The sequence below is a fragment of the Microcaecilia unicolor genome, chromosome 1 (assembly GCF_901765095.1).
Source record: "Microcaecilia unicolor chromosome 1, aMicUni1.1, whole genome shotgun sequence".
Classification (NCBI taxonomy): domain Eukaryota; kingdom Metazoa; phylum Chordata; class Amphibia; order Gymnophiona; family Siphonopidae; genus Microcaecilia; species Microcaecilia unicolor.
Genome location: NC_044031.1, coordinates 538,459,136 through 538,531,224, shown reverse-complemented (window position 1 = coordinate 538,531,224; position 72,089 = coordinate 538,459,136).

Genomic DNA, 72,089 nt, shown 5'->3' with positions numbered 1-72,089 from the left:
ATATGGTAATACATTTGGTAAATAAGGAAAAACATATATCTACCTGGAAAACCAATCCAGACAGAAAGCTGATAAACAGAGTGTAGGTAGTGGAGGTCTAGGGAGAAGAACACCTGCAATTCGCCATTACAATTATAATAATGTGAAAATAGGCATAAGATGAATAAACAACAAAATGATCTGAATAACAATATAAGATACTAATGAACAGTAAGTATCCGTAATTATATAAAAGTAGTATAACATAGCATATAATATATCAGAAATAGCTAATAACAGACTGTGCTGTAAGAAATGCCACTTTTAAAATGAAACAATAAAAGATAACTGCCTTTACTAATACAACAGTAATACCAGATCAATGATAGATACATGAACAATAAATACATCTTTAAACCTTTAAAGAGTCCAGGAAAGCCAGAAGAGCCATCGGATCAGTGAAGGATCTGGTAGAATTATGGACAGTGACTCTAAATCTTGCAGGGCAAAAGAGCCCATAATGAGCAACAATCTTCTTAATCTGATCTCCGTATGACAGAAACTTCTTCCTTTTTTTGAACTGTCATTTTATTTAAATCAGGGGAAAACATGAGTTTCTTATCTTCATACCTTACAGGTGATTTTAATTTAGCAGACTGCAAAATGTCAAGAGCATGCTGATACCGAAGTGCCTTTTGAGTACTTAAAATATATAGAATATGGGCATTTTTACATATAATTGTAAACTTTTGCATATAAATTACAGTAGTGCGACCAACCACTATTCTAAAATTACACACTAAGGGGGCCTTTTACAAAGCCATGCTAGCGTTTTTAGCTTGCGGTAAAAATCAGCTGGCGGAAAACGCTAGCACAGCTTTATAAAAGGCCCCTAACATTGCTTACCCCTAGATTCTATGTATGGCTTCCAAAGTTGCATACTAAAATATGGGTTTCCACTCAAGTTGTGTACACAACTTAATTGATCAACAAGCCCTTAACTAGCTATAATTGGGCACTAACATCCAATTATTGCAGTTAATTGGCCTCAATTAGAATTTGCACATGCAAGTGGCTGCACATATTCTATAAGGCTTGGGGCCTAACTCTCATAGCATGTACTGAAAAGAGGGTGTTTCTGAAAGTTGCGCGTGGAATTATGGAATTTGCCCGAAGAGTGCCTAAGTTGAGCACCGGCATTTATACTTGCGTTTAGAAGGTGTAAGTACGGCACCCAAAAGTTGGGTGCAAAATCCACGTTAAATGCTATTCTATAAAGGGTGCACTCCCTTTATAGAATAGCACTTATCGCTCAATTTTTTCAGTGATAATTTTTGGCACCATTTACTGAATTCCCTCCTTAGCGTGTAATTGTAAGGAGGCGTTCACAAGGGAGGGGCATGAGCGAGGCAGAAGAGAATCTGACATTTATACACTTAACTCATAGAATACTATAAATTAGGCATGTAAATGTTTCATTTAGTTGCTAACATCTATGCCAGCCATATAGACCTGGTGTTAATTTTAACCCCTAAATGTAAAGTCAGCATCAGTACTGACTTTACACAGTGTTCTATAATGGTAATTACGTATGTAAAAGCCATGAAAAAAATGGCTCACAGCTAATGTAAAATCAGCATTTAAACAGTGGCACCCAGTTACAGAATTGAACCCTAAATGTATGCTTTTTATAGGATTTATAGCACAGACATTATGCCATTCTCTAACTCCTTTCTGAATTGCTTCTATTAATGTCTGCATTCCACTTGATAAAGACATAGCACTTCAGGTGAAGTCTCAATGAACTGAACATAGATATGGCTACCTTTTTTTATTTTTCTTTTTTTCCTACTGCTTATACTTGTGACTCTGTGCCCAGGCATCCCACAGGTTTCCCCACTGCCATCATCTAGATTAATAAAGGCATGACATTACAATTAAAATAAAATTGGCTTGTGCTGTAATAAAGCCATGGCGCTACAATTAAAATAAAATTGGCTTGTGCTGTTTCTTTGTATGAAACAAAGCAAAAGAGAGATTCTGTGCTGTGGGACAGATGCAGATAGGAACTGTGTGTGCAGTCTTATATGGAAGAAGTATATTACAAACGCATTGAGGCTCGGTTATAATGAAACAAATTCAAAGAGGTCTGTAATCAGGGGGTCCATACCAAAGCCATCTTAAGGGTCTGTGCAGTAAGGCTCATGATAAAAGTTGATGAATTTGGACTTGTATTAAAGTTAACTGTTCTGTTAAAACACTTCTTTGATGCAAAAATGATTCTAGGATGCTATCTCAGCAGCTCCCACCTTCAAAATGGCTTCCTCAATCTCTAGAAGGAGTCTGTGGGTACTAAGGGATCAAGCTGCCACATAAGGCAGCTATTTTGAAGACAGGAGCCACTTGGGCAGGCATATCTAAGGTCCATATCTAGACCTGTATGGCCCATCCAGTCTGGCCAACAAGGTGGTCCGAATTGTACTTGTAAAATCCTTTATGCACAGTTTAACGTTCTGAGGTTATTGAAAGTTTGGTTTGATTCCATCATCTTTCTATATAGGGATTCTTTGGGATCAATATTCAAAAGGGTTTAACCAAGCAAGAGAGGTTTGTGTCCTTTAAATCTTGCTAAGCTATCCAGCCAGTAATAGTCAGTGACACTTAAACATGTAGTCCTACCAAATATTGCCTGTGATGGCCCAGGCACTGTCCAGTTAGTGCCAGAACAGCCCAGGGACAGAGCTTGGGAATAGCCAGGACTTAATTGGTTAGCAGTGATATTCAATCTGCTAACTGGCAGTGGCGTACCAAGGGGGGGCGGTGGGGGCGGTCCGCCCCGGGTGCACACCGCTGGGGGGGTGCCACGCGCCTGTCGGCTCTTCGTTTTCATGCTCCCTTTGCCCCAGAACATGTTACTTCCTGTTCCGGGGCAGAGGGAGCATGAAAACTAAGAGCCGGCAGGTGCGCGGCACCCCCCCCCCCCAGCGGCATGCACCCGGGGGGTTTCTTTCGCCGGGGGATCGGGGGTTCTTTCGCCAGGAGGGGGCATCGCGCTGTTCCGGGGGGGGGGGGGGGCGCTGCACCCGGGGGGCGGGGTGCATTGGCGATCCAGCCCGGGTGTCAGCCTCCCTAGGAACGCCACTGCTAACTGGTTAAGTGAGTGGGTAAAGTTAGGACAGCAAATCAGTTGTCCTAACTTTATCCAGGAAGCTAACTGTGCACCGGTCTGAATATTGGCCGGCATGCAGTTAGCTTCTGAGTGACCACTGTAACCTGGATATTCAAAGTCTGTACAAAGACATGGCCCAGCACTGAATATCCAGACTCACATTTAGCCTGCAACTGTCAGCAGTTAAAGACCACCAACTGCTGCAGACTGAATATTAATCCCTTTATATTTATCCTTTAGTTGTACTCTTTCCCCGTTTGTAAAAAAGATCTGCTTGTATATTAATACCTTTAAAATATTTAAACTTTTGTATCATATCTCCTCTGTTTTTCCTTTTTTATATATAGTCTATCTATATCTATATCCATATCTATATATATATACGTCTTCAAGTCACCTCCCATATTGTTATTTTTTGCTTGCAAACCCGATACCATTTTTGTTGTCTTCATCTAAACTGCTTCAGCTCTTTCTGTCATTAACGAGATATGGCCTTCAAACCTGAACACAATACTCCAAACAGGGCATCATCAACAACTTGTATCTAACACTTCCTTTCTTTGTGTAGTTGTGCCTCTCATTTTGCAGCCTAGTATCCTGCTGGCTTTGGCCACCACCTTATCATATTCTTTCCCCACCTTAAGATCTTCCTGCCCCTCAGTAGTCACCAAGGACCCCCCCCCCCCAAACACACACACACATTACATGCCAGGGGGCTGGGGGTTGCATGAAAAAAGGATCAAGAGTGAGGATGAGATGGATTGTGGTGTTGGGTTGGGGGTAAATTTCTCCTGCTTGCAGATAATCTTTTGAAGGATAGCACGGTGCCTCGAGATGACCAGGAAAGCATGATATTCCCAGCTGCAGCAGCACAAAACTCAGTTTACTTAGGTTAGTAAATTTCCTATAGCAAAACATCACATTTGATTGCACTGTAATAACTATACCTATAAGTGAGGAGGAGAAAATACAGCAGAGAGTTCCAAGAGAGTAAAAAAAAACCTGATATGAATGTCTTCTGTGTAAGCAAAAAGTAGTATGAGAAAATGGGGTTGGGAACAGAAAGGAACATGCATGAGGGAGACTCAGTGAGTAATTTTATAAAGCACTTTCACACTCATCTCTCTCCATTAACATATCATTCTGTCTATAGAATGAATATTAAAATTGACAGTGATAATGGACAAAGCTAGTCTGTAGTTCACCTCACCTATTTTACTACAAATATTTCAGATGAGCACCATTTTATTTGTTAAAATGTTTACATCATGGTATATACTACTTTACATACCCTTTCCACGTCCAAACCCCCTTGCTGTTATGTGCTATAGAATACCAAGTTCAATTATGCACATTACTGCAAATTAGTGCCAATTAACACCTGTTCACTTCAATTATCACCAAAAATTGATTTAGTGCTAATTATCAGCTAATTTGTCAATTAAGAGCACACTTAGCTGTAGGTATTGTATAACCTGAACCCCCAGTTTTTCACACTAACCCCCCTAATTCTATATAAAGCACTCAAACTTGCATGTGAAAATGTGGGTGTGTGTCCAAATTGTGTATGCAATTTAATTGCACAATGAGCCAATTAGCACTGATAATTGGGTACTAACAATCATTGGCACTAATGGGCAAAAATTGGAATCTATGCCTACATCTTCTTAGTCACTATTCTAGAAAGATGCACGCTTAAATTTCTCTCTGCAGATCCGAAAATGGGGCATGGGAGGGGCATGGATGGGTCAGGGGCATTTCTAGGATTTGCAAGCAATGTTATAGAATTCAGGGGATCCATGCCTAATTTAGGCACAGGGATTTACACCAGGGTTCAGTTGGTATAAATCTTCATGCCCAAATTTGGGCATGGATCTTGGCACTAAGTGCTATTCTATAAGTGGTGCCTAAGTTGGAGCATCATTTATAGAATAGCACTTAACATGTATGGTTTTTTTTTTTGTGCACAAATTTGGGCACCATTTACAGATTTGAGACCTTTTCATAAAATTGTATGCACAAGATTATGAATGAGGGAGTATGTGCAAAAAAGACATACTTTTCTTTGAGTACGCACTATGTGAAAGGGGGCCCACTCTTCTTAAACAGTGCACCCTCTTTTCCAGATAGTGCACACATGGGTGGACCATTACACATGTGTGCAGTATTGGAAAAGGATGTGCATTCTTTAAGAAGAGTGCACCCATTCTACCACCTGCCATACCTGAACCTTTTCTACTTTTTACTATTGCTGTGGATTCCATGATGATGGGTTATCAATAGAAATCAAACAAAATAAAACATGGAAAAGAAAATAAGATGATACCTTTTTTATTGGGCATAACTTAATACATTTCTTGATTAGCTTTCGAAGGTTGCCCTTCTTCGTCAGATCGGAAATAAGCAAATGTGCTAGCTGACAGTGTATATAAGTGAAAAACATTCAAGCATTGCTATGACAGTCTGACAGGGTGGGAGGATGGGGGTGGGTAGGAAGTATGCATGGGGACATCAAAGTATATCATTGGTATTCTAACAGGGTGGGTGTGGACAATAATGTTATGTCCAATAAAGTTATGTCCAATAAAGTTATGTCCAATAAAAAAGGTATCATCTTATTTTCTTTTCCATGTTTTATTTTGTTTGATTTCTATTGATAACCTTAAGTGGACTAACACGGCTACCACACTCCTCTACTCATGATGATGGGCAAATGGAGGGGGGAAGTTAAGATGAACTTACTGACTACCCAACCACTAGAACAGACAACGATGACTCAATTTGTTACTTCAGCATCTTTGCACAATGCTGGGGTCCTCCTTACTGCAGCATTGGGAGAAAGAAGTCTTCCCTGCTTTGAGGAAGCAGTTTCATGTAGTCCACCCACTCACACTTCTCACCGGCCTGCTGCCACAAGTTCACTGCTATTGAGTGGGGAAAATGTTCTCAGACTAGGATGATACTTGGGTAGCTATTATGGACCCAGTACAAGGGCTTTCTTCATTAGACATAATTCAAATGCCTTAGAGCACTCCCAGTCCAGGTCTGAGAATGACGATCTTGGGCTCATCCTCTGCACCCACTGAAGCTGTGAAAAGGGTTCTCAGGTCTTAAAAAGCCAGGGACAGGAGGAGGATTTCCATCATTACCAGTGACTTTGGAGTCGTAGGCAAGTAATTACCAAGTTTGATTTAACTGTGAATAGAAAATTGAATCATAGAAACCTAGAAAAATGTAGGCAAGGACCAAAATCTGCAGTAGGGAAAACATCCCTGATGGTGTGGATAAAATGAGGAAGGACTTAGTGAAGCTAGAGGAATGTTCTGGAATTTGGCAGCTAAGATTCAATGCATTTGGGCTGCAAAAACCTGAAGGAATGGTACAGTTTAGGGATGAATAACTTTTGTGCACTACTGAGGAGTGGGACTTGGGTGTGATCATATGTGGTGATTTTAAGATGGCCAAACAGGTAGAAAAGGTGATGGTAAAAATTAGAATGATGCTTGGGTGCATAGGGAGAGGAATAGCCAGTAGGAATAAAGAGGTGATAATGCCCCTGTATAAGACTCTGGCGAGACCTCATTTAGAATAATTATGTACAATTCTGGAGACCACACCTTCAAAAAGATATAAACAGGATGGAGTTGGTCCAGAGAGTCTCTACTAAAATGATCAGTGATCTTTGTCATAAAGCGTATGGAGACAGACAAAGATCTCAATATGTATACTCTGGAAGAAAGGTGGGAGAAGTGAGATATGATAGAGAAATTTAAATAACTATGCAAAATAAATGCACAGGAGGCAAGTCTCTTTCAATTGAAAGGAAACTCTGGAATGAGGGGGCATATGATGCAGGTGAAAAGGGATAGACTGAGAAGTAACCTGAGTAAATACTTCTTCATGGAAAGAGTGGTGAATTCATGGAATGGTTTCTAGGTGGAAGTGGTGGAAACAAAAACAGGGTCTGAATTCAAGAGAGCTTGGGACAAGTATATAGGATTTATAAGGGAGTGATAGGGAAAGTAGATGACATGAATAGACAGATTGGATAGGCCACATGGAGGGGCATAATCGAACGGCGCCGGCCAAATAGATGGCCGGCCATCTATTTTGGCGGTACCGCAAAGAGCTGTCCGGAACCGTATTATCGAAAAAGATGGCCGGCCATCTTTTGTTTCGATAATACGGTTTGGGCCGGCCAAATGCCATAGATCGCCGGGTTTGAGATGGCCGACTTTGTTTTTCAGCGATAATGGAAACTGGAACCAGCCATCTCAAACCCGGCCAAATCCAAGGCATTTGGCCATGGGAGGGGCCAGCATTCGTAGTGCACTGGTACTTCTGGATATTTAGATCTTGCTGATCAGTTATGTTATGACTTACTTGTTCTGGAGTGCTGTATTTTGTGATACTGTTTTGAGAAATGATCAATAAAGACTTCATACAAATTAAAAAAGTACCTGCAGTGCATTTTCCCTTGATGGCCATCCCTGACGTGCACTTCCCTTAATGGCCATCGTTCTCTTGATGGCCGTCTTTCTCCCCAAATGGGAAAATCAAAACTGGTTTTGCTCACAGCTTTTTTAGTAGTAACAGTGGGATTTGAACCAGCCACCTCTGTATTACAAGACCAGTGATGTAACCAGGGGCGTAGCCAGACAGGCAATTTTGGGTGGGCCTGAGTCCAAGGTGGGTGGGCATGGGATTCATGCCATCCCACTGTCCCTAGCCCCCCTCTGCTCTGCTCTTCATCCCTCCCTCCACCTGCAAGCCCACAATATTAAATACCTGAGCAGGAGGGGATCTACAAACCCAGTCAGATGAAGATTTCCTCTTGCTCAGACAGTCAGCACTCTTCCAAACAAACCAGCAGCACTTTCCTTGAGCTGATGCCCCAGCCAGCAGGCTGTGCATTCATGAAAACTAAGTATGTGAAGAGGGGCTGGTGTTGGTTTCAGCTTGAGGCAAGTGCTGCCAGCTGCCGTTTGAAAGAGCACTGGCTGCCTGAGAAGGAGGAAATCTTCAGCTGACAGGGTTTGAGGACTTCTGCAAGCCATAGCAAGAGTGTACAATTTTGGGTGGGCCAGAGTCCAAATGGGGTGAGCCCTGGCCCACCCATGGCTACACCACTGGATGTAACCACTTGGCCACAACTCCACTTACTTGGATGTCCCTCCCTTTTGATTATGCCCCCTCCAGGTCTCTCTCAGCCACTCACAAACAGCTAAACGCGCTGTGATTGGCTGAGAGAGACCTGAAGGGGTATAATCAAAAGGGAGGGACATCCAACTAAGTGGAGCTGTGGCCAAGTGGTTACATCACTGCTCTTGTAATGCAGAGGTAGCCTGTTCATATCCCACTGTTACTGCTCAAAAAAAGCTATGAGCAAAAACAGTTTTGATTTTCCCATTCGGGGAGAAAGATGGCCATTAAGGGAAGTGCACGTCAGGGACTTTTTAAATTTGTATGAAGTCTTTATTGAACATTTCTCAAAACAGTACCACAAAATACAGCACTCCAGAACAAGTAAGTCATAACGTAACTGATCAGAGTGGAGGAGTGGCCTAGTGGTTAGGGTGGTGGACTTTGGTCATGAGGAGCTGAGCTCAATTCCCGCTTCAGGCACAGACAGCTCCTTGTGACTCTGGGCAAGTCACTTAACCCTCCATTGCCCCATGTAAGCCACATTGAGCCTGCCATGAGTGGGAAAGCACAGGGTACAAATGTAACAAAAATAAAATCAGCAAGATCCTTTTTTTTTTACGAGCTGGCCAACTGGCTTCCCCTCCTAGGGAAGGAAATTCACGTGCAAATGAGCAGCCCATTTGCATGTGATTTCCTTCATGCATGCCTTCCCTTACCGATTCGCTAAGGGATCGGTAAGGGAAGGACTCTTCCATGCAGTTTAGTGCACCTGGCTTTAAATCTGCTCCAGGGACCTGCATACTGTTGTCATGGAGCTGGCTGGCATAGAGGCTGGCAAAAAAATGTTTTAAATTTTTTTGGGGGGTGGGAGGGGGTTGGTGACCACTGGGGGAGTATGGGGAGGTCATCCCCGATTCCTTCCGGTGGCCATCTGGTCAGTTTGGGCACCTTTTTGAGATTTGGTCGTGAAAATAAATAGACCAAGTAAAACTGGCCAAATGCTCGTCATCGCCGGTTTTCTTTTTTCCATTATCAGCTGAAACCGGCCATCTCGTAAGTATGCCCACGTCCCGCCTTCGCTACCCTGCCGACATGGCCCCTTGAAGTTTGGCTGCCTCCGTGACGGAATGCTGGCGAGTGTGTCCAAAAATCGGCTTTCAATTATACCGATTTAGCTGGTTTTAGGACATGGCCGGCCATCTCCCAATTTGTGTCAGAAGATCGCTGGTGATCTCTTTCGAAAATAAGCCTGATATTGAATCCCAGGTCAATGTACTTCACTGCTGGACATACTGTAGCAATTTTCAACTCATCAGGACACTATTTACCCTTATGTAGATTGTACGCTCTTTGAGCAGGGACTATCTGTTTGTGTATGGTGTACAGCGCTGCGTATGCCTTGTAGCGCTATAGAAATGATAAGTAGTAGTAGTAAACAAGTTGACAATAGTAGTCAAGATAGGAACAACAGAATGTTCCATTTCCCCTCAACAAATTTGGGGAGCAAACATCCCCTATTGACCCAAGGGATAAAAGTTTTGCAAATATTACCTTATTTCTAATTCACTAGCTGCAGAAAATTCATCCTAAGCATCCTCACAAAAAATTAATGATTCCTCTGACGACCAAGGATTAGAGAATGCATTAACAATATTTCTAATTTTTAACCAAAATATTCCACAAGGCCATCAGGGGAAAATGAGGAGCTAACCTCTACAGATCTTCATTTTTCGGTCAAGGGGCATGCAACTGAATATAACTCCTTTGGACAATTTAACGATTCCACTTTCCATTTTTGATGATACTGTTCTCTTTCATTAGCAACCACACTATATTCATGCAATTTTATTAAATATAATTCCTTCATATCAGAATATTTTGATCTTCTTCACTCCATTTCAGCTTGCCAAAGTTCACAGTGTACCTGTCTTGGTCAACAAGAGAACCAAGGTCCCTGCCTCACAGAATTTTTAACCACAAGTGTCTTTTTAGGGGCAACCAGATCCAATGCAGAATTGAAAGTAACATCCCAATTCCCTACCATATACTCAACCTGAAGGACAGAAATGCCCCCCAACAAGGGAGCCCAAGCATCCATAAGAAGATTTGGATCCACCCAAGATCAAAAAGTCTTAACTCTCATAGAATTCACAGTCTCAAACAATGACTTAGCAAATGATAATGTAAACAGTATTAAAGAGTGGTGTGACCACACTACAGGCAGGATGTGCACAGTAACATCAGACAACCATCCCGTTGGTATAAAAAGCTAATCCAAAATATGTCCTCCCTGGTGCATGGCTCAATCCACAATTTGCAATAAAGATAATGCTATTGGAGCATCAAACAACACATGAGTTGACATAGAATACAGGGACAATGGACTTTTTAAAATCTCCTAATGTAATAAAACTAGACAAATCCACAGGGAGGGTCACCAAATAGCTAATAACAAAGAACATTCACCCTGGAACAAATTCAGTGGAAGTACATCAAGCATCCACTCTGTGAAGAAACAGTATTTTTTTTAAGCCTGTAAAATGTATTGGTTATTTTCCTGTTTTAAATATGTCTGAAGTATATTTCTCCTGTTTGGCCAGCAGGTGGTGCATGTTTATACTTAAAGCTATTAGAGGACTGACTTCTCTTTCTTTTAGTTGGCACACAGATAATAGGAATTGCCTGTAGTGATGTAACCAGTTTTTATTTAAAACTTGACTGTTCTGGGCTCTGATTGGCTTGGAGTTTTGAAATTACCCAGCAGATGCTGGCTGTTGCTTCAGTTTCAGCACGGGAGAAGGAGAGAGAGAGATCTCTTTGCTGAAGCTCTGTGAACAGATATATGTCCCGATCTCTCCAGGTACTTTCTAGGAAGTATGCAAGTGTTTAGTTATTGTTATAATTGATCCATATTTCAGTTACCTGTTATTGTTTGCCAATTGCAACAACAATTGCACTGTTCAATATTTTTAAGAAATAAACATAATTGTTTGTTTGCCTTGTTTGTCTGGACTGATAAAGAACCCTGGTGGTTTGTGTGTTGGGTCTGTGAGTGCTTTCTGGGAACTGTGGGACCACTGGGAGTGTGGCTCCAGTAACCTAGAAATCACTAGGGATAATTGGAGAGTTGGAAACTTGGAACAGAAACACTCCTTCTCCCCCTCTGTCTAGAACCTCTGTACATCCAGTCCCAGGTAAAACCCTCAGGACAATGATTAGCTAAAATAATGTCTGAAGGTTCTAACCAGGACTCAATAATACCTAAAACATCTAATGCATGCTGGGAAAACAAATTATTAATCAAAGTAGTTTATTGTGCACAGAACATGCATTTATCAAACCCATTTTCAGCAGGCGCGGATCCATAAAGGTACCACCTTGCTGCAAAAGGACAGTTACCAAAGTCCTCTCCCATAATGCCCATTACCTATGACTACATAAATTCTACACATTTAAAAAAAAACTGCAAGAATAACACCCAAAATGCCCAAAGGTGCGTCCTATCTGATGACATCATAAGGGGTGGAGCTAGCTCTGTCCCTGCAAAAGGCTAGACAAGATGACAATGTGAAGAAAATTGCAGCCTCCAACCAAAGGCAGGTTGGAATAATTGCTGAAGATGCTTGGAACACACACTATGGCAAGGAAGAAGCAAGGATGGCTTCTAATAAAATTGCCATGGGCTATAAAGGCATAAATTTATATGCATACAACCTTCAGATGTATAGGGGTAGATTCAATAAATGGCATCCAAAGTTATGCACTGGGATGATCTGCCCTAAGCTAGTATTTTGTAAAGAGCACTCTGTCCAAAGAGTCCTTTACTGAATACTAGTAAAGTGCGTATTTCATACCTAACTTTGGGCGTGAGCAATTATTCCTTCCAAAGGCTGGTATAAATGTTCATGCCCAACTGATGGCAGTTAGGCATGCAAATGCAGGTATTCTATAACATTGCATCTAATTTCTGGAAATGCCCTTGATCCACCCATGTCCCTCCCATGGACATGCCCCCTTTGGAGTTGCAAGCTATGAAATGTAGGCACACGTTATAGAATAGGATGTAGGGCAGATCTGCATATAGCTCCTAATTAATGCTAATTTAATGCTTGTTATCTCCAATAATTGATTGTTAGCACCTAACTGACTAATTAGTTTACGTGTGGATCTGGGATCTGTGCCCACATTTGGCCGACCTATACAGAATCTGGGGAATAATTTTATCTGAACTGAGCAGAGGTATTCCAGGCAATAGGAATGAGGATGAGTAAGCATTTATGCATGTACATTATAAAATACATGAGTAGGCACATAATACAAGCTGAAATATGTGTGTCTAGGTACAAAAAAAGGGATAATTTTCAAAAAGAAAATATGCACAAACTTTCCCTTTGAAAACAGGTATTAGATTGCTTGGCCTAAAATTATCCTCGGAGGACAGTTTTAAAAGGTTTTAATCTAGGTAAATACTGATGTAAAAATACATTAGCACAATTGCTATGGCCCGTTGGTGGGGGAAAAAGTACACATCTAGTTTTACTTGTGGGGAAAGGAGTTTGGGATTAGGATGGACAAGGGAACATATGTACATAGAATTAATTATGAAATGCCTGCAGGTACTTTAACATGCCTGCTTCAAGTCAGGTGCAAAGTGTATAGGCACAGAAGTACCCAAGTTCCATCCAGTCTGCATTTGAAAGGAGTATTCCTTTGAAAATCAGCTTACAGGTCCATAGTACAAAGAACACACAGACCTCCAAGATGTCAGAGGAGAGACTGAACATTGCCCCTCTACATTTATCCATATGTTTGCTGTATTATACGGTTATATATTTAGCCATAAAACGTCATGTCCCCATAAGTTGATGTGCCATATACTAATTTACTGTTGACCTGAAAAATAAGTCTATCATTTTAAGTGCTTAAATCAGCTTTGTCTGTCTTTGTAACATCTAGTGAAGCATATGTTCAACTTCCAATGTAGCTGATGGATGTGTGAACAGTACCTAATAATGAATGAACTACTCTAACTCTTTGCAGTATTTATAGCCATATTTGAAGCGTTAAGCACTTGAATATGATAGACTAATGCATCCTAAAAAGGCCAGTCTCCAAATAGATGCAGGTGTACTATTTTTTATTCTCTAAAATATAACGCTAAAAAAAATAGTCTTTTGCATGTCTTTCAAAAAGTGAGTGTTTGCAGGATAGTTTTAGCCAACCTCCTCCTGGAACCATATGTCTAAAATCACCAAAAATAGTGAGGGTGTAACATATGCAGTTTCAAAAAAGAAGAGCAGATTTTTCTTTATGAAAATGATACTGTATTTTGTTGGGTATATGACAAGTGTGTTTTAAGTGTGTAACATCTTGCTATTAGCATGCCTTAACACAAGAAATTGATGTACAGTAATTGCAAATTTAGGGGTCCTTTTTGTGTTAAATGCTAGAGATGCCCATATATTCCTATGGGCGTCTCTAGCCTTCAGCATGTTCTAATCAGTAGTATGCACTAAAAATGCTACTATACCTTTGTAAACACCCCCCTCCCCAACATGGCACTTATTAAGGGGAGTATCCAGCGTTTCATTTGCAGTCACATATTAAAATGTCCATTAGTATGATGTACCTTAGTCACAGGGCAAATTCCCTTAGCGCCTTCTGTTTAGGAGGCAATAAGTGGACCAATTCTAACTGCAAAATTATCAGTTAGCACACAGTAGTTTCCATGTGCATAAACAGTTACCACATTTGTGCAGTTAGGACTAGATTCTGTATATGGTGCTGAAAAAAAACAGCGTGGAAAAATCCATGCTTAGTGCTACTCTATAACATTAAACAGAGTTTATAACATATGCGTAGCACCCAGACCCACTACTAAATTTAGATGCAACCATTTACGCCACTTAAAACCAGGTGTAAATGCCCAAACCTAACTTAGGTGCAGATCAGTCATATTCTATAACAGTGCGCATAGTTTCTAGGAATTCCCACAACCCATTCATGCCCCTCCCATAGCCACACCCCCTTTGAGATCAGTGCATTAGAATTTACACACACCACTTTACAGAATATGCATAGAAAGTTGTGCGCATAAATTCAGATTAGTGCCAATTAGCTGATAGTTGCCTGTTATTGGCCAATTATTGGTGCTGATTGGCTTGCTAAACAATTAAGTTCTGCATGCAATTTGGCCACACTGTCAAATTTGTGCATGCGATTTTAGTCACCGTATATTAAATCTGAGGGATGATGCACACTAATTTGTGTGTGAAGGGCCAGATTCTATATACGGTGCCTAAAAAATCCACATGGATTTAAGTGTATTCTATAAGATTTAGGTGCGGTTTATAGAATACACTTAGTCGATACCATAGTGCCTAAATCTACACACGCCCATTTACGCCAATAAAAACCTGCTGTAAATCCATATGCATATATTTAGGCACACTGTCCCATATTCTAGAATTACATAAGGAAATTTTGGCACTCCCATAAACAAGCCCCTTTTAAAAAACAATTTTGAACTGTGTGCTTTTCAATTTAGGCGTAGTTCTTTATAGAATACGCTTAGCGATTTCTGCGCATAAATTCTGATAATTTCCAATTAGTGCTCATTATTGCTTGTTAAGTGCTGTTAAAAATGCCGATTGGCTTGTTACACCAATTAAGTTGTGTGCGTGATTCCACGCAAAAATCTAAGCACCTTATATAGAATCCGGTATAAGTGACAAAATGCATTTTAGTAAAAGAGCTTCTAGACTTGGAACGTTTTGAGTTTTGACAAAAAAAATTAATAAATAATTCTGCCTTGTTAAGCAATTTCATCTTCACATAAAAATCTGAAACAGAATAGAAAATATTGACATTCTGAATTCTGCTACTTGCTTTTTCTTTTCATATGTATGGTACACAGGTAAACCAACCAGTCACAAGATTTATATCGACCTTACTTTTCCCAGATTCCGACTGGTCTTTTCATTAGCCCACCAGTTGGTCATTTATCATAGGTTTTACTGTACTGTGAAGTTATGATTAATATCGTGGCTCCAGTACTGCAGGTTGAAAGACCACATTCATTTTCAAAGTCACGTCGCATTGATTAGAATTCACTGCAGGTTATTCAAATAACGATCCTCTCTGTTCCCTGGAGAATCTCTGTCTGATTTTTCTTTATCCTCATTAAAGATCCCAGGTGCAGACAAAGCTTTACATACTTCTAATTTGCATTATCCTTGAGAAAGAAGCAATTCACATGCCTTCAGTATATATAGCACTTGTGTGGGGATTTATTTTTCTTTTTTTTTTTTTTAGTCTCCTTCTCTCTGATCTGTCTATTTAAATAAATCACAAAATTTAGCCCTTGTAAACACGATGACAGTAGAAAATACAGAGATGTCATTGTGCTTGATAATGAGCAAAGCACATGTAGTTTAAAATATTGGTTGCTATCCAGGTAAACTAGTGCTTCCTTTGACTAAAATAAAACTGCAAGAATCTTGGCAAGGGAGAAAAAAAATGGATTTTCTGATGATGAGAGGAACTAGCGCTGATCGAAGCAGCACGCTGTTAAGCTTTCTCCTAGTGTACGAAGCTTTGCGGGGAAAAGTATGGCGAAGCGCAAAGGAAGACCACGGGTTTACCCATCTGAATCCGGTGATTCTCCAGCACTGATGCAGCCGAAGATTTCAAGCTTCACAGTGTCTGCTGTTGGTTCGATGATGCGAACAGGGTTGCTCCTGGAAGGAGAGCAGGAGCTTGGTGGTTTGATGTGATATTTAGCCCAAAGTGTCCAGAACTGCCTCCTAGGCCCGGAAGTGTTGTTGAGGTGTCTCTGACTGGGAAGCCGGCGAATGTCGAAGTTGCTGCTGCAGCTGAACATGTATATGGGGTCAGGGCACCCATTCCTTTGGTAACTTTAGGGAGTGATGAGGTTGTTTTCTTTGAGGCTGGGACTGCGGATGGCCTCAAGCCACTCAAGCTGGTTTCCAACAACCAGTAAGAAACTTCCAGTTGTTTAGTAAGGAGGAAGAAACCAGAGAAATTCACCTTGGAAGAGCTGTGGGATGTTATGGGTGATATGGATGAGCCCCTGCTTTTGAGTTTGGATCAGTTTCAGCAAAATAGAGAAGCTCTTCAATCCCAGGCTACCCAGTATGAAAATTTTGTGACTCAATCTGAATCTAAAACATCTACTTTTGAGAAAGATCTGAAGAAAGTTGAGAAGGACTTGTTATTAGTAAAGGAAGTGCCATTGACATTGATAAAAGATTGAGCAATTACTCATGACAAATTGGAGACTGGAAAATTATGAAAGGCAGTTAAATCTGCAGTTTGGTAATTTTTCTAGATCTCCTGTTTTGTTACCAATTGCTATGTTGAAGAATTATATTATGGAAAATTTGCAAGTCCCTAAAGAGTCTGTTCCACCTATCACCAGGGCTTACTATGTGGATTGACATGGAACTTTATCTCAGGAAGCAAAGAAAGAACAATCAGAAGATACTTTTGACCTGACTGGGTGTTTAGAAGCATCTGGTCCTGTGGTATCTACTGCCACTTTGATTGCTTCCTTTGCCTTGGAGCCAGATCATAACTGGCTCCTTAGATTGTATTTTCATTTTAAAGATATTGAGTTTGTGGGTCATAAAGTTCCGCTATTTTCTGATCTATCCAGGGCCACACAGCTCAGGAGAAAGGCTTTTTTTTAGCCTTGAAACCTGAACTTTTGGCACTGGGGGGAACATTTTTTCTTCAATTCCCATGTAAATGTTTAGTTAAGTTTCAGTGTAAGACATATGTAAGACCTCCTCAACCTATATTGGTTTTCCACTCATCCTTCTAATCTGGTTTGAACTCGACTTTTTGAGTAATAGCCACTTTCGATCTTCAAAATTTCCTGTGTTTTCCTTCATGATTCCAGTTTAAATTCTCCTGCTAACTGGATTATCCTGTATTCTCCTCCCCTCTTCTTTTGTCCTTTTTCTTTATTTCCTAAGTATTTTGAAATATCATTTCTTAATTATGTTTATTTTTCTATTAGTGGTGTTTGCTTTTTTATTGTATTTCAATTAAGGGATGATTTTCTATGTATCAAGAGTTATCTTGGTTGTATTTTGAAAATGTTTAAATTAAAAAATTGATTATCTGAGTAAACATAAAATAGTTAGGAAGATTAGTTTAATAGTATACAGCATTTGATATACCATTCTTCAAAAATGGTCATAGTAGAAACGATTGGGCCTAGTTGGGGCTTTTCATTGGAAAATGGAACCTATATTTTGGATATTATTTGCTTCACAAATATGCTATTGGTGTTCTCTAGGAAGAAATTCTATTGGCTCTACCATGTATCTTACCTGTTAAGATTTGTAGTCTCCAAAACATACTCTAAAAACATTCCCCTGGATTCTATATATGGGAACCAAATTTGGATGCACTGATTAGATGTGCACACAAATTAATTGGTTAATGAGCTATCAACCATCAATAATTGGGAGCTAACAACCATTGACATTTATTGGCAACAATTAGTTTTAATGTATGCATCTGGTTTGGGCTATTCTATAATACTGGGTGCCCAAATCCCATGGCTCATAACCCAAAAGGGGGTATGGTCATGGGAGGGGCATGGATGTACTTAAGAATATAAGAATAGCCATACTGGGTCAGACCAAAGGTCCATATAGCCCAGTATCCTGTTTCCAACAGTGGCTAAGCCAGGTCACAAGTGCCTAGCAGAAACCGAAATAGTGTTGGGTTGGGGTGTTTTGAAAAATTGCACACATTGCTACAGAATATTGGCTTAGTGTGCCCAAATTGGATGCCAGCATTTACATCTGGTTTTACAGGGTTCTCCTGGATTCATGGCCTTACCTAGCTGGAGCCTCCTGAAGGCAGTATCTATTGGTCCCTTACTCACTTGGTACTCGACTCCACCTGGGGAAGAAGAGCTAGCAGGTGGGTTTACCCTCTTTTCCCTCCAGGAAAAATCCAAAAGACTGCTGTGAACAGGGCTGGCTAATAAATTTAACAGGTTTTATTGAACTATTTATAGTTAGTGTTCAAATTTTTTTACATGGGGAAATCAACTTTACACATATTCATAGGTCAACAGGCATTAAACTGATTTTGCAGGCACTCATTTTTTAAGGCATACTAAAGACACAAATACAAGCTAATGAATATATATTCCTACTGCCAGTCATACATGCAGCGAAATGTATGACTGACACTATTTAAACAGCACTAATTAAACAGATAACACTACTGAATATATCAAAAATGTTAACTGCTGGTGCTTAACTTTATATGCCATTTGTCTCTTTGAACAATAAGAGGCCCTTTTAATAAAGCGAACGCTAAATGCTAAGAAGCCCATAGATTTAAAATGGACTTCTTAGCATTTAGCGTCCACTAATGGAATTAGTACCTACTAAGTTTTACTAAAAGGACCCCTATTGATTTTTAAAGTTATTTCTCAAAATAAAACCTTGCCTTTGGCTTGGTTAATATGACATCATAAGCTTTTTGAACAAGATCTATGATAGAACTATATTACAGATACTCATGCCCCGATGCTCAGTTCCCTGTGCTGTTCAGAACAGCACAGGGAAAGAACTCACTAATGGTCAAAGCTAATCACATACAAATTTAAGTGCATTGTCAGCGTTGATCATTAAGGACTTCTGCGGGAGAACTGTGCATGATCATGCACGCAAGAGCCCAGGCACAATCCTCCCGCAGAAGAGGTTTGACAGGTCAAACTTAAAGCACTGGTGGTTTGGTGGATGCCAGACCCCTAACCCCTCCAAACATGTAAGGACCTGGAGGTGTGGTAGACCCCAAGCCCCCCAAAGATATAACCCCCCCCCCCAAAAAAAAAAAAAATTAAATATAACCCTGGTGGTCCAGTGGGACCCTTGCCCAGGATCCCAGCTTGACCTCTCCTCCCCCACCTCAGGTTAGCTCTGGTGGTCTAGCAATGGTCCCTCAACCCCCTCCTACCTTCTAGAATGAACTGGGCTGGCTTAACTATCATATAAGGCTTATGTGGTAGTTAATCCCCACCCAGTGCATCCCATGATACACCGGGCAGGGCACCACCATTTTGAGAAGGTACCCACAGGAGGAGGGAAGAAGTGCTAGTCTCTCCTTCTAGAAGGTAAGAGGGGGTTGGGGGGCCACTGCTAGACCACCATGTCCAGCCTGCGGTGTAGGGGGAAGTTCTGGTCAGGGTCCTGGGCAAGGGTCCCACTGAACCACCAGAGTTGTATTTAATTTTGGGGGGTTATGTCTTTCGGGGTCTGGGGGTCAACCAGACCTCCAAACCCTTAGATGTTTGGAGGGGTGAGTGGTCCACTAGACCTCCAGACCTTTATGTGTTTGGGGGGGGGGTCTGTGGTCCACTGGACCACCATGGCTGTGACAGAAGTCTCCCCTATTCCTCCCCTGCTTGGCACAACCTTAATGCCAGCTGAGAGCTGGTGTAGGGTTTGCCAAGGGAGGAGCACCCTTGTTAGGAGTGCTGCCCGCTGAGCATTGTGGAGGAATATGGAATGAGTTTGTCAGGCATTTGCATGCTATTTGCGTTCAGAGCCAACAAACTCATTGTTTCATGCGCTCGCCAGCTCTGAGCATTCTGCAGGAGCAAATGCAGGCGCTAATTTAGTGCTAATAGCTTCTAACCCCTGCATGTGCTTCTGAGCATCAGAGCCTCAGCTCATGACCCACAAATACTAACATCTAACACCTGTGATGGGACCCATGCGATTGAAGGTGTGGTTTTACAGTGTAATACAAAAGAGAGTGTCTTCCACTATTTTTATCTTGTCTTTGTGCAATGTGTTCAGCCTGAACAGACTGAAAGCATTGTTGACATTTCATTGAGTTTCCATTTCCTAAGAGAGAAGAATTTTGAGCTAATTAAATAATGTTGTAGAGCTTAGAAACTACAAAGGCATTATGCAACCGCAATACAGTTATAAAGTCTTTGTTAAGATCTCTTGCCTTTGTGCCAAAATGTCATTGTACAGAAGTCTTATTTCTAAAAGATTTAGTTCTTATAGCAGTGAAGATTAACAACACAACTTTGATGGCAATCACAAAAAAAGCAATTTCAACTGGTGACAGAGTGAAATATATTGTAGAATAAAAGAATTGTGTGCATTTAACATATGCACATCAGAGGAAAGCGGTACATATGTTTTACGTTTTTGAGTGTGCTGTGCTCTGATTTCTTGATTCTGGTATTCAATACTGGTTGCATATTCAAACTTTCATTCATAACAAAGTGCATTGGTGATGTCAATTGCATGTCGCTGTGAAATAACATCTTGACTTACTCCCATAAGGATGGTTGCACCCTGGCTGTGCTGTGAATCACAGTGGGGCATGTTCTGTTAAGGATAAACTTTCTAGCACATATTTAACATAGACTAGACCTCATTATGCATCTTACTCTTTCCTTCTATCTTTATGCAATCTTCTGACTAGCGATGAGCAGTGATTTTTTTTATGGTACTGATTTTTTGAGTTCCATTTTACTAAGGTGTGCTGAAAAATGGCCTGCTCTGTTGTAGGCCCTTGTATTGGACACGTGCAGGTCCAGTTTTCAGCATGCCTACAAAAAAAAAAAGCCTTTTTTTTGGCTGAAAATGGAGTGCATCAAAATAGAAGTTGGCGCACGTCCATTTTGGGCCTTAGACCTTACTACCACACTTGACTTAGCAGTAAAGTTTCACATTAACTGGGCGGTAATCGTTAGCACATGTACACTGCCGATTACCACCCAGTTAGCGCCATGCGGTAGAAAATAAAAAATATTTTCAGACACACGTATTGGACACATGTAAAAATGGAATTACCGCCCGGGGCATATGGCAGCCGGACGGTAGTTCCAAATTGACACATGTTGGATGTGCATAGTCGCTTATGCACCTTAGTAAAAGGGCCCCTGAATCTGGCCCTATATACACAGTAGTAACTTACACATAACTCAAAAGTTCAGGGTATGTTCTTCTTAACTGGACCAAAATGAAGGGATGGGATATCATAACAAATTCCTTCACCTCCAAAAACCTTATTATGTCTCAGCACTCTTTTTCAGTACAGTCTCAGAACCTCCCATACAGTCCTGATACAGACCCAGACCCATCTCCTTTGAAAGCAATGCACAAAGTCCTACATTCCTTTTAAAGCAACCTCCACATAGACTGGATCTGTCTCCCATTTGATAGTGGTGAAATGCTGCTAGATGGCATCATTTGGTGGCTGTATCTTTCAAATCTCTTGTGCCAGTGGAATCTGGATTTTCTGGAATGCAGTGGCGTAGCCAAGGGTGGGCCTGGGTGGGCCCAGGCCCACCCACTTTGGGCTGAGGCCTACCGAGTAGCAGCACACCTATGATGTGGCTGGCAGGGATCCCCAAGCCCCACCAGCCAAAAACTCCCAACAACTGTCCCCCCTGCATACCTTATAAATACCAGATCTTCGCCTGCAGCGAGCAGCGACTGATACATACTGTTCGCACCGGCCCCACAGCCTTTCCCTCTGATTTATTCCCGCCTATGCGGAAACAGGAAGTTGCATCAGAGGGAAGACTGTGGGGCCAACATGAGCAGTGTGTATTTGCTGCTGCTCGCTGCCGGTGAAAATCTGCTACTTAAAAGGTATGCGGGGGAGGGGGGATGTTTGAGAGACCATATGCATGCAGGCAAGAGAGGGAGAGACTAAATCACTTGTGGGACAGGGTGGAGTTCTTCTGCCCATCCATGTTGGGTCCATATCCACCCAAAATTGGGTGTCTGGCTACGCCCCTGCTGGAACGTCTGAGTATAAGGGTTGTCTATAGCAGAAGATTTTGGAAGCTCCTATGAAAGCACCGTGGAAAGGGGATATTAGCAGTATACAAGAATTGAATTAAAATGAATCACTACTTTCAACCTTTTTATTCTTTCTGTATTGATAAAATACCATATATCTTTACAGAGGGAAATTATCTACTTATAGGCATATTTTCAAAGCACTTTGGGAGGCTAAGTTCCATAGGTTTCTATGGAACTTTAGGAGGCTAAGTGCTTTGAAAATGAGCCTTTTAGGCTACTAAGACTGGAACAAAAGTAGATTTTCCACTTAACAGTTTGGAACCTGATGGTTTCAATAGCAATATGAAACATACAGCATTTAAGTAATTTTGAATTGACTTGGTTTGATCTGTGTATTAAATTTAAAAAGTGTGGATATGGCATATTTGTCTCTTCTGTGTGAATCTGATTAACAGGAGCAAAAATAGGGGAGGAATCTTTTATATTTAAATACACTTCATGCTATAGAGTTTGTTACGCTAACATCAGCAGTAAACGGTTTACTATTTTACAAACAGGCCCTTAAAATAAAAGCTTGAGAACTAAAGATTTAAAAGGGTCTTTTACTAAGCCACGGTAGTGTTTTTAGCTTACGTTAGGATTCAGCTGGCTATAAACACTAACACACCCATAGGAATACATAAGTACATAAGTATTGCCATACTGGGAAAGACCAAAGGTCCATCAAGCCCAGCATCTTGTTTTCAACAGGGGCCAATCCAGGTCACAAATACCCGGCAAGATCCCAAAAATGTACAAAACATTTTATACTGCTTATCCCAGAAACAGTGGATTTTCCCCTAGTCCGTTTAATAACGGTCTATGGATTTTTCCTTTAGGAAGCCTTCCAAATATTTTTTAAACTCCGCTAAGCTAACCGCCTTTACCACATTCTCTGGCAACGAATTCCAGAGTTTAATTACACGTTGAGTGAAGAAACATTTTCGCTGATTCATTTTAAATTTACTACATTTTAGCTTCATCGCATGCCCCCCTAGTCCTAGTGTTTTTGGAAAGCGTGAACAGATGCTTCACATCTACCCGTTCAACTCCACTCATTATTTTATAGACCTCTATCATATCTCCCCTCAGCCACCTTTTCTCCAAGCTGAAGAGCCCTAGCCACTTTAGCTTTTCCTCATAGGGAAGTCGTCCCATCCCCTTTATCATTTTTGTCACCCTTCTCTGCACCTTTTCTAATTCCACTGTATCTTTTTTGAGATGTGGTGACCAGAATTGAACACAATATTCGAGGTGCGGTCGCACCATGGAGCGATACAAAGGCATTATAACATCCTCATTTTTGTTTTCCATTCCTTTCCTAATAATACCTAACATTCTATTTGCTTTCTTAGCCGTAGCAGCACACTGAGCAGAAGGTTTCAACGTATCATCAACGACGACACCTAGATCCCTTTCTTGGTCTGTGACTCCTAACATGGAACCTTGCATGACGTAGCTATAATTCGGGTTGCTCTTTCCCACATGCATCACTTTGCACTTGCTCACATTAAACGTCATCTCCGCATTTACTGCCAGCTGATTTCTACTGCGAGCTAAAAATGCTGCTGCGGCTTAGTAAAAGACCTCCATAGAGAACATTATAATTTCTTTTGGTTGCCTCTTTTTGTAAGTCTACTGATTTGAAGAACGAGTGAAACAGTGTCAGCACTGGGGTGATTTCACAGGATTTGAACTTTAATGAACTAAAGAGAAGATTATCCTTCCTTTCTTTTTCTCTTTGTCAAGATTTATTTATCAACTTTAGATATCTCAAGGAACTTTTCTAAAATACGTTTTTGAACCTTGAAAATTTCTTAAAATGAAAACAAGAATTACAAAGACGGCTTTCAAAGAAAGGACATTACTATTGATTAATTCTTTATTATTTATACATATGTTTAAGAAAAATGTAATACTGATCTTTATTAGACCAATTGTCGAGTATAAAGTTAAGCAGAATACAATGCTCTTAAGCCGGTGGTGGGAGGCGGGGCTGGTGGTTGGGAGGCGGGGCTAGTGCTGGGCAGACTTGTACGGTCTGTGCCCTGAAAAAGACAGATACAAATCAAGGTAAGATATACACAAAAAGTAGCACATATGAGTTTATCTTGTTGGGCAGACTGGATGGACTGTGCAGGTCTTTTTCTGCCATTATCTACTATGTTACCATGTGATGTTTTTTTCCTTTATTTTAATTAATCTATTTGGTTCCTTAAGAATTACACTGTCTATGGATGAAATGGTACAATATTTGTGTATGTTCACACTAAAAAGTGCTTCAGTTTCACATTGGGGGCTTTTACTAAATTGTATTAAACTGGGAATTTGTGTGTTAACTGCATGCTGTGTTAGGGGGCAGGAACTGGGCAGCTTATGGGTGGAGAATGGGCATGGACTGCACACTACAATTAGTAGGGGTTACTTGCCTTGTACAGTCACTTGTGTATTTAGCATAAGTGTACTTAACACCTCCTTAAGAGGAGGTGTTAAGTGCATTATGATAATTGCAAATAAATTTAAATGCAAGTAAACTTAAATGCATGGTAAAGAACTTTCCCTATGGTAACTGGAGAGAACATGCTGGGTACAAGTCAACAGTTATTGCATAGCCTTTGTACTTATCCTGCTGTTAAAGCATGATAAGTGCAAAAATGTACTGCACTTGAGTAAAAGGACCCCAATCGCATTTTAGTAAAAAGGACCCAACACAGATACATAACACAAAAGTAGAGTAGCATTTATTTTTCAGGAGCCATATATAAAATCTAGTCCTAAGTGCAAAACTTAAATACACTTTAAAAGGAGAAAAAAGAACCATAACAGAAGTAAGATATTGAAAGTAAGCACAACATGTATATCTAATATAGTCCCATTCCTTGTCTATAAAGACATGGCAACACCCAATCACAATTATACTGAGGGACTGACCAAAATATCCATTTGACTTCTTATCTCTGAAAAGGCTATTCAGTTTTATTTCTGGATTTTCCCCAATATTATATCATATGTTTTAACAGATCTCATAATTCCTGAGGGCCCTGTTTACTAAGCCGTGTTGTAGGCATGCTAACTTTTGGTCTCTAGCATTAGTGCACACTAATTTTTAGCGTGTGCTAAACAGTTAGCACGCCTATAGAGCGGCTTAGTAAACAGGGCCCTGAAACTTGTCCCTAAAAAGAGTGGATTTTGAGTGAATTTCCACCTAAGGGACAAGTTTCAGGGCCCTGTTTACAAAGCCGTGCTATAGGCGTGCTAACTGTTTAGCACACACTAAAAATTAGTGTATGCTAGGGAAGTCATCCCATCCTCATTTTTATTGTCCTTCCCTGTACCTTTTCTAATTCCAGTATATATTCTTTGAGATATGGTAACCAGAATTGCATGCAGTATTCGAGGTGCTGTCACACCTGAAGTGACACAAAGGCATTCACATTCATTTTCCATTCCTTTCCCAATATTGTATTTGCTTTCTTAGATGCCACTACAAACTAAGCAGAAGGTTTCAACGTATCATCAACGATGACACCTAGATCTTTTTCCTGGTTGGTAACTCCTAATGTGGAACCTTGAATTATGTAGCTATAGTTTGGGTTCCTCTTTCTCACATGCATCATTTTGCACTTGTTCAAACTACCCCCCCCCCCCCCCCCCATTTACTAAAGCTTAGCTTGGGTTATTTGCAGCAGGGCCTATTTTATTCCTATGGGCCCTGCTGCAGATAACTCGAGCTAAGCTTTAGTAAATAACCCCCTAAATGTCATCTGCCATTTGGATGCCCAGTCTTGTAAGGTCCTCTTTCAATTGATCACAATCTAATTTTAATTTAACAACTTTGAATAACTTTTTGTCATTAACCAATTTAATTACCTCAGTAGTTATTCTCATCTCTAGATCATTTAAAAATATGTTAAAAAGCAGCAGTCCCAGCATAGACCCATGGGGAACCCCACTATCTACAATTCTCCTTTGAGAATACTGACCGTTTAACCTTACTCTCTGCTTTCTATCTTTTAACCAGTTTTTAAAGCATAATAAGACATGACTTCCTATCCAATGACTCTCCAGTTTCCTCTGGAGTCTTTCACAAGGTAATTTGTCAAATGCCTTTGGAAAATCCAGATACAAAATATCTACTGGCTCCCCTTTATCCACATGTTTTTTCACCCCTTCAAAGAAATGTAATAGATTGGTGAGGCAAGATTTCCCTTCACTAAATCCATGTTGGCATTGTCTCATTAATCCATGCTTTTGAATATGCTCTGTAATTTTGTTCTTTATAATAGTCTCTACCATTTTGTACGGCACCGACATCAGGGTCATCGATCTGTAATTTCTGAGATCTCCTCTGGAACCTTTTTCAAAAACAGTGTTACATTGGCCACCCTCCAATATTATGGAACCACTAGTAAAAAAGGCCCGTTTCTGTAGGCAAGGAAACGGGCCTAAGGCAGGCAATCCCCCCCCCCCCCGTGCTACGGCCCCCTCGAACCCACCCCCTCCCGTGAACCTGTCGATCCCCCCCTACCCCGCAACGCCGAAAACTGCTGCCGCCGTTGTTGTGCTACCTTCCCTTCCCGTAGGTTGTTCAATCATCTTCTTCGAAAGTTTAACTCCGTGCATCTGACGTCAGACGCACGGAGTTAAACTTTCGAAGAAGATGATTGAACAACCTACGGGAAGGGAAGGGAGCACAACAACGGCGGCGGCAGTTTTCGGCGTTCCGGCGGGGGGAGGGGGATCGACAGGTTAGCGGGAGGGGGTGGGTTTCGAGGGGGCCATAGCACGCGCGGGGGGGGGGGGTGACAGCTGATTCCGAGGCAGTAGGAGGAGTACTCCTCCCCTTGCCTTGCAATCAGCTGTGTTGACGTCAGTGACGTCCTGCGTGTCTGCCTCGCAGACCACTTGCAGCCAGGGACCCACGGTCCCAAGCATGGAACGTTGGAGGTGATAATTATTATTTAGGATGCTTGATTTTAAAGGCAAATTGCATATTACTAACATTAGTTCCGCAAGTTCATTTTTCAATTCTGTCAGTACTCAGGGATGAATACCATCTGGTCCAGGAGATTGAGCCATTACATCCTCCAAGTTTATACAGATTTCATTCAGTTTCTCTGACTTGACAGCTTTGAATACCTTTTCTGGCACCAGTATCGCTCCCAAATCTTCCTCAATGAAGACCGAAGCAAATAATTAATATAATGTCGCTGCTATGGCCTTGTCTTCCGTGAATGTCCATTTTACCCCAAGGTCATCTAGCGGTTCAACTGATCCTTTTGACTGCTTCTTGCCTATATATACCTAAAAAAAACCTGTCTTTTTACTAAGCTGTGTAGCAATGACATGTGAGCTTTGAATGCCTTTTCTAGTGCCAGTAATGCTGCCAAATCTTCCTCGGTGAAGACCGAAGCAAATAATTCATTTAATCTCTCCGCTATAGCTTTGTCTTCCCTGAGTGCCCCCCTTTACCCCTCAGTCATTTAGTGGTCCAACTGATTCTTTTGATGGCTTATTGCTTTTAATATACCTAAACAAATTTCTATGTGTCTCCAATGCAATTTTTTTTTCAAAGTCCCTCTTTGCCTTCCTTATCTGCTCTTTGTATTTGACTTAACAACCCGTATGCTGTTTGTTATCATTTTCAGTTGGTTCCTTCTTCCATTTTCTGAAGGATTTTCTTTTAGCTCTAAGAGCTTCCTTCACCTCACTTTTTAACCATGCTGGCTGTCATTTGGTCTTCCTTCCTCCTTTTTTAATGCATGGAATATATTTGGCCTGGGCTTCCAGGATGGTATTTTTGAACAGCATCCATGCCTGATGTAAATTGTTGACCTTTGCAGCTATTCCAAACAATAGCTCTACAAGTTCATTTTCAATTCTATCAATACCCTGGGATGCACACCTTCTGGTCCAGGCAATTTGCTACTCTTCAATTTGTCAAATTGCCCTATTACATTCTCCAAGTTTACAGAGATTTGTTTCAGTTTCTCTGATTCATCTGCACAGAATACCATTTCTGGTACTGGTATCTCTCCCACATCTTCCTCAGTGAAAACTGAAGCAAAACATTTATTTAATCTCTCCACTATAGCCTTATCTTTGCTTTGTACCCATTTAATCCCTCAGTCATCTGGCAGTTCAATTAATTCTTTTATTGGCTTCTTGCTTCTAATATACATAAAAAAAATTTTACTCTATGTTTTTTCTCCAACTTCTATCTCATATGGAGTCTCTACATGTGCTACATCCTTGTCAATCTGGCTACAGCACTCTTCTCAGAGAAAAATATAGGAAACTACATCAAGGTTCCATTGCACTATTAATATCTCTTGATTTATCAGCAACCTTTGATCTGGTCAATCAATCACTGCTCCTGCAACAGTTATCATCTTTTGTTAATGTCATCATATTTTTTGATTGTTTTTTCATCGTTTTTTTTTTTTAGAAAATCACACCTTTGCTGTAACAAGACCTCCTCTTTCCACATTAAAATTTGGAGTAACTCAGGGCTCCATTCTGTCCCTGTGTTTAACATTGTTCTCAGTCTATTGGCAGCTGTGATATAATCTTATGGAATATCAATTTATTATTATGCAGATGACATTCTCCTTGTACACGGAGACTACACAGGCACTGCTGCTATAGACCTAAAGGTGCACACTTGTCTGGATGAAGTTGCCATTTGCTTTAAGAATCATCATCTAATACTGAATCCAGACAAAACTATTATAAACTGGATTACTAAAAATGTTCAGGAACCAGCAACAGTTCCCATCCTTTTTGGTGAACCAACTCCTGTGGTAGATTCTTTTATATATCTTTGTGTAACTAATTATTGACACACACCTTACGTTCACTCAACAAATCTCTGAAGTTTTACGATCAGGTTTCTCTGCATTCTGTAGACTTAGGTCAGTCCGTTCTTTTGTGGAGAAAGATACTCTCCTCACTCTTTATCAGGCTTTTGTGGGACTGTAACTTGATTATTGCAATGCCATTTATGCAGGTGTAACACAAATTGACTTTAAGAGATTACAACCCATACAAAATACTGCTACATGCTTACTTTGTAATGCAAAATGTTGAAATCACGTTTCCCCCTTGCTGCTTCAACTACATTGGTTTCCTGTTGCTACACGTATTCAGTTTAAAATAATGATATTAATATATAAAGCTCTTCGTGGCAGCCTTCCCAACTATTTAGCCCCCTTACCATCCCTTATGTTCCAGCTCATGTTCTTCAATCATTAAATGATCACAGACTGGTATTATCTTCCCTATCTCAAGTATGTTGGGAATCCACTCAGCACTATGCTTTTTTTAAATTTTTTTTTAGCACCATTTTATTGGAAGAATTTACCATTGGTACTATGAGTGAAGTATATCAAATTCCATCACCTTTCCTTTCCAGAAATTTGTTTTCCCATGTTTTTAATAGTTTATTTTTAGTTTCGCAGTGGATGACGCTGGAAGATGGAAGCCATATGCAGACACCATTACTTTAATACCCTATTTCTTTACTTTATATGTTAAGAATGTATCTTTCCTGTTTTAGGGGTCCTTTTACTAAGGTGCACAGAAAAATGGCCTGTGCTGTGGTAGACACGTGTATTGGACAAGCACAGGTCCATTTTTAAGTGTGCCTGCAAAAAAGGCCTTTTTTTGGCCAAAAATGGACATGCAGCAAAATGAAAATTGGCGCATGTTGATTTTGGGCCTCAGACCTTACTGCCACCCATTTACTTAGTGGTAAGGTCTCACGCATTAACTGGGTGGTAATCGTCAGCATACGTACAATGCTGATTACCGCCCGGTTAGTGCCACTTGCTGGAAAATAAAATATATTTTCCAGCATGCATACTGGATGTCCATAAAAAATGAAATTACTGCCCATGCCACATGGTAGCCGGGCAGTAGTTCCAAATTGGCACGCATTGGGCGTACACTGGTGCCTACACAGCTTAGTAAAAGGGCCCCTAAATTGGGTTCTTTTCTACCATTAAAACTGATTTAATATATTGTACACTGCTTGGACTTGTTCCTAAATTAGGTGGCATAGCAAATAAACAGTAATCATAATGATCATAATCAATAATAATGATAATATTTTGACTAATAGCACATATAGAATATGTAATAGAAAAGATGAAACCATTGACTACTTGTTGGTGGATGTAACAAAATTGCCCAAACTGACTACAAACAAAATCTCAACAGGTAACCACAATGATCCACTGAAGCTTGAAAAAGAAGTACAGCTCTAGAGTGAATAAATACTGGTATAATTCACAGTGTAGAAAAAGTCATAGAAAATGAAAAGTCAAGATTTTATCGGACTTTTCAATACAAACAGACAGACGTTTGGAACATAACACACACCTGATCTCAATGTAATTGAAAACAATACTATGATTTTCGTTGACATTGCAGTACCAGGAGATGCAAGAATTAAAGACAAAGAATTGGAAAAATTAACAAAATATCAAGATCTGACAATAGAAATGACAAGACTCTAGAACAAATCATGTTGGGTTGTCCCTATTGTAAGAGCCTTAGATAGCATTACACCAAGGCTGGACACATCTCTATAAAACCTTGAATTTTCAGATTTACATCAGTGGACTTACAGAAAACAGTTTTACTTGGTTCAAAATACATTTTACAAAGATACCTGAAAAATTCCTAAGCTTCTGGATGAAGCTCAAATTCTCTAGAGACACCAGAAAAATCTTTGAGTTATGTGCCATGTATGATAATAGTAATAATAATAATAATAATAATAATAAAGTCCCAGAGTAGCTGGGGCTGCCTGATATAGAGCTGCATGTCAGAAATATCCAGACAAACTTCTTAAGTTGAATTAGAAAGGAGGGGGTGGTTGATTGATGAAGTTGTATTCACGGGCTTTTGTTTGACTTTGAATTTAGTGAGGAAGGAGGTATTCCTGCCCCTGTTCTGGTTTTGTAATTATTCATAATGGTTTGAGGGAGGGGGTTTGTTGCAGCTTACTATACCCTCCCCTAGAGAAATAACTCATGAACAGAGCAGACACACATTTTCAGTCCAAGACCTTAAATTACCCTATCTCAAGCAGATTACTTCATTGCCCCTTTTTAAAGCAGAGCTAAAAACCTTTCTTTTTAAGGATGCCTTCTCTTAATTTTTCCAATTTTTGGTTTCAGTTGCCTGGTTGCCAGACTCCCTTTACCCTCTTCTCTTTACCTTCTCCCCTTCTTTCCTATTTTAAATTGTAGATCTTCCCATTATTCTATTGTATCCAGTTTGTTATAGTTTTTTATTTTATTCAAACCTTTTCTATTTTTAGATTGTAAAATGGCCAGGTAATTTCACTGTTGGATGGGCTAGAACATTTTTTTATAAACTTGAAATTTGAAACTTTTGGCAGTTGGGGAATGTGAGCCTTTTAGAGTTCCAGTCAAATAAAAATTAGATTGGAAATACTGAACATGGATGGCCTAGTTTTTGGATGTTACTGCAGGAGACCTGCAAAAGTCATCTAGTAAATGAATGGCCTTTGATCTGAACTACTTGGCGTCACCACAGGAGTCTGGGATAGCTTAGAATGTTGATGTGAAATTTGTAAAAGATTAGGAAAATATCATCTACAGGGTGAGGCAAAAAAAAGTAACCCCCTAGAGTTTTTTGCAGTTTTCTCAGCAACCGCTTGGAATTTCAAAAGCTTTATTTGTTGTTACTATCTACATTTATGTGAGAGTGGAATGATGTCATCTTTAAACATGGTGAAGTTGCAGACTTTTTAGCGTGACCACCCAGTGATTTTCATGTGTTCAAAAATGCACTGTAAAACTACCACTATTTGAAAAAAAAAAAAAAAAACCAGGATATTAGCTTACAGTTAATGATGTCACAGTGATGTAGGCTTTTGTAAACAATAATTTGAATTTGCAAAATTTTATTTCATTGTATAATAATTTACAGATAATTTCTTTTAAAAGCATTTTGGATAGGAATGGCAATCATGGGCAAGGTGTTGGTAGTGGACAAAATGATAATCCAGCCACTGCATAAACAAGGTTTCAAAGCAAAGGTGATAGTAGCTGCATAAGATCACAAGAACTGGAAGAATATTTATTAGAGTGACTGCAAAATTCTTACACATGGTTTGAATGATGTTATTTTATTGTGTTTTTGCTCGCTAGGTAGTAAAGCTAAAATGTCAGTAACATCAAAGTAGCTTAAGATAATAAAGGGTCCTGCTTACTAAGGTGCGCTAGCGTTTTTAGCGTATGCTAACAATTAGCATGTGCTAACCATGTAGATGCCCATAGGAATATTATGGGCATCTACATGGTTAGCAAGCACCAATGCTTAGCACATGCTAAAAATGATAACGTGCCTCTAGCACGGCTTAGTAAACAGGGCTCTAAATGTTTAATAATAATTAATTATTTATTTATTTGTTAGATTTATATCCCACATTTTCCCACCTATTTGTAGGCTCAATGTGGTTTAAATAGTACCAGAGAGGCATTACAGACTCCGGTGTAAACAAATACAAAGTGATGCTGTGGTAAGATAAAGTTCATGTGGCACAGCCACACTAGGGAATCGTACGACGGAAGAGTTGTGTTATGACCATTACGTTCTTTAGGTTTGTTGTGTTGCAAAGATCAGGCATTTATGTTGGATATGCCTTTTTAAACAGGTTAGTTTTTAGTGTTTTCCGGAAGTTTAGGTGGTTGTTCGTAGTTTTCAAGGCTTTTGGTAATGCATTCGAGCCCTTAACTACCAATAACTGGGTACAACCAATTATTGAAGTTAATTGGCACCACTTAAGATTCACACGCACTTCTGGCTGTGTGCTATTTTATAAGGCATGGCACCTAACCCTACTAGCACGTAACTCAAAAGGGGGCATGGTCTTGGGCGTATCGGGGCTTTCCAAAAAGTTGCACATGAGAACGGCAGTGGTTTCCAAACCTGGTCCTGGAGGCATCCCAGCAAGTCAGATTTTCAGTATATCCATGAGATAGATAATAATATGTAAGTATGAAGATTAGTAAGTACATAAAATATTTGTTGAAATTCAAAGGGGATGCTGAGAAAATTGCAAAAAAACTCTAGGGGGCTACTTTTTTTTTTGCTTCACCCTGTAGTTGGATGTTTGATTGCACATGTTATATTAGACTGGAAAAGGGTGAAATAATTGAATTGTTCAGTTATGGTAACTTTGTTAATAAAGCTGCAGCCTTTGTTGTACCACAATTATTTGTGTTGTGAGTTATTTGTGTTGTGAATTGATGACTGTGAATGTTTCGTGTTTAATAAGAAAATACCCCAATTTCCAGGGCACTCCTTCCAGCAGGCACAATGGCATAGAGCTGTCAAGGGAATCTTCTCCCTCTCCCCTCTCTATGATCTAAGAACTCCTCCCTCCATCCTCCCCTTAAGAATGGAAACTTTACCATCGAGGATGTATTTCCATTTTAAAGTGGCAGGAAGGACTCCAGGCTATTCTGGCAGCTTTACCACCAAACTCAAATGATAACAACCTGGTACTTGATAAAAGTCACTAGGCAGCAACATTTTGGGTCCTTTTACTAAGGTGCGCTGAAAAATGGCCTGTGGTAATGTAGGTGCGTGTTTTGGGCATGCGCAGATCCATTTCTCAGCATGCCTGCAAAAATGCCTTTGTTTTTTATTTTTGCCGAAAATGGACATGCGGCAAAATAAAAATTGACACGTGTCCATTTTGGGTCTGAGACCTTGCTGCCAGCCATTGACCTAGCGGTAAAGTCTCATATAGTAACTGATCAGTAATGACCTAAGTGGATCAAATGACACTTGGCGCACGTAGCAGACGCGTGCCAGAAAACAAAAATTATTTTTCAGATGCACGTATCGGACACACGCCAAAAATGAAATTACCGCAAGAGCCACATGGTAGCTGGGCGGTATCTCCAAATTGGTATGCATTGGGCCTGCATAGACACTTATGCGGCATAGTAAAAGGACCCTTTAGACTTCAGCATTCAGCAGGTAAAGGAGGTACCTAGTGGTTAGGGTGGTGGACTTTGGTCCTGAGGAACTGAGTTCAATTCCCACTTCAGGCACAGGCAGCTCCTTGTGACTCTGGGCAAGTCACTTAACCCTCCATTGCCCCATGTAAGCCACATTGAGCCTGCCATGAGTGGGACAGTGTGGGGTACAAATGTAAAAAAAATAAATTAAAAAATAGAAAGCGCTCATTCATTCATCTATATGACTCAGCAATGTTATAGATGAAAGCTTTTGTGATTAGGAGAAGACACCCACTTTAGGTGCTGCTTTTCTCCCTCTGACCCCCTCCCCTACTAGTCTAAATCATAACACTCCTTTCCTGCAAATAAAAAGGAAGTGTAGGGGAAATGGAAGCAGGAGAGAAAAGTAATATTAATAATACATAACAAAGTACAGTCTATCAATGCTATTTTATTAGGGAATGCAAGAAATCTTCAATTTTTTAATGCATTTCATCATTCAGTGATGCTTTCATCTTTCCAGCACTTCTCTTTTATTGACACTAGAGCACAAATTGCAGAAGTAAATTGAATCACGGGCACAGAATGTAAAAATCAATGAGAAATAATTTGGCCTTACTGCAGTGAATAGTGTAATGCTAGGTATTCATTTAATTAACCATGAGCCTTTCCACATAATGCACAACCATTGCCAGCTTTCCAGACTATGGTTGTTCCAGGAATAATGGGTTTGGGTTTCATCTTTCAAAAACCAGCATTAATATTTGAAAGCATTTAAATCCATTAGCAGGTCATCAGAACACTCCAGGTCACTTTTACATTGCTAATTGAACCATAAGTAATGGGTTATATCCACTGTCTAATAATGCCTGCAGTGTTTTACTGCATTTAATATCTGCAGATTCCAGAAAATATGTAAATTTGCTGCTGAATTGTTATAAAAATATGGAAATTAAACTACTGACATGGAACGCTTTTCTTTTCTATTTTTTTTTTTTTCAAATTTCTGGAGAGTTACACTATATTTTAGTGTCAGTATAAATTCCTTTCTATAGACTTTCTGCTGTTCCTTGCATCTGCACTTTAGGCTAAACATCTGGCCCTCACATTTTCCACATTGCCATTAGGAGAAAGTGAATATCATTAAGGCAGCCAGTAAACAATCATGTCATTGTTTCCATATACACTGGCTTAGGCTGCTGTGTGCTGACAATTTTTGCCCTCCTGTCCTGCGTGCATTTTTGCAGGTTTTCTGATTTTTCATAGGACTGCCTCTTGTACATCGACATTTTTTGTTACACATGGGAAGCATTATCACACATGGGATTGAGAACTGAAGATGCACTCTTGAAAGATAAAAGAGGAAAAGTAGATTCCTGTATCTTGAACTGTAACAATCGAATCTGACACAATTGATATTCAAACCTACATCTCCCTTTTTAATTAAACATGCTTATTGTGCATTTACCTGCATACGGTATGCTTAATTACTGTATGACTGTGCAGCAAATCCTTTGTGAAATATTCATCTCATTATGGCTGGGAAAATTGCTTTTGCACAAAGCCTTCTGCTTGTATGTGTGGGTGTATTTGTAGAAATGATGCACAATATGAAGAAAAAGGATCAGATAACAGAAGTCTAAAGCTCTGTATGAATTTGGTGGTTTTACTTACACTAGAGTGAATTTATTACCTGGTTTGGAGGACTTGAGGAGAATAAACTCCTATACTACCTCTGTGTCATTTCAAAGGAATTTTGAATTTATTTACTTCTTTAGATTTAGCTCATATCTTTTCAGTAGTAGCTGAAGGTGAGTTACATGCAATTACAATCGGTATTTTCTTGTCCCTAGAGTGCTTACAATCTAAGGGGTTCTTTAACTAAGCTGTGTTTGAAAATGGGCTTAACATGTTTTAATGCAGTACTTTCCCACATAGAAACATTACGGCAGATAAAGGCCATATGACCCATCCAGTCTCCCCATCCTCTGTAACCCCTAACTCTTCCTTTTCCTAAGTGATCCCACATGCTTATCCCGTGCCTTTCTAAATTCTGGAACAGTCCTCGACTCCACAACCTCCACCAGACCATCCCATGCCTCCACCACCCTTTCTGTGAAATAGTACTTCCTTAGATTACTCCTAAGCCTATTCCCTCTTAACTTCGTCATATGCCCCCTCATTCCAGAGCTCTCCTTCAGTTGAAAAAGGCCCTCTTCCTGTACATAAATGCCCTTGAGATATTTAAACATCTCTATCATGTCTCCTCTCTCCATCCTCTCTTCCAACGTATACATGTGGCCAATGAAACACCGATTTAAAAAAAAAGGTTTCCAGAGGAGATCTGGGAAATTATAGACCAGTGAGTCTGACGTCGGTGCTGGGCAAAATGGTAGAGACTATTAAAAAGAACAAAATTACAGAGCATATTCAAAAGCATGGATTAATGAGACAAAGCAACATGGATTTAGTGAAGGGAAATCTTGCCTCACCAATCTAATACATTTCTTTGAAGGGGTGAACAAACATGTGGATAAAGGGGAGCCAGTCTATATTATGTATCAGGAATTTCAGAAGGCGTTTGACAAAGTACCTCATGAAAGACTCCAGAGAAAATTGGAAATTGATGGGATAGGAGGTAGTGTCCTATTGTGGATTAAAAACTGGTTAAAAGAAAGAAAACAGAGAGTAGGGTTAAACGGTCAGTATTCTCAATGGAGAAGGGTAGTTACTGGGGTTCCCCAGGGGTCTCTGCTGGGACCGATGCTTTTTAACATATTTATAAATGACCTAGAGATGCGAGTAACTAGTGAGGTAATTAAATTTGTTGATGACACAAAGTTATTCAAAGTCATTAAATCGCGGCTGAGGGGAGATATGATAGAGGTCTATAAAATAATGAGTGGAGTGGAACGGGTAGACGTGAAATGTCTGTTTATGCTTTCCAAAAACACTAGGACTAGGGGGCATGCGATGAATCTACAAAGTAGTAAATTTAAAATGAATCAGAGAGAATTTTTCTTCACTCAATGTGTAATTAAAATCTGGAATTTGTTGCCAGAGAATGTGATAAAGGCGGTTAGCTTAGTGGAGTTTAAAAAAGGTTTGGATGGCTTCCTAAAGGAAAAGTCCATAGACCATCATTAAATGGACTTGGGGAAAATCCACTATTTCTGAGATAAGCAGTATAAAATGTTTTCTACTTTTTTGGGATCTTACCAGGTATTTGTGACCTGGATCGGCCACTGTTGGAAATAGGATGCTGGGCTTGATGGACCTTTGATCTGTCCCAGTATGGCAATACTTATGTACTATGTTGAGGTTCATAATCCTGTCCCCATAATTTTTGCATTGAAGACCACTTACTAATTTTGTAGCCGCCCTCTGGACCAACTCCATCCTCCATCAATCTTTCCGTAGGTGCGGTCTCCAGAACTGCACGCAGTACTCCAAATGGAGCCTCACTAGAGACTTATACAATGGCACTATCACCTCCTTTTTCCTGCTGGTCATGCCTCTCTTTATGCATCCAAGCATCCTTCTGGCTTTGACCGTCGCTTTTTCTATCTGTTTGGAAGCTTCAAGGTCATCAGACACAATCACCCCCAAGTCCCGCTCTTCCTTCATACACTGAAGCACTTCACCCCTTATACTGTACCGTTCCCTCAGATTCTTGCGACCCAAGTGCATGACCCTGCATTTTTTGGGATTAAACCTTAGTTGCCAAATATCGGTTCATTCTTCCAGCTTCGCTAGGTCCTTCCTCGTGTCATTCACACCCTCTAGGGTGTCCACCCTGTTGCAGAGGTTGGTATCAACCCAGGGCAAGCAGTTGCTTCCCATGTCTGTCTCAGTAGCAGACTATGGATTTTTCCTCCAGGAATTTGTCCAGACCTTTTTTAAACCCAGAAACACTAACCGCTGTTACCACATTCTCCGACAAAACGTTCCAGAGCTTAACTATATGTTGAGTGAAAAAATATTTCCTCCTATTTGTTTAAGCATTTTCATGTAATTCCATCGAATGTCCCCTAGTCTTTGTACTTTTGGAATAAAAAATGATTTACTTCTACTCATTCTACACCACTCAGCATTTTGTAGACCTCAATCATATCTCCCTTCATCCCTCTCTTTTCCAAGCTGAAGAACCCTAATCTCTTTAGCCTTTCCTCATACGAGAGGAGTTCCAACCCCTTTATCATTTTGGTCGCTCTTCTTTGAACCTTTTCTAATTCTGCTATATCTTTTCTGAGACACGCAACCAGAACTGAAGGCAATACTCAAGGTGCGGACGCACCATGGAGCAATACAAAGGCATTATAATATTTTTGGTCTTATTCACCATCCCTTTCCTAATAATTCCTAGCATCCTGTTTGCTTTTTTGGCCGCCACTGCACATTGAGCAGAAGATGTCAGCATATTATCTACAATGACACCCAGATCTTTTTCTTGAGTGTTGACCCCCAAGGTGGACCCTAGCATCAGGTTACTATGATTCAAATTATTCTTTGCAATGTGCATCACCTTGCACTTGCCCACATTAAATTTCATCTGCCATTTGGATGCCCAGTCTTCCAATTTCCTAATGTCTTCCTGCATTATTTCACAGTCCACATGTGTTTTAACAACCTTGAATAGTTTTGTATCATCTGCAATTTGATCACCTCGCTCGTCGTTCCAATTTCCATATTATTTATAAATATGTGAAATAGCACCGGTCCAAGTACAGATCCCTGCGGCACTCCACTGTTCACCCTTCTCCATTGAGAGAAATAACCATTTAACCCTACCCTCTGCTTTCTGTCCAATAACCAATTCATAATCCACACCAGAACCTTGCCTTCTATCCCATGACTTTTTAATTTTCCCAGAAAGTCTCTCATGAGGAACTTTATCAAAATATTTCTGAAAATCAACCAGTTCACCTTAATTATTGCCAATTAGTGCTCATTATTGCTTGTTAAGAGCTGTTACCAATACTGTTTAGCTTGTTAAGCCAATTAAGTTATGCAAGCTGTTACAGAATACCCTTGGATTTCAGCGCGTCTCTCTAGGTGCACTATATAGAATCCGGGGCTTAACATGTAGACTTATACGGTCTGTGCCAGAATCGGTGGTGGGAGGTGGGACTGGTGGTTGGGAGGCGGGGAAAGTGCTGGACAGACTTATATGGTCTGTGCCAGAACCGGTGGTGGGAGGCAGGGCTGGTGGTTGGGAGGCAGGGATAGTGCTGGGCAGACTTATATGGTCTGTGCCCTGAAAAGGACAGGTACAAATCAAGGTAAGATATACACAAAAAGTAGCACATATGAGTTTATCTTGTTGGGCAGACTGGATGGACCATGCAGGTATTTTTCTGCCGTCATCTACTATGTATGTTACTATCCACCTTATAATTGAAAGAGAAAAACGCCTAGATTTTGACCCAAATCGGGAGATAGACGTTTATCTCACAAAAACGAATAAATCGGTATAATGGAAAGGCGATTTTGGACGTTTTCAACTGCACTCCATCGCGGAAGCGTACAAAGTTGACGGGAGCGTGTCGGAGGCGTGGTGAAGGCGGGACTGGGGCGTGGTTATCACCCGAACAGAGATGGGCGCCTTTCGCCGATAATGGAAAAAAAGTATGCATTTGTAGCTAGAATTTAGGGCACTTTTCCTGGACCCTGTTTTTTCACAAATAAGGCCCAAAAGGTGCCCTAAATGACCAGATTACCCCCAGAGGGAATCAGGGATGACCTCCCCTGACTCCCCCAGTGGTCACTAACCCCCTCCCACCACAAACAATTATGTTTCACAACTTTTTATTTTCACCATCAAATGTCATACCCACCTCCCTGGCAGCAGTATGAAGGTCCCTGGAGCAGTTGTTAGGGGGTGCAGTGGACTTCAGGCAGGTGGACCCAGGCCCATCCCCCCCCTACCTGTTACAATTGTGCTGCTTAATGCTTATTAGTTGTCCAACCCCCCAAACCCACTGTACCCACATGTAGGTGCCCCCCCTTTGCCCCTTAGGGCTATAGTAATGGTGTAGACTTGTGGGCAGTGGGTTTTGAGGGGGATTTGGGGGGCTCAACACACAAGGGAAGGGTGCTATGCACCTGGGAGCTCTTTTACCTTTTTTTTTTTTTTTTGTAAAAGTGCCCCCTAGGGTGCCCGGTTGGTGTCCTGGCATGTGAGGGGGACCAGTGCACTACGAATCCTGGCCCCTCCCACGAACAAATGCCTTGGATTTATTCGTTTTTGAGCTGGGCGCTTTCATTTTCCATTATCACTGAAAAACAAAAACGCCCAGCTCACAAATTGTCGAATAAAACATGGACGTCTATTTTTTTCGAAAATACGGTTTGGTCTGCCCCTTCACGGACCCGTTCTCGGAGATAAACGCCCATGGAGATAGACGTTTTTGTTCAATTATGCCCCTCCACGTGTGCACCAACAGGCTACTGCAAAATGTGTTAAAGTGTTTTGTGATATTAGCATGCGGTAAGCCATGTGTTAGCTATTTTTTTTTTATATTTTTCGGAGGGGCATGTCATGGGCAGAGAATGGGCATGGAAGTGTTATCTAGTTAGTCCATTAGAATTAGAACTAAGTGAATAATGCTGGGTTAATATGGGAGACCTTAGTGCTCTCTTAATAGGAGGCAGTATGTGCTCCCAAGTTAATTTTTTGCAGGGACGGCGTGCTAATGCAAACGTTAGCACACAACCTGCAAATAAAATAAAAAAAGCCTTGAACATATTCAGTGAAAAAACTGGGCTTAGCATGTTGGAAAGTCCCGCATTGGAAAGCACTAATCCCAGATTTTACACAGGACAATCCATATTTACCCATGTGAATTGCACATTTTTAAACTGCTCAGCCTCACATCATGTACAGTACAACTATACATGTTGTTCCATATTGCACATAGCTTTTCCTACTTTGTGCGAAGTTCTCAAGAGGTTGCCAGAGAATGCTATAGTGCACATAGTTTTGCATTTTTGAATCTACTTAAATTGCTTGGAACAGAAAATGCATCCACAGAAAGCACAGGTATGAATCTCCATGGTGCTTTTTATCTAAGCAGTTCACAAAGGGAAAGGAGACATATAGCTTGTCTTGATCTTGGATCCACAAACTTTGCAAATACCTTGTTATTTGAAAATTGCCTCATCTGTGATCTCAACTTGCACAAATCAGTTCTGATCTCTCTCCCTCTCTATAATTTTCTCGTCAGAGTGGAAGTAATTTTATAAGGCACTTGAGAGTCTGGAACTGCATTTTGCACACTGAAGTACTCTCATAAAATTGCCTGCTGGACATAAGCATAAAAAGTAGGTGCAGACAACTCATATCACCTATGGAAATAATTTTGTATACATTTTTCATGTTCATACTCTGTTTTATATGACTACTTCCGAGGTTATGTGCAAAAATATACACATGATGAAAAGAAGGCATGCAGTGTTATGTGACCCGTATGTACAAGGTGAGGCAAAAAAAAAAAAAGTAACCCCCTAGAGTTTTTTGCCATTTCCTCAGCAACCACTTTGAACGTCAACGAGAAATTTTATGTACTTTTCATCATCATACTTATGTATTACTATTAAGCAACATTTATTCTGGTTTACTAATATTAAACAACATTTATGCTCTGGTTCACTAAGTAGCGCTAGTGGCTGTCCATGTGCTAGTGCCGACACGGCCCATTCACCTTGAATGGACTGTGTCGGCACTTGAGCTGCTTTGTAAACAGACCCCTTAATTATCTTAAACTATGTTGATGTTACTTGACATTTAACGTTACTACCTAGTGATTTTTGTGTGTTAAAAATGTTCAAGCTAAAACACAGTAAAATAATGCCATTCAAATGATATGTGTCAGAATTTCGCAGTCACTGTGAATGCTCTAAGTGCCCACCCTCAGCTTTAACCCAGGCCTTCAGTCTTAAGAGCTTTGTTGATTGGTCCCTGTGCAATGCTTCCTTGAGTTTGGCAATTGTTTGCTGCTTTGGGTGAAGCTCATGATAGGCCTCCAACATTACTCCCTAGGCAAAAGTCAATGTCACTGTGACATCATTAACAGTAAGCTGGTACCTCTGGTTTTTTTTTTCCAAATAATGGTAATTTTATGGTCAAACATTTTTGAACGTGAAAAAATCACTGGGTGGTCATGCTAAAAAGTCTGTAAATTGACCATATTTAAAGATAGTCTCATTCCACTCAGCACATAAATATAGATAGTAACAGCAAATAAAACTATAAAATTTCACTTTGAAATTCTAAGTGGTTGCTAAGAAAACAGCAAAAACCTCTAGGACGTTAACTTTTTTTTTTTTGTTGCTTCATCCTGTTGGCATATTAGAGGTGGAGTTTTGGTGCAGTATGGGTCGAAACACTTAGGGTACATATTGAAAACAATTAAATCACCCCGGATGGCTGTGTAACTGATATTCCACAGCATTTAATGGGATAGTGCTACAGAATATCTCGTTAGAGCTGGGGTGGTCCGAGAATTTAGTCGGGGCACAGCAAGGACTTGCACAGAAATTTAAGTCCACTTACTGGGTAAGTGACCAGATAAAGTTAGGACAACAAAAGGGCTATCCTAAATTTATTCATTTAGTCTGAATATCATCTGGCACCCAGATAACTGCCAGAGATCACACATGACTTAGATATTTAATGTGGGTGTCCAGATTAGGTCTGGCATTGAATATATGGGTCTAAATTAGTTTGTGGCTGTCAACCTCTGTCTACTGCAGGCTGACTATCGGGGGATAATTTATCAAATGTGCAAATCTACTCATGCACTTCAGCTATATACTTTTCCATTGGCTCCTGGTCAGGGCTTTTTTTGCTACTTGATCTCCTTCCCTCACTTGCTCACTATACTGGTTGAGGAAGAGCTGCAGCAGAGGTCAAGTACTCTGAATTAACTTTGGTATGCTAATGGAGATGTACATGCCTAATCTTGTATCTGAAGACTTACCTCTGAAGGCTAGGGCAAAGGCAATAGTTGATGCAAAGAATTGGGATGTTGACTGAAGAATGGGAAAAGCAGGGATTGGGAAGGAGGCAAGCATTTGCCTGCAAAGATAGGCATTCATCATGTATTTTGCTATCCATACCCCAGAAAATAAATGGGTGGGGATGGTAAAGTGGCAGCACATGGTAAGGATATTTCATCCATTCTAAGTGCTGAAAATGAAGAATGTCTAGAAATTTTGTGTACTCCAGGACTATGCTTTCCCAATTTTGGTAAATCAGACTTCACTCTAACTTCGTTATACAACTCGATATTTATTTGTTTGGGTGTGTCTCTTCTGCTTGATAGTCCTTGTGTGTTTATATATAGTAAAACAGTAAATGACAGCAGATAGAGACCTGAATGATTTAGCCAGTCTGCCCAACAGTCACATCATTATCAATTCATAATTAAATCAACAATGAATGTGATAAACATACTTCATCATGGTCTTCCTTTGGCATTTCTGGGACATCGGCCATAGAAGTCTGCTCAGCACTGACCTTAGGTTCCAACTACTGGAGTTGCCTTCAAAGCCCACTCCAGCCTATCTGAATCCGTCTTGTCATTGGTGGGATACAGACCGTAAAATTCTGCCTGGCACTGTCCTCATGTTTCAATTACTGGAGTTTCCATCAAAGCCCTTTCCAACCCATCCTAAACTGGGATTGCTATATATGGGACACAGACCGTAGAAGTCTGCCAAGCAACGGTCTTAGTTCTTCACAGCTGGAGTCACCATCTAAGCACCACTCAACACATCAACACACATGGAGCCATTTCAATTTTGTTTTTTATACTATTTATTTTTTCATCCCACACCTTTTTGAATGCTGTCATGGATTTTGTCTCTACCACTTCCCTCGAGAGGTCATTCCAGGCATCAACCACCCTTGTGAAAAAGATTTTCTTAACATTACTCCTAAGTCTATCACCCAACAACCTCCATTCATGTCCTCTAGTTTTACCATGTTCCATTCCATGTGTTTGAGAGAGAGAGAGAGAGAGAGAGAGAGAGAGAGAGAGAGTGTGTTTCTTTAGCTGTGGCTGAGTGTATGTATGTATGTATGGACTGCTATAGTGTTCAGGATGTTGGTGGAGGTCTTCAAAGAGCACTGGAGGAGGAATGAAGAAGCAAGGACTGAGCAACACATGGAGTTTCAGTTGGACACCACTGTAATAAGATAAGTGATGATCCTAGTATTAACTTTGGTATGAGCCTCATATGTGGGACCTACAGATGATTTTTATTAAGATGTTTTTCAATAGTATATATTGAAAGAGGTCTCATATGCATTTAGTAGCACTGTATTGTTTATTAGATACTGGCTCTTTTTAACATCTTTGTGAGTGACATTACAGAAGGGTTGTCTGGTCAGGTTTGTCTCTTTGTGTATGATACCAAATTCTGTAATAGGGTGGACATCCTGGAGGGTATGGATAGCATGAGGAAGCATATAGCAAAGCTTGAAGAATGATCCAGTAATTGGTAACTAAGATTTAATGCTAAGAAATGCAGGTTCCTGCACTTGGGTTACAAGAATCCAGGGGGACAGTACAATATAGGGGGTGAAATGCTTCCGTTTTCAAAAGAGGTCATAGACTTGCATACATGTGCTCATCACAACTGAGAGGCCTTTCATTCTCTCTGGTCCACAAGATCCACAGTCAAGTAACGGATGTTCTTCTGAGATTCTAAGCTCCTCTCATGATGCATACATTCTTTTGCATTCTGGAATCAACGGCAAGTTAAGAGAGCAACCAGGCCACCAGTGAATAGTTGCTAGGTAAGCCCTGTGTTACCCTGCTCTCACACCTCTATATGCTCATGGTATAAAGTCTATCAGACCTAAATTTAAAATCATTCAACCCAGCAGGAGAGAGTCCTACCCAGTTAACTTGTGCTGGCCAAGTAGATAATGGTTAGTCAGTAGCATTAGAACCAGGAGAACGGGGTTAAATTCCCACTGCAGCTCCTTGTGACTCTGGACAAATCATGTAACCCTCCATTACCCCAGTACAAAATAAGTACCTGTATATACTATATAAACCATTTTGATTGTAACCACAGAAAGGCAGTAGATCAAATCTCATTCCCATCCAAGGAGACCGTAGCAGCACTTAGTGTCAGAGCAGTTTGGGAGTAGATGATGGGTGGAGCTGGTTATTTTCAGTTACTGGTGATTTTCAGAGTGCCCAAATAAAGTTAACATAGGAGAAAGGCTGTCCTAACTTTATCCAGGCAACGGTCTAAGTATCAGTTGACAGACAGATAATTTCCAGTAGTCAGGAGCCCAGATTAGGCCTCACATTGAATATCTGAGTCATCTTTTGCCCACGGAAGTCGATGCCTTTAAGGTCACTGACCACCGCAGGCTGAATATCAGCCTGTATGTGCCCTCACTAAGTAGCTATCACATTTTCTGAAGCATCCGTATAGTGCCCACTGACCACAGTTCACAACATGTTACAGAAAGCAAATTTATTTCCTTATGAAAAAATATGTAACAAGCTCCATGCATTCCAAAATGTATGTTCACCAACATCTCCATATTACAACAATAAATACAGTATTCTCTCTAATAATAACCCATCTCTTCTAATCACCCACCCCCTGTTTCAAGGCCAGAAAACTCAATAATTTAAATTGTACATCCAAATGTTCATTCTCCCAATAATCGCCCATCCCCAGAATTTGCGGTAACCTGGCATTGCTGTCCTCCACTTCCACCACCCTTGCAATGAACAGATCTCTTCTTACCTCTTCTTATGATCTGGGCTAGGATTGCCACTAGCTGGCATTTTATTTATTTATTTATTTATTTGGGACTTTCAGATCCTACATTATCCCAAACAAGTCTGGGTTCAATGTAACTAACTGGAAACAATTACTACATTGCAATGCAAGTAATGTGAGCGTACACAAGAAATGGACAATCCCTTCCCCCCTCCCCAAAAAAAGCCTCTGATTTTTGAAAGGCCATGCCTGCTGCCAGCAGACTTTTCAAACTGTCAATTAAAAAGCCATTTTATTTTCGCAGTGGTACAGCCTGCCCTCAGTGCCTTGATATCCATCCAACTCAGGAGTCATTTGGGTCACCCACCACTCAAAGTTAGCTCAGCCTAGAGTAGCTCCTCCCTCTTCTCCTCTCTTCTCTCCTTTAAGTTCCTCCTTCTTCTCTGTCCCCACCTCCCCGCAGGTTAATAATTTTTACTTGCAGGGCACTTGCTGTTTTAAATTTCAAGTTCCTCCCTCCTGCATGATCCAGCCAGCCACGGGACCTCTGCTGCAGCAGCCTGCCTTTTGATGTAACTTCCTGTTTCTACATAGGTGAGACATAGCAGCAGAGGCAGCAAGACTGAGAGTGTCAATCAGTGACATAGGCACGGGGGCCTTGGGGGACTAGGCCCCGCCAAATTGTATTCTGGCCCCCAAGGTCTGCCGGTTTGAATGGAAGGGGTCCCCAAGCCCTGCCAGCAGAAAACTTCCTCCAGCACTGTTCATTGCCGAGCTGCCTGCCCTGCTTCCCTCCCCCCACATGTGCATGCTCAGTTTTAGTGAAATTGAGCATGCATAAGGCTTCGCGCATTCTCAATTTCATTTAAACCAAGCATGCACACCACAGGGTGAAGCAGGGGAGGTGGCATGGCAGTGAACTTTGCTGGAGGAAGGCTTCTGCATACATCTAGTAGTGCTATAGAAATGATAAGTAGTAGGTGGTGGAAATGAAAACGGTAACAGAATTCAAACACGCGTGGGATAAACATAAAGGAATCCTATTCAGAAGGAATGGATCCTAAGGAGCTTAGCCGAGATTCGGTGGCAGAGCCAGCCGGTGGTGGGAGGCGAGGATAGTGCTGGGCAGACTTATACGGTCTGTGCCAGAGCCAGTGGTGGGAGGCGAGGATAGTGCTGGACAGACTTATACGGTCTGTGCCCTGAAGAGGACAGGTACAAATCAAAGTAGGGTATACACAAAAAGTAGCACATATGAGTTTGTCTTGTTGGGCAGACTGGATGGACCATGCAGGTCTTTTTCTGCCGTCATCTACTATGTTACTATAAGTAGTAGTAGTAAGAGTAGTAGTAGCGAGGCTTGGGGACCCCTGCTAGTCCAGGTATGTGGAGTTGCAACAGGGGGCGGGGCAAAGTGTGCCCCCACCAGTTTGGGCTCAGCCTCTCCCGCCCCCAAAAAGTGAGGTCTGGCTATCCATCTAGTGTAAATCACTGCCAGACCCACCTCAGCCGCAAGCCACCATGAGTCGGTGAGCGTGACGCTGACACACACCAGCAATTGCTTGCTGCCACCTCTCCAGGCTGCCCCCAAACTTCTGAGGAGCCACTGAGCACTGAACCAAAGGCAAGCCAGTGTAAAAAAAAAAAAATTGTAAAACTGCAAATAAATTATCAATGCCATGGGAGGGAGCATGGCTCCAGGCAGCTGTGCAGCAGTACAGAAATAGGGTGAAGGGGGGGGGGGGGAGGTTAGGACCTAACAGCCTGACCAGACTTCCTAAAAAAAAATTGAAGTGCCCCATTAATAACCCACACTAGACTTCAGGAAGCCCAGTGTTTCTAATAATAGCCCGGTTGCTTATTTGAGACAATATATTTGAAATGGATGTTTAACAGTTAGTAAAACATTTTCATTGGGTCAATTACACATATTAAAATAAGAGTTCTGGTTGGAATAGAAAACTACTTCTACATTATTAACTTCATAAAATACATTACTTTCCTGGCAAGGAACTAAAGAAGACCTTTTGAAATTTATGGAGTGGCTTCTTCAAAATGATTTAAATATTTTTTTGTGCATGAAACATGACAGATGGTTAATTTCTTGATTTACTTTAATGGGTGGATCTCAGACCATATATTAAAAAAAAAAAAAAAAAAAAGGAAAAAAAGAACATAAGAGAAAGCAACAGCTGCTAATTCACTTTCATTATATAGCAGTTTCCATCTAAAATCTAGCATTCAAAATATATTACTACTTCACACTCTTGTATATTTTGCACATTCTGCTGTCTAAAAATTACAATTCAAAAAATATTGTTTTTCTGATCTACATGTGCAATCCCCTATTAGTTTGGGATTACTAACAGAGTAAGTCCCTGTAAAGAGTCACTGGGGGGAGTGACTGGGAGATTCCTGGGTGGGAGGATGTTCAGGCCAAGGCGAGTAATTTGGAAATAAAATGCAGAGAAATAGTGCTAGGTAAGGAAAAGTGACTAGGGGGGAGGAGACTAGGAGGAGATAAAGTTAGGTGTTTGCTTATAAGGGGGGGGGTGGTCTTTTTCTTTTGGGGTTTTGGTTTTCTGTTTGTGACTGTGGGTCTTTATGTTACCTGCAAGCCCCTGCTAAGGGGTCCTTTTACTAAGCCGCTTAAGCATCTATGTGCGCCCAACACGTGCCAAAATGGAGTTACCGCATAGTTACCGCATGGCCCTTGTGGTAATTTCATTTTTGGTGCACGTCCGCTATGCACTTATGAAAAAAGTTTATGCATGGGTTGCATGTGTAAGTGTTTAGAATACTAGCATTTGTGCATGTATATGCAAACTTCTGCATGTAGATGTTAGTATACAATAAAAGTCCAGCACTTAATTGAACTTTAAAGCCAGAAAGAAAATTCAAACAGCCTCAGCGGTGACTCTTTTCACATGAGCACATAGGCTCATGGCTCACCAAACTCCTCATCAGTTGTAATTGAACATTTTAAATATCAAAACTTCACTTTTAATGATAATTTTACAAATAGTGACACTTATCTTGAAAGGGTCAAACAGACCAAATGCCAGGACCAAAATGCCAACATGAATCATGTTTCACCACGAAGGCTTCATCAAGGAAAGATTCTCTAACACAAGCATTTTCTTCAACAAGCTAGTTTGTAGAAAAAAATGTCACTACTTGTAAAATTTCCAAAACATAAGCTGGAATCCAGACATAACTTTAAATATGTGTTCTCAAACAGACCTCAGTAGTGCAACTCAAAACTTATGAAGCTCTTTAGCTTAAAAAAAATCTAGCACTTAGGGGATCTTTTACTAAGGCACGCTAGTGTTTTTAGCATGTGTTAATAATTAGGAAGCTCTAAACGCTAGAGTTGCTCATATATTTCTGTGTAGAGGCACTTTCATAGGATCATCAGATCAGCGTACCAACCTCTAAAATGGCTAAAAGTTATTGTGAGCCAAGCATTTTCAGAGAGGTCTCCACCGCACATTATCTACAGTGGCTGAAAAGCTAAGTACTAATCTGGAATTTAAAGATATATATGGAGAAATTCAGATAAATGATATAAATGAATGCTATAATGAAAAAATAAGTAAAAATTTAAAAAAATTGGGATTGATGAGGATTACGATTCTGCCTCTCTGAAAATGCTTGGCTCACAATAACTTTTACCCATTTTAGAGGTTGGTACGCTGATCTGATGATCCTATGAAAGTGACTCTATGTGTTTAGATATAATGGGGATATAATTGAGGTGAAGTTGAGTATATTGAAAGTAATTGACTACTCACTCCAGTGGCGTAGCATGGGGGGAGGGGTGGTCTGCCCCGGGTGTCAGCTCGGGGGGGGGGTTCTCCCTGCCAACTCCCCCCCCGGGTGCAGCACGATGACACCCCCCCCCCCCGATCCAGTGCCTACCCTCCTCAGCTCCCTCCAACCAGCAGAGCACCCTACCTTTAAAGAAATTTCAGAAACCATGGAGAGGCGAGGCGCAGCGCCTCGCGCCTGCAAGTAAAAGAAGCATGGATCATCATCGGGCCTTTCCTCATGCTGTCTGTCCCGACCTCCGCTGATGCTACTTCCTATTTCCACAAGGGCGGGACAGACAGCGTGAGGGAAGGCCCGATGATGATCCTCGCTTCTTTTACTTGCAGGCGCTGCGCCTTGCCTCTCCATGGCTTCCAAAATTTCTTTAAAGGTAGGGTGCTCAGCTGGTTGGAGGGAGCTGAGGAGGGTAGGCACTGGGTCGAGGGGGTGTTGATGCGTTGAGGGGGGTGTCATCGTGCTGCACCCGGGGAGGGGGGGTGCAACGGCGAACCGCCCCGGGTGGCAGCCCTCCTTGCTACGCCAATGACTCACTCCCTTCACTATTTAAATTGGATATATGCCTATATATTACTGCATATATTTCTATGAGCATCTTTAGCATTTAGCGCGACCTAATCACCGTGCACTAAAAATGCTAGTGTGCCTTAGTAAAAGACCACCTTAATTCTTCATCGGTCTCCTTATTTTTTGTTTTTGTATTTGTTTAAACTTATTAAATTCTAAATTTTCTCCAGTTGAACTAACATACTTTTCACAGGGCCAGGAAGTCTGACATGGCACTTGTTTAACATGAAGCTGTTTCAAGGACATATCACCTAAAAAGACACAAAAGAGAAAAACATTAAATCTCTGTTAGTATTAAATAACTGTTAAAAATGTTTGTTAAAGAAAATGATTTAACTAGCATGCAACCCCCCCAAAAAATGAGTATAAGGAAAAGTTTCCCACCATTATAGCTAAGCTCCTTATCTTGCCGACCAGCACTGACAAATAAACTTGGGGCTAGCGTTTTTTCATCTGGTATTTAAATCATCAGCTGATTGAATCCGCCAATCACAGAGCCTTGTTCTGATGTTGAAATATTAAGGAGTTCCATTTGATCTCAGCATTCAAACCTTTTGGAATGGCCATTTTTAATGAAAATATCCAATGTTGTTCTTTGTAATTGAGTATACTCTCATGATTATCACCCTCCCACCCTTCCTTCAGTTGATCTGATATTCACCATCAAATATCTCTCAGAGTATGTTGTTTCTCCTTCCGATGGGGAACTAAAGGTGCCTTCATATTGTTGGTTATAATTCTTGATTTATGTTCAGTTAGTCATCTACGCAGTGGTCTACTGCTCCGGCCTATATAGATCAAACGACATGGGCATTCTATCATGTATACCACTTTAGAGCTTTTGCAATCCATATTAAAACTCAATTGTATATTGCATCCCATTTAGCAATCTCTTCATATCGTACCCATAATGGCCAGCTCACACCATTGGCAGTGTCCACAAATAGAAAGACATCCCATTGCATAGGATGCTGGGGTGTCTTCATATCTTTGTCTTGACAACATCTCACCAACTGTGCAGCCTCATTTATATGTAACAATAGGAAATCTTTCCAAACATAGGTGCAGCCTTAAAATATGCCAGTGTGTCTTTAAAATGTGAACAAACGTTTTTGCCATCTTTGAATAAGGCAATACACATGCCAGAGTGTTAGTGGCTAATGTCTGAGGCTTTTCCATCAGAAGCAATTCCCTATTCACAAACCATGCTCTCAAATAAGCTTTGGATATCCCCTTCTGAGGATAACCTCTTTCTTTAAATTGTTCAGTTAATAAAGTTGCCTGGATCTTGAAATCTTCAAAAGAGGTGCATATTCTACAGAGGCACAAAAATTGACTTACAGGCAAAATGGTTTTTAATTTATTTGGGTGAAAACTTGAAAACTGTAAAAATCTGTTTCTTTCAACAGATAAGTAGTTATCTTATCATGGTGTTTACAAACTAAAACATCCAAAAATTTAATCTGTGTCTTATTGTATTTCAAAGTGAACTGAAGGTATGTGTCAAATGTGTTGATCCACATGCCAAACTGATTCAACTGTTCCTCTGTACCTTGCCATATGAAAAATATGTCATTTAGAAACCAACAAAATTAGATTTAAATTCACTTGCTTGGTATAATTTCAAATATTCAAAACGTACTACATACAATGTTGCCATGGAGGGAGCCAAGGTAGCTCCCATTGCTATCCCCTGTAGTTGTTGGTAAAAGCCTTTATCCCAGAAGTAATTCCTTTTAATCATAGTTGATATACGGGGTGCTCCCTGTCATGCCTCCAAGGTCTCTCTAATCATTTCCATAGCTCCATCCTGAGGAATTTTTGTATATAGCGATGTCACATCTAGAGTAGCAAGAATAATGTTGTTTGATGGAACCCCAACCCCTTCCAGAAGTCTTAAAAAATGACTTGTATTTTTAAATACAATAACATTTTAACCACTTCTTCCCTAAGGAAAGTGTCCACAAATTGGGACAAGGGTTCCAAAACCTAATTCCTAGTAGCCACTATTGGGCGGCACGGGGGTGACTTGCCATTCTTATGGATTTTCAGAACAAAATAGATTTTTGGTGTCTTAGGATGTAATTCCATCAAAAATGAAGCCTCTTTCACTGTCAACATGCCCCTACCTTCCAGGAATTTTATTTCATATTTCAACTCGATCACAGGATCGCTATCCATTGGGCTGCAAAGAGTATTGTCCAACAGTTGTGTATGTGCCTCGGATTCATATTGCTCCTTACTTTGTACAACTGTTGCACAGCCCTTATCTGCCCTCCTAAAAAAACTTCATAAGCTTTGAGTTGCACTACTGAGGTCTCTTTGAGAACATATATTTACATTTATATTTGGATTCTAGCTTTTCTTTTGGAACTTTTGACTTTACTGCCAGAGTTTGGATTACTTCATTGCCATAATTGTCTCAAGTTTAACTATGTGTAAAATTATCATTAAAAGTGAAGTTTTGATATTTAAAATGTTCAATTACAGCTGATGAGGAGGTTGGTGAGCCATGAGCCTATCTGCTCATGTGAAGAGAATCACCGCTGAGGCTGTCTGAATTTGCTTTGTGGCATTAAAGGTTCAATTAAGAGCTGGGGCTTTTTTGTGTGTATTATACTTAGTGCCCCTGCTTACCAATTTGATTAACTGACTTGTTTAAAGTGATTTATCGATGTAGATGCTAGTATAGCACCTAAGCCCTATTCTACAAGTACCAACTTATCTTACATAGTGCATATTCACAAGGGATGGGGGAATACACAGTGGCTGAAAATGGCTGGACATAAGCAAAGTTCCCACTTTCATGCTTAATGTACATAATACTGTAAATTATGTGTATCCCTGATACACATAGGCATACGTACCTTTGGCTTGTGTAATTGTGAGCACCTAAATTTCAGATATGTTGATAGTTACATTAGTATTCTAGTACAAAAATCTAGAGGCCTAGGTTCCTTTATAAAATAGCCCTCAGTACTACTGCAGACTGCCTCAGTGCTATCAGAATAGTGCCAGGGCAGTAAGTAAGTGGCTGAAGGATGGTTGGAAGAAGATGTTATCCGAACTGCAGCAATATTCAACTCATTGTGCTAACTTTATTGGCACTCTATCCAGATATTGCTACTACTACTTAACATTTCTAAAGCGCAACTAGGGTCACACAACGCTGTACAATTTTAACAAAGAAGGACATGGACAAGTATGCAGTCAATCAATCAATCAAATGGAGCAGTCGAGGTTTCCTGAGTAGAGGTAAATGGTTATGTGCCGAAAGCTACAGTGAAGAGGTGGGCTTTGAGTACGGATTTGAAGATGGGGAGGGAGGGGGCTTGGCATATGGGCTCGGGAAGTTTATTCCAAGCATAGGGTGAGGCGAGGCAGAAAGGGTGGAGCCTGGAGTTGGCGGTGGTGGAGAAGGGTATGTTAGGAGGGATTTGTCCTGTGAGCGGAGGTTACGGGTAGGAACGTACGGGGAGATGAGGGTAGAGAGGTAATGAGGGGCTGCCGATCGAGTGCATTTGTAGGTTAGTAGGAGAAGCTTGAACTGTATGCGGAATCTGATCTGGAGCCAGTGAAGTGACATGAGGAGAGGGGTGATATGAGTATATCGGTCCATGCGGAAGATAAGACACGCGGCAGAGTTCTGGATGGATTGAAGGGGGGATAGATGGTTAAGTGGGAGGCCAGTGAGAAGTGGGTTGCAGTAGTCAAGGCGAGAGGTAATGAGAGAGTAGATGAGTTTGGGTTGTGTGCTTGGAGAGAAACGGGCAAATTTTGCTGATGTTATAGAGAAAGAAGCGACAGGTCTTGACTGTCTGCTGGATGTGCGCAGAGAAAGAGAGCGAGGAGTCGAAGATGACTCCGAGGTTGCGGGCAGATGAGATGGGAAGGATGAGGGTGTTATCAACTGAGATAGAGAGTGGAGGGAGAGGAGAAGAGAGTTTGGGTGGAAAGACGATGAGCTCAGTCTTTGCCATGTTCAGTTTCAGGTGATGGTTGGACATCCAGGCAGCGATGTCTGATAGGCAGGCCGAAACTTTGGCCTGGGTTTCCACCGTGATGTCTGGTGTGGAGAGATAAAGCTGGGTTTCATCAGCGTAAAGATGATATTGGAAGCCATGAGATGAGATCAGGGAGCAGAGGGAAGCGGTGTAGATTGAAAAAAGAAGGGGTCCAAGGACAGATCCTTGAGGAACACCAACAGAGAGCGGGATGGGGGTGGAGGAGGATCCATGAGAATATACTCTGAAGGTACGGTGGGAGAGATAAGAGGAGAACCAGGAGAGGATGGAGCCCTGGAACCCGAGTGAGGACAGTGTGGCAAGAAGTAAATTATGATTGACAGTGTCAAAGGCGGCGGATAGATCAAGGAGGATGAGGATGGAGTAATGACCTTTGGATTTGGCAATGAGCAGTATTCAGAGTATTCAGAGCTACTTGGTACCAGATATTGGTGCTGAATATCCATCTAACTGCCATAGGTGTATATTGTTAAAAGGTTTTAGCATGATTGGCCAGTGAGGTAGGCTGTTTTCCTGCCTTCATATAATTAAAATGAATAATTTCCCAACCATGAAGCCATTGGTTTCTATGAAGAAAACAAACCAAAATGGCCTCTTTCATTACATTTTACCATTGATTTAAAATGAATGCACATCACTTGCCAGTATAAGATTATGGATTGCTTTTTGGTCTGATCCTAATATAGGGTTAAACTGAGGATGTTTGGTAATGATGAAGATAGAGAGGAGATAGAGCAGCTTTTAAACTAGAAATGGGGGGAAGGCCGACAGTCGCTCCTATCTAAGCCGGAAAAAGAATTGATTGGTCCGCTAGATGCCCGAGGAGTTAAAGTGGTGATCAGGGAAGACGAAGCCATAGCAGAAAGATTAAATGAATTCTTTGCTTCGGTCTTCACTGAGGAAGATTTGGGTGGGATACCCATGGCAGAAATGGTATTTGAAGCTGACGAGTCAGAGAAACTTAATGAATTCTCTGTAAACCTGGAGGATGTAATGGGACAGTTCTACAAACTGAAGAGTAGCAAATCTCCTGGACCAGATGGTATTCATCCCAGAGTACTGATAGAACTGAAAAATGAGCTTGCGGAGCTATTGTTAGTAATTTGTAATTTATCCTTAAAATCGAGTGTGGTACCGGAAGATTGGAGGGTGGCCAATGTAACACCGATTTTTTAAAAAGGTTCCAGAGGAGATCCGGGAAATTATAGACCAGTGAGTCTGACGTCGGTGCTGGGCAAAATGGTAGAGACTATTATTAACAACAAAATTACAGAGCATATTCAAAAGCATGGATTAATGAGACAAATGTCAACATGGATTTAGTGAAGGGAAATCTTGTCTCACCAATCTACTACATTTCTTTGAAGGGGTGAACAAACATGTGGATAAAGGGGAGCTGGTTGATATTGTGTATCTGGATTTTCAGAAGGCATTTGACAAAGTACCTCATGAAAGACTCCAGAGGAAATTAGAGAGTCATGGGATAGGAGGTAGTGTTCTGTTGTGGATTAAAAACTAGTTAAAAGATAGAAAACAGAGAGTAGGGTTAAATGGTCAGTATTCTCAAAGGAGAAGAGTAGTTAGTGGGGTTCCCCAGGGGTCTGTACTGGGACCACTACTTTTTAACATATTTATAAATGACCTAGAGATGGGAGTAACTAGTGAGGTAATTAAATTTGCTGATGATGCAAAGTTATTCAAAGTCGTTAAATTGCGGGAGGATTGTGAAAAATTACAAGAGGCCCTTACGAGACAGGGAGACTGGGCATCTAAATGGCATATGACGTTTAATGTGAGCAAGTGCAAAGTGATGCATGTGGGAAAGAGGAACCCGAATTATAGCTACGTTATGTAAGGTTCCACGTTAGGAGTCACGGACTAAGAAAGAGATCTAGGCGTCGTCGTTGATGATATGTTAAAACCTTCTGCTCAGTGTGCTGCTGCGGCTAAGAAAGCAAATAGAATGTTAGGTATTATTAGGAAAGGAATGGAAAACAAAAATGAGGATGTTATAATGCCTTTGTATCGCTCCATAGTGCGAATGCACCTCGAATACTGTGTTCAATTCTGGTCGCTACATCTCAAAAAAGATATAGTGGAATTAGAAAAGGTGCAGAGAAGGGCAACGAAAATAATAAAGGGGATGGGACGACTTCCCTATGAGGAAAGGCTAAAGCGGCTAGGGCTCTTCAGCTTGGAGAAAAGGCGGCTGAGGGGAGATATGATAGAGGTCTATAAAATAATGAGTGGAGTGGAATGGGTAGACGTGAAATGTTTGTTTATGCTTTCCAAAAACACTAGGACTAGGGGGCATGCGATGAAACTACAAAGTAGTAAATTTAAAATGAATCAGGAGAGAATTTTTCTTCACTCAACGTATAATTAAACTCTGGAATTCATTGCCAGAGAATGAGGTAAAGGCGGTTAGCTTAGCGGCGTTTAAAAAAGGTTTAGACGGCTTCCTAAAGGAAAAGTCCATAGACCATCATTAAATGGATTTGGGGAAAATCCACTATTTCTGGGATAAGCAGTATAAAATGTTTTGTACTTTTTGGGGATCTTGCCAGGTATTTGTGACCTGGATCGGCCACTGTTGGAAACAGGATGCTGGGCTTGATGGACCTTTGGTGTTTCCCAGTATGGCATTACTTATGTACTTATGAAATGCATATGCCACCTTGTTCCATAATCTTGCAGATCCAATTTTACATTTAGCATGCATGCAAAATTGTATGTGCAAGTTATATAGAGTAGAATAATTTAATTGACAAATTAGCTGCTAATTTGTACTAAAAATTATTTGTCATAATTGGTGCTAATTGGCATTAATCAGTAAAGCGGAAGTGTAGCCTAGTGTTTAGAACATGATGCTGACAATTCAGGGGAGCCTGGTTTAAATCCAACAGCTGCTCCTTGTGATCCTGGGCAAGACATTTAACCCTCCATTGCCTTAGGTAAAAAACTTAGATTATGAGCCCTCCATGGACAGGAAAATACTTACCCCTCCCCCCCCCCCCCCCCCCCCCCGTTTACTATGCCATGATTGCAGCTGCCGTGCACTAATGCTGATACAGCCCATTCACTTTCAATGAACTATGTAGGCACTGTCGTGCGGCAGCTGCTAGCACGGTTTAGTAAACAGAGGGGTTAGTGTACCTGAATGTAACTCACTTTGAGCTCCTACTGAAAAAGGAGTGAGCTGAATACAAATCAATCAATCAATCAATCAATCAATAATTGGCACTAATTTGCCACTACATATATTACTGTATTTTGGAGGTATTCTATAACCTTAGTATGTAAAATCTATAGCATTAAACTGCAAGGGGGTGTGAGCATGGCCAGATCAGCATCCATCCAGAACTTATACACGAACCCCCTGATATTCAAAACTATTTAACCAACTCAGGAATATCTCCTGGCTGGTTAAATAGCATTTAAGCGCTTGGCATTGAATATTCAGGAATGCAGCTGGTGGAGAACATAAAAATGCTGTCCTGGCTGAATGTCGTCAAGTTGAGGATTTTTTTGGATACAAGAACATTTGTGTTACCAGGTTCATGGTGTAATAGAGGTTTGGATGGCTTCCTAAAGGAAAAGTCCACAGACCATTATTAAAATGGACTTGGGGACAATCTACTGCTTACGTCTAGGATAAGCAGCATAAAATGTACTGTTTTGGTATCTTGCCCGGTACTTGTGACCTGGATTGGCCACTGTTGGAAACAGAATTCTGGGCTTGATGGACCTTTGGTATGTCCCAGTATGGCAATACTTATGTACTTATGATTATTCTGGGTAAATATATGCAAACTACCTTTTCAGACAAAAATAATCAGCAAATGGCAAGTAGAAGTACATTAATCAAGTATTTTTCTTCAGTAGACACATCCAAGTAGAGGCTTATATTTCCCTTAATGAAATTTTCAAATGAGGATGTATTTCAGCTGTGCAATATGCTGGCCAAAATTTCGGAAACCCTGGAACCAATTTATTCCACCTGGAAGTTTGTTTCAGTTTTTATTGCTTAAGAATGGTTTCCAAAAGTAGAGTAGATGACCAAATGGGGGTCTATGGTATCCTGCTGTCATAATTTTTTAATTTTATAAAGCTTATTAATATATAACATTTAAAAATGATAATCACACAAAAAGAAGGATTTGAGTGGCCACAGCTATCCTTTTATGCCAATTTGAGTATTATAGCTATGAATTTAGATTAATCTTTTTTACTCTATTTTATGCCTGTTTGATTATGAAGGGTAAGAACTAGAGACTGAATTACTTCTTTTACTTAATAATCTGCATTTTATTTGTATCATTCATCACTAGTATATAGTTTAAAGTACACCACTGTTCAGCTTAGATAGATTTCTTACATACAAGAGCTTAAGTATGTGAAATTTTCCATGTGGATATTTTCAAGGGGTGTTCATGGCCGAGCAAATGCTTGTTTGAAACACATTTTTACGGATTTGGGTGCTTTTTTTTTTGTTTTTTTACCTATTTATTCTTTGGATGTGCATTCTGTATGAACTTTTTTAAGCATGGAAAACAAACTATGGGGCCCAGTGGTAGTTCTGAAGTTGGCACATGCAGTTTTGCACAGTAGAAAATAATTTTTTATTTTCTATCATGGGGGGAATGCCTGGTGGTAATCAGCAGTGCTCACTGCCTGATTTCCATGAGGTTAGTAAATAGATGGTAAGGGTTCAGTGGTAAATGGCCATGCACTAATTTTGGACTTAGCGCTTGGCCATTATTGCTGAAAATAAGAACATAAACGTTGCCATAGTGGGACAGACCGAAGGTCCATCAAGCTCTGTATCCTGTTTCCAACAGTGGCCAATGCAGGTTATAATTACCTGGCAAGATCCCAAAACAGTACAATTCACTTTATGCTGCTTATCCTAGAAATAAGCAGTGGATATTCCCCCAGTCCATCTTAATAATGGTTTATGGAGTTTTCTTTTAGGAAGTTAACCAAAACTTTTTTTTAAACCCTGTAAGCTAACTGACTTTACCACATTCTCTGGCAACAAATTTCAGAGTTTCATTTATACTTTTAGTGGAGGAGTGGCCTAGTGGTTAGGGTGGTGGACTCTCGTCCTGGGGAACTAAGTTCAATTCCCACTTTAGGTACAGGCAGCTCCTTGTGACTCTGGGCAAGTCACTTAACCCTCCATTGCCCCAGGTACAAATAAGTACCTATATATGTAAGCCGCATTGAGCCTGCCATGAGTGGGAAAGCACGGGGTACAAATGTAACAAAAAATATATATATTTTCTCCGATTTGTTTTAAATTTACTACTTTGTAGCTTCATTGCATGCCCTCCAGTCCTAGTATTTTTGGAAAGAGTATACAAGCAATTTGGCTTTTTAGCAGACATGCTAAGAGGTGGCCTGAGTGAGTGAGGAAATCACCTGCTTAAAGTAGTACTGGCCACCTTTTAGCACACCTTTATAAAAGCACTCCTATGTACTTTTATTCATGTACAAGTGATCTGCGCACACTTCATATTTTTGGGCCTACTTTTGACTGCTCTAAATTTTCATGTGGAGGGACATTTTCAATATGACATTCAAATGGTGAAAAAAACATTTTAAAATCCATGTCTATCATGCAAGAAGTAAATAAACCTTTTCTAAAAATCAAAAATACACTAAAAAAAATGTTTAGCAAGAAGATATACTGCAAACATCATAAACGTTTAGAGATAAATGTCACCACCAATCGGAAATACAGTATGCAAAAAGTTCCACGGTGGTACTGGTCCCCGTGTCGAGAAAACATCTGTGGCAATGGTAACACACTTCTACACGTGCAAAATGTGCATATATACATACCTCTGCACATGGAGGAACCTTCCTCAGTGTGCTAGTTATGCCTCTGCACAAGGAGCCAAACTTTTCTGTGCAGAGTAAGAGCTCCTGATAGAGAAACTCTCAAGTACCACCACCACCTGCCACCCCATAATTTCTCCATGGGGGATAGAGAGCCATAAGGAGCAGCTTGGAAAGGTCAGTGGGAAGCAGTGCTCCCCAGGATCACATCAACACTCATATGCAAGTACCATACATAGGCAGGTTCACACACAGTGAGTTCTTTTTGTTGGTGCAACACATGTAATTGATTTTTTATAAGAAAGAATAACAAAACATTGCTGAGCTCAAAACATCCAGAATATCCAATGACAAGAAATTATAGGGCCCCATCCACTAACATTTCAATGCTGCAATTAAGGGCTGCACATTTCTGGACCCCTCCCCCCATTCCCTTGCCAGTGTGCTGCTCCATGCCTACATACTAATGGGAATGTTGGCAGCAGCTCACTAAAATACATTGAACCACTCACAGGCACATTTGGTTTACCCCACTGCCTATCCCCAATCTCCCAGCAACAGTGCACATGCTCCACAGAAAGACCACCATGCCATCCTCTGTCCTCATGGCCACCTCAACTCACATATCTCCTGTGCCTGAGCACTGCATACCCACCCCTCACCCCCAAAACTAACTGTAGCCATCTGTCACAGACTATGTGGGAGCATTGTACATGTCATTAAACAAATTATGTATGTGACACCAAGAAGACCCATCACCTGAACACTGTCTCCACCAACTTGTGTTTTGTAGATGATTCAGCATACACAGGGAACCTTGAAGTGCTCAGGCACCATTGCCAGAAGTTATGTTGGGAAGATCCTGGCCTCATCCGGCACATGAGGAAGTGCTTCAGGGCCAGACATACAGTAAGTACCATTGACATTGCACTCCTATATCAGTTCTGTCTTGGATCAAGGCCTAAGTATGCAGCTACCCTCTTTACAATGTATCCCCCTACCCCCATATCCTCTAGAATGTACTGCAGCCAAATCCAAACCTATGAGATGACATAGAAAGGAAGAGGGGAGAGGGGAATGGATGTTAGACAGTACCCTCCTGTGACCCAAGGAAAAGTAGCCATATTGCCCATAGAGGGCCTTACGCTCAGAAAATTCAATGTTACATACAAAAGAAAAAATGGGCGTTTCAAAATGTCTCCATCCGAAAATCAGCATTCTTGATAGCTGGTCAACAGATTAAGAATGACTTGCCTGGTTATTTAAGATTGTATAAAAGTTGGAACAATTCTGTAAAGGTTTGAAAACATGCTTGTTTGTGAAGGTATGGGGTTGATGCCTTTGTTATGGACTGAGTAAGAGGAGTGTTTCTGTTTGTGTTTATGATTTTATCATGTATGTTTTTTGTGTACTCCACTTAGTTGAAGCAGAATATTTTTTTAAATAAATAGATAAAATAAAATGGCCCCAGCCATGAAACAATGTAGTAGCATACTACCTCACTGCCAGTGTCTGGTCCCTGATGGCCCTCCAGAAGGGCCAGGACCCATCTTACATGCCCATAGGAAGACAACCCTCTTAGGGGACAAACAGATATCATATCTTTGGCTCCAGGACTCTCTGCTATGTCATCTAATTGGTGCCACAGATCAGAGATGTCCACTGGGTATCAACCAGCAGCCCCCAACTGTCCCTATCCCTGTATTCTGAAAGCCAGCTGCACCACCGTGCAAGCCATGTTGATGTGAATTGCAAATCTTTTGAACACACAGATCACCCTGCAGCTGCTGCACAGCCTGCCCTGGTCCAGTCTTGCCTGGTAGGAGGCTGTAATGGACCCTAGCATCTGGGAGTTGCCCCTCACCCCAAGACAGAGCCACAGAAAGCAGAAAGAGTCCCCCCTACCCCCAAAGGCAGCAAGGTAGCAGGTGACTGCAGCTGGGCCTCCCCAGGAAGCAGCTGCTATGCCTGTTGGTGAGGTCCTCTTGACAACCACTCAACTCAACTCAAGTCACAGGCCTGCACAGAGACATGCAGCAGGAGCTGGAAGCCCTATGCAACATTCTGTGGCAAATCTTCACATTGTTGAAGATGCTCTGTGAGGAGCAGTGGCAGCCAAAATAAAGGCGATGGACCAAAAATGTGTATGTAGTTTGCAGTTTTATTTTTGTGACAATGTTTACAGTTATTAGCATGCAAAGGTCTCTACCTCCACTCTCTAAAATATATGTTGATTCCCTGATATGCAAGGTTGAGAACTGTTATGGTTTAAACTCTACTATATACAAATATGGTGGATATATACCTGAGGAAGGAAAGGAACTGTTATACACATATCTGTTGTCTCATAATAGCAACCAATCATGTACAAACCAGCAGATGTGTGTGGCCATTGCACAGCCTAGAGTTTACTCTGTGTTCAGCAGGCCCTAGAGTAGGGGAATAGTATAGGCACCACCAGAAGCCACCTGCAGTGGAGGAAGAGCAGGAACAGTTACTGGTGGAACCAACCTCCCCCCCCCCCCCACCTTTCCAGATTTGCCAGATGCTTTTGTAGAGGCTGAAGAGCAAGAAGAGGAGTCACTGCTAGGCTGCAGGGGACACTGAGGCTTTGTCCGGCACACTATCCCATCAGCAGGTAAATGACCCGCCCACTGGAACTGGTGAGGCCCCCCAGAGGTGACTACCACCACCAACAGCAGCAGTAGAGAATACAACAGCTAGGACAGAGGCCCTGGCCTCAGGGTCCACTGAACATGAGGGCCAGGACAGGGATTAAAACACAGAATGCTGGACATTTTCAAGTTCAACCATGGGAATGGGTGGCCAACATGCCCCAAGCTAAATGTGGTTTACCACACAAATGGAGAAGTGGAGGACTACCAGAAAAAGGGAGCCAGCTAAAGAGGGATATGAAATGCAGAGCTGGAGACAAACCATCAGATGTGGACCCTGTAAACTTCAACCCTGTGGAGCACATGGTGCACAGACCAGTGCCGTAGCGAGGGCAGCTGACACCCAGGGCGGGTCGCCGCTGCGCACCCCACCCCCTGGATGCAGCACGGTGCACCCTCCCCCCTCTGGAGCGCACCCCCCCCAAGCACGTACCTACATCGGAAAGTGGCAAGGGACGGGCGGGAGAGCCGATCCGCCCCGACTGCACGTTGCTGGGAGCTGCGTCGGCTCCGCTGGTTCCCTGCTTTCTCTGTCCCAGAACAGGAAGTAACCTGTTCTGGGGCAGAGGGAGCAGGGAACCAGCGGAGCCGACACCCCCCCCAGCGGCAAGCACCCGGGGCGGACCGCCCCACCCCTCTTCCTACGCCACTGGCACAAACTCATTCCCAGGAACTCCATCATCAGCTTCATAGGCAGGTAACCAAAAATATGTGTCTCTGTGGTAGGAAAATCGGTATATACCTCCACTGTTCCATAGTTTCAGTATTAAAACAATAAATACATCAATTGCCTTAAAAAGGTGTGCTTGAAATTCCACCGCTAACCAGTGCCTGTGCTGTATCTTGTCCAGCAGCCAGGTCCTGTCAAAAGCAAAGAGTCCTTTGTTATCAGAAACATAAGACAGACCAGATTTAAGGTCATCTCCATACTAGAAGGGGAAGGGTAGGTTCTGAGGTCTCTCTGCTTACCTGGAAACAGCGGCAAATAAGGACTAAATACAGTATTTATTGAAATACACCTAAAGAGTCAATAAGGCACAGTGTTTTGGTGCTATGGCACCTGATTCAGGAGTCTAAAAAATACTAACTGCTACTACTACTAACTAACATTTCTAAAGCGCTACTAGGGTTACGCAGCGCTGTACAATTTAAACATAGAAGGACAGTTCCTGTTGAAAGAGCTTACAATCTAAAAGACAAGAGAACAATCTAAAGACAAGTGAACAATCTAGAGGACGAGTGAACAGTTAATCTGATAGGGTGGATAGATTGGGGCATTCTATATTTCTCGAGCGGTTAGGCGCCGAAGGCAGCATTGAAGAGGTGAGTTTTAAGCAGAGATTTGAAGATGGGTAGGGAGGGGGCATGGCGTATGGGTAAAGGAAGATTGTTCCAGGCATAGGGTGAGGCAAGGCAGAATGAGCGGAGCCTGGAGTTGGCAGTGGTGGAGAAGGGTACTGAGAGAAGGGCTTTGTCCTGTGAGCGGAGGTTACGGGCGGGAACATAGGGGGAAATGAGGGTGGAGAGGTAGTGAGGAGCTGCAGACTGAGTGCATTTGTAGGTAAGGAGGAGGAGCTTGAATTGTATGCGATATCTGATCGGAAGCCAATGAAGTGATTTGAGGAGAGGAATGATATGAGTATATCGGTTTTGGCGGAATATAAGACGTGCAGCAGCGTTCTGAACATTTAAAATATTATTTATGATATAAAAACACAACATGTAAAAACAATCAATGGAACAAGTTAAAAAGATGAATCATTTACATACATACAATACTTTAAAAAGGAATATAAGAAGACTCAAATAAGTGCATAAAAAAGCAGAATGGGTCAAAAAGGTATGAGGATGACAATGCACATAGGCATAAATAAAGACCATAACATGTGATAAGGGACTGTTTTGTTGGACAGAGGTAAAAATAAAGAATAAGAATTTTAAAAAAGGGCTAAATTAAAAGAACCAAAATGTCAAATATACTTGCAAGCTCACTGTACAATAAATAATTCTTTAAAAAATGCAATCTACTGAAAGCATGAAATGTGGTATGTGTAAACGTAAACCATTGGCAAGATATGTAAAATGCTGAATAACAAACAGATATTGGTTTATGTTCAGTCACAGAGTGCATCAGTAAAACATCAACAAAAAAAAAAAAATGAAACAAATTTGTTTAGGTGCCTTCCACCCCCTCTTCTGTCTCAGACCATCACCAATCAGTGGCTATTCATGCATTCGAGGCCCTCTTACTATGCCCTCAAGACCACTTCCACTACCCTTCCTCCTTTACCCACCTGGCTATGTGGCCATCTGGCATCCTAGTTTCTGAGGTATACAGTGCACCATACTAGTGGTGTATCCAAGGGCGGGCCTGGGTGAGCCCAGGCCCACCCACTTTGAGCTCAGGCCCACCCAGAACCAGCACACCTATGATGTGGCTGGCAGGGATTCTCAAGTCCCACCGGCTGAAAACTGTCCCTTCTGCATACCTTGTATATAGTAGATCTTCACCTGCAGCAAGCAGCAACTGATACATACCGTTCACTCCAGCCCCACAGACTTATTTCCACCTAAGCAGAAACAGAAAGTTGCATCAGTGGAAAGGCTGTGGTGCCAACATGAGCAGTGTATATTAGTTGCTGCTCGCTGCCGGTGAAAATCTGCTATTTAAAAGGTATGCGCAAGAGGGGGATGTTTGACAGACCATATGGCATGCAGGCGAGGGAAGGAGAGACCAAATCACCTGTGGGATTGGGTGGGGTTCTTCTGCCCAACCATCTTGGGCCCAGGCCCACCCAAAATTGGATGTCTGGGTACGCCCCTGCACCACACCCCTCAGATCCTGCAGTGTGGGATGAAGAGGCAAGCATCATGTGGTGGCATGAGAGCAGCAGTCCTCATTAACTGTGGTATATAGGTGCACATGAGGGGTATGTTCAAGAAGGCTGCAATAGACTGACAGGTTAGCTATTGTAACAGACACTTTTCTTCTATTATCTATTTGCAAGCAAGGACTCAAGAGTCCAAATGAGAGGCCAGAACCAGCAGCCAGCACAGGTGTCTCAGTAGAAAGAGGGAGAAACAGTGACAGCAGAGGGGTCACAGGAGGACACCATGACAGCAGAACAGTATGCTAGGAGCTGCCTGCAGGGGATGAAGAGCAGGAACTGGTGAAACTCACTCCCTGACTGGAATTGCCAGATGCCCCTGTAGAGGCTGAGGAGCCAGATGAGGAACCACATCTGGCCCATAGGAGACCCTCCCGCCACCAGCGGCAGGTGGTGCAGCTGACTTCCAAACTGCTGAGAAAAAAATGTACAACTGGCTGACTACCAGCACCAGAAGCTACAGATATTGCATGAGGTCGTGGAAATTCAAGGGCAGAAGCTTTAGGCTCAAAAGGACTCCCTGGAGGTGCTGCGTACTATGCAGCTATCTGGCAGCAGCTTCTGAGGAACCAGTGAATTATCAACAATTACACTATGGCTTTGTCCAGCACACTGCCCACCCAGCAGGGGTCTGACCCTCCCAGTGGAACTAGGGAGGCCACCATTCCTGCAGCACCACCTTCCACATGTGGCACCAGTGCCCACACCACCCTGCCAAGCTTCACAGCAACTGCCTCGGCTGTGCAGAAGCAACTACCATCCAAGGGACTCACAGGACCTTAGGCCAGTGGGTCAACTTTGAGGCCATGTCCCTAATGGCCAGCATGCACTGTTTTGCTGGGTGCTGGGCCCAGAATCAACTCAGCCACAGAGCCAACCAGGTGGCCAGAATTTTAAGGAACAGTAGATGTGCAGCCCCACAGGGGAGAACTCTGACACTATCTTCACTCCTGCAAGGTCTGGACCATCCCCAGTAGCTAGAGAGAGGGGCGGGAAAGCTGGCCCCCAGAGGGATGGGGAAGATGAGGTAGGACCTTGAGGGATCTATTAACCATGCTGTAGTGGTATATGCTGATGGGAGGGGTGTGGGGTGTATTTGTGCTGGGGGAGGAGGTTTGGGCATGCATGTTGGGGGAGTGGAGTGTTTGTGCTGGGGAAGGGTTTGGGGGTGGTAGGGGTGGGGTGGTGGAAGTGGGTCCATTTGATGATAGTGTGGGTGTTCTTATGGCTCTTATTGTATTTCTCCTCCACCTCATTTTGGGAATGAAGAATGGGAGTCAGCTGCCAGGTTTGCCGGCGGTATCCTCTGTTACCTATGGGAGGAACATAAATCACAGACATGGGTGTGTATTTGCCAGTATGGGAACATTGTGGAGTTCAGGGCAGGGGTGTGGGTTCTAGGGGCATCTTGAGGGTGGGAGTGTGGTGAAAGTTAGGAGGGGTGAGTGGGTATGAGTGTTGGGAATCCCTATACTGCTTTTTAGGAGCCAGCCACCAGTGAGCTCCCCTTAGTCAAACTGCAATAGATTCCTGAATGTTGGCATATATAGGTACCACGAATGGACTCCAGGTAGCGAGAACACATATCCACAATCTACCCCAGGCATCACACACAACCTATATGTTCATGGAGTGATATGATTTTCTATTTCTATTGTGTGCCTGGTGGGGTCTGAGTGTGACATGTGTGCAGTTGATGATGTCTGTAACCAAAGGGAAGCCATGTTGTTCTGGAAGGCCTGGGTAGTATTGGGGAAGGTAATATAGTGTGAGGTGTGAGTGAGGAAGGCATCGAGGAACTGGGCAAGGCAGCTGGAGATGGCAGGCTGGGTGATGTCTACATTGACTGCTAGCACTGACTGAAAAGTGTCACTGGCAAGAAAGGTGAGAGAGATGTGACCTTAAGGTAGACTGGCACTAGATTATTTATTGCCTGAAGGAGGGGTTATAGCTGGTCACAGAGTGTTGTATGGTAGTGCTATCAAAGCAGTACCTTCTAAGGCATTCCTGGTCAGTGAGGTCCAATAAGGGTATATCCCCCGGGGTCTCCCCTCCAACCCACATCCAGCAAATCCTCAGCCACAATTGCATTCAGTGCATCCATGATTGATGTGCATGTGTCCCTCCACCACAGCTGCAACCCACTAATCCAAGTAACACCACTGTGCACACCTCTACCATTGCACCTTGTGAGGCCCAGCACCAGCAGTCTTCACACATAGCAGCAGCAACACAAAACATTTACTCTCCCAGCAGCAATAAATAATTCCCACACACACAGCAGTGGCAGCAGCAGCAGCAGCAGCAGCAGCAGCAGCACATAGCACAGTGACAAACTGGGAATGGGCAAACAGAGCAACAATGAGAGCTACAGAGGATAAGCAAGTGGTGGGGTAGAATGAGAGATGGGGTTTGGGGACAGTGAGGGTTTGGTGGGGGAATGGGGCCAGATACAGCACAAGGGATGGGTGTGGCTGAGGGGGCTAGCAAATGTGGGCAAGGACCTGAGGATATGAGACACAGAGAAGGCAAGGCAGGAAATATGTGAGTCAAAAGTTTCAGACTGGGGCAAACAGACAAAGCACTCAGTAACTCTTTACTACTTCTCACAAATGACCACTTCCACTTCTCCACTCTCAAACTCAGCAAATTCACAAATGGGCCCAAAGGCAGGTTTGGCCTTAACCTAGATGCTTTTCAAGCAGGTCTAAATCACAATGTTTTTCTTAACACCCAGGGAAGTCATTTTGCTATCCATTATCACAAAAAACACGTATCAAATAGGAGCACTCATCTCAAGCTCACAATACACCCCCATAATGCCCCTTCTGAAGACATTTTGTTTACAGCAAATATCAGATTCAAACTTTTTATGTTTAATTTGTTTATTGAATTTCAATTTTTCAAGTATACAAACTTGTTCAGAAAAATTGGATATAATGAGGTTACAATATAAGAAAATATATCATACATGAAATTTCCCTCAAACCAATACAAGTCCACAAGTGGGGAGTTCAAAATACAAACATAATTGAAGGTATATTAATTAGAAATAAACAATTTCAAAAAGAGTGGCAGAGGTGTACAAAGGACACTATATTCCAATTTCAAACAACATCATTAGTTGGAATTACTATTCCAACAGTCTTCCTAGATGTAATAAATGTCTCGAGTTGGGATGGGTCATAAAACACAAACTTTTCAGAGTGGTATGTGACCAAACACTTGCACGGAAATTTTAAAAAGAAAGTCGCTCCCAGCTGAATCGTTTCCTGCTTTTTTTGAAGAAATCTTTTCCGGCGCACTTGTGTGTCCTTTGATATATCAGGATATACATTAATTTTTAACCCTTTGAAAATTTTTCCACGATTTTTGTAAAACAATTTTAATATCCATAGTTTATCAGAAGACAAAACAACTGTAGCCAATAACGTGGCTGGTGTTACTTGTTCAGAGTCTGAGGTTTCTAAGAAAGCTGTAACATCCAAGGGTTGATTTTGTAATATTTGTTGCTGTCTAGATGGAAGATAGAAAACTTGCGCTAAAGGAGGTATATTTTCTTCACTAATCTGTAAGATATCTTTAAAGTATGTTTTCAACATCTCTCTAGGAGCCACATTATCCAACAAAGGAAAATTTATAAATCGTAGGTTATTACTTTTTGAAAAGTTTTCCATTATCTCTGCCTTTCTTCTTAGATTAATTAAATCTTTCACCATATTATTTTGAACTTCTTGCAGTCGTTGTACTTCCTTATCTTGTTTCTCAACTTTAACATTCAATTGCTTTACCTTCTCCTCTATACAGACAACTTCCTGTTTCACTTTTTGAATCTGAGGAATTAGTGCTTTGCCCAAATCTGCAATAAGTGTCCACAAATAGTCTAACGTAACTTCGGGAGGTTTAACTTGAAAAACTGCAAGTGAAAAGGCACCTACCCCCGTTTGTTGTAAGGAAATTCCTTCCATAGTCGAGGCATTTTGCTCCTCAAATGATGTTTCAGCCTGTGAGTTCAATCCAGCTCTTTGGTGATCTTCATATGCCTCCCGTCGTCCGTCGTCTATCCCCCTTTCCAGGGTAAGACTCGGAGATGCCATACCTTGAGCTTCAATCTCACAAGGCACTGGAGGGGGAGGGGGTGTTCGAGCATCGGGGCTTAGAGAAACTTCCAGCTCTAAGGTCTCCTGCGCTCCTTCAACCAGCACAGGAGACGGCAGCGAGCCGCTCACCGGCGTTCTGGCGTCCAAAACTCGCTGCAAAAAAGAATCTATTGGACCACTTCGAGTTGGGGTACTAAGCCGCTGGGAGGCTGCAGCAGCAGCTTTTCCCCTTCTCTTAGGCATTTTTTAAGGTATGGCTAACACAAGAAGCCTTTAAAAAAGGAAAAAATCGCAGGAGCTTCTGTAACACGTCTGCTCTACTCGGCGGCCATTTTGAACTCCCAACTTTGACTCATTCAAACTTTTTAAAATAAGTTTTTGATTATATGGTTTAAATGTTTTCATGTGAGAAACATATCTTTCTGTCACTTTTGCCATTTTTTGGATTTTTTTTCTTTTGTTTATGAGCCCCTTTCTGTGTCATCTTTCCTAGGATACTTTGATAATTCAAACTGACTATGGGGAGCACTGGAAGCGCCAATTCTATAACAGAATCTGGGTGGCCACATTCCATTACAGAAAACTAGTGTGGAGTAAAAGCTCCTGTTACAATGTAACCAGTATATTACAGAGTTTGACTATATCAGACCTGTGGTACATCCTATACAGTTCATAGAACGTGCAGTGCTCTGTAAAAAATTTAAAACTTGTCCAGGCATGCCTTTCTGAAGAAAGAAACTTGTGACCCTACTAGAACTGTTGACATGCCAATCCTGCTGATTCAAGCAAGAAGGAATGTGGGCAATGTGATAAGGACCCTTGGACATAATGACTCACTTGCCTAGAGCCTAGAATTTGGAGAAAATCTTCCAGATTGACATCAAAAGACATTCCTGTGTTTTGTCAAGCCATAACATAAGGTCACAGGCCAATCACCTATCATGATGTTATCAAATCATTGGAGATATAACTGATATCAAAATTATATAAAAGGGCATCTGCTGTGGCAATATTTTACCAAACTTTCTATCTATCTGCCAGCCTATCTACTTTCATCTGTTCATCATTGAAACACTTTGGAGTGAGTACTGCCCTTGACAAAACCATCTGCTGCTCCAGTCATCCTCAAGAAGGAAGAAACTTACAATACCTACTCATGTTATATAAGTCAAGCCAAGCCTTTCCTATTGGGGGACAAACAGTTGGCATTTTGGCCACAGGGAGTGTGTGTTTATTCCAATTGATATCTAACTAGTGTTCATTCTAACATTTAAAGAACTTCTATACCAATCTTTTATTCTGTCGCATTCTAAACAATTAGAAATAAATTTTAAATCCTGACTCTCTTGTCTTTGCATTAGTTACCAATATCAAAATCCAGATTAAAAATGATGGGAAGACCAATTGTATAACTGTGTGCCAGCAGTTATGCTCACCATGCATGCAAAGCTGAAGGAAAAAAGTGCCACTTACACACCAAGTACCCTAAACACTATTCTGTAAGGGTGCACTTGTGTGTAATAACAATGGGGTATAAACTTGGGCAGGACATAGGCACATATCCTACTTATGCACACAACTTACAGAATGCTATGAATTGTGTGCATTGCTTGCTGCACTCAGGAATGCCCACTTATGACTTTCATTGCCAAAAACTGGCTTTTTAATAAGCAATAATTGGCAGTAAGTACATTTAATTGGGTGTTACACATATAAAGTTACACACAGGATCTGTGCTTAAAATTTACACATGGCCCGAAAAGGGGGCATGGAAAGGGGACAGTAATGGACGTTCTGGGGTGGAACTGGGTCGTGGTTTTGAGATACATGTGTAATTACAGAATAAAGGATCCCCATGCATAAATTTAGGTGCAGATATTTGCACTATGTTTTTGTTGGTGCAAATGGTGGCGCCTAAATTTACGCATGACCATAACATTTAAGTGTTATTCTATAAACTGTGCTGAATTTTAGGCACCATTTACTGAATCTAGCCATAAGTGCTTAACACCCTTTAGTTAAAGGGCCCCTATATGTGTTTATTCATTGACCCAAAATAGTCATCTACTTGGCTTTCCAACTTAAGGACCCTGTTCACTAAGCTGCACTATAGGTGCACTAGTGTTTTTAGTGTGCACTACTAAATTAGTGTGTGCTAACGCTAGAGACACCCATAGGAATATATGGGTATCTCTAGCATTAGTGCACACTAAAAACACTGGTGCACCTTAGTAAACAGGGCCCT